At 36.7% G+C, this 67,235-nt stretch overlaps 2 protein-coding genes across 2 annotated transcripts; both read left to right on the top strand.

Moving 5' to 3' along the window:
- Positions 1-12,314: 12,314 nt before the first annotated feature.
- On the top strand, positions 12,315-20,291 carry LOC137202753 (early activation antigen CD69-like). The gene is made up of 5 exons (XM_067698621.1): positions 12,315-12,434; positions 16,173-16,295; positions 17,397-17,596; positions 17,947-18,050; positions 19,087-20,291. Exons 1-5 carry the CDS (start codon positions 12,371-12,373, stop codon positions 19,193-19,195), a joined length of 600 nt encoding a protein of 199 aa, XP_067554722.1. The 5' UTR covers positions 12,315-12,370; the 3' UTR covers positions 19,196-20,291.
- A 16,181-nt stretch (positions 20,292-36,472) lies between these two features.
- Positions 36,473-52,895, top strand: LOC137202752 (killer cell lectin-like receptor subfamily F member 1). The gene is made up of 6 exons (XM_067698619.1): positions 36,473-36,560; positions 39,287-39,373; positions 41,278-41,376; positions 45,554-45,723; positions 48,882-48,994; positions 49,580-52,895. The coding sequence occupies exons 1-6, from the start codon at positions 36,488-36,490 to the stop codon at positions 49,695-49,697; spliced, it is 660 nt and encodes a 219-aa protein (XP_067554720.1). The 5' UTR covers positions 36,473-36,487; the 3' UTR covers positions 49,698-52,895.
- The last annotated feature ends 14,340 nt before the right edge of the window (positions 52,896-67,235 follow it).

The following is a 67,235-nucleotide window of genomic DNA, read 5'->3' as shown; positions in this document are numbered from 1 at the left end:
TTATTTTTATTATCAAAATAATAAACATACTTCATCATAATTACACATAAAATTTTCTAGCCAAACATCAGCGGGAATGGAAATATGATCTACGAAAAGCTATCCCTTTATAAAGTCAATAAGAACATTGACAAAAAATGTCAAAATCAACTTTCTCAGAATGCTGGAAATTCACCAAAGACTTTCAAAAATATACTATAAGTTATTCAAGAAAACAGCTGCATCTCATCAAGAACAGTGACTGTTGTGGAGTTTTCACTTGCTCTGTTCCCATCCCCTTCTTCTCAGCTTCATAGTAGCCTTGAAAACCAACAGTCTTGCAACTACAGTAGCTGTGAAAACCAGCAGCAGAACAGGAACTGGAGGGGACAGAAAGAATTTGGAAGTCCTCAAAAAATGAATCTCAGAGTAGTCTTTATTTGAACTAGCTGGATTCCCTGGAAATTCCCATCTGTAGGGCATGATTTTTCTTGACCTGAGAGAGTCAAACATAACTTGCTCAGTGCAAACAGCCTTTTCCCCAGGGGCATCTGTCAAAAACGATCTGTACCAATTGCTGAACATTATAGCTTCCTGAGGTAGCAATAAGTGTTGGGGCAAAGAAAAGGCTGATTAAAAAAAAAACTTAAGAGAGAAACATGGGGATAAGATGCTCATAGAGGGCTTTGAAAAATTTAACATACTGCTAAAAATATGGAATGCTTCGTGCATGTGTATGGCTGTGAACATGCTCAAGGAAGACCTGAGAAGGCCCTAAATTCTCACTTCTGACTGACCTTAAGGCTCTGTGCAAGCAAAGGTTAAGACAGAGCTTTTCAATCAGCTATTTTAAATATGTTCAAAGGACTAAAGCAACCATGTTCTCAACCATGTATGAGAATAACGTCTCAGCAAGTAGAAAATCTCAATAAAGATATAGAAATCACAAAAAAGAAACAAATAGAATTTCTGGAGTTGAAAATTACAAGAAGTGAAATTAAAAATTGACTAGAAGGGCTCAACAGCAGTTTTGGCTAAAGAAAGAATCAGTGAACTTGAAGGTGAATTGACTGAGATTATCAAGTCTGGGGAACAGAAGAAAAAAAAAAGAATGAAGAAAAATGAACTGAGCCTCAGAGAGCTGTGGAACACTAACAAGCATATCAATCTAGGTATATAGGAGCCTCAGAGGAGAGGAGGGGTGGAAAGGAGTAGAAAATTTGTTTAATTATAAGTATATAAGTTTCAGGTGTACAGCATTATAATTCAATGCCTGTATACACTACAAAGTGATCACTAAATACCAACCATTATTTTACAGTTGAACTTCTTCAACCGTTTCACCCAGCCCACCAACCCCCTTCCCCTCTGGTAACCAATAATCTGACCTCTTTACCTGTGAGTTTGTTTTTGTTTATTATTTTTGTTCATTTTGTTTTGTTTTTTTGATTCCGCATATAAGTGAAATCATATGGTATTTGTCTTTCTTCCTCTGATTTATTTCCCTTAGCATAATACCTTCAAGTTGCATCCATATTGTTGCAAATGGCAGGATTTCATTATTTTTTATGGCTGAATAGTATTCCATTGTGTATCTATATCACAGCTTCCTTACCCTTTCATTCACTGATGCACACTGTGCCGTTTCCATATCTTTGTTATTGTAAATAATGATACAATGAACATGGGGATGCATATATCTCTTCAAATTAGTCTTCCAATAAATACCCAGAAGTGGAATAGCTGACTCATATGGTAGTTGTATTCATAATTTTTTGAGGACTCTCCATACTGTTTTCCATAGTAGCTGCCCCAATTTACAGTTCCACCAACAGTGTACAAAGGTTCCCTTTTCTCCACATCCTCTCTAACATTTGTTATTTTTTGCCTTTTTGATGATAGCCTATTCTAACGGGTGTGTGGTGATATCCCATGGTGCTTTTCATTTGATTTGCATCATGAATAATTAGTGATGCTGAACATCTTTTCATGTTCCTGTGGCCATCTATCTGTCTTCCTTGAAAAAATGTCTATTCAGGTCTTCTGCTCATTTTTAAGTTGGGTTGTTTGGGTGGTTTTTTTTTTTTTTTTTGAGGTGTATGAGTTGATAATATATTTTAGATATTAACCTCTTGTTGGATATGTGATTTGCAAATATCTTCTACTATTCAATACGTTACCTTTTTTGTTTTGACAGTGGTTTCCTTTGCTTTGCACAAGTTTTTAACTTAATATACTCCCATTTGTTTATTTTTGCTTTTGTTTCCCTTGCTTTTGGAGTCAGATCCACAAAAACACCATGAAGACTTATGTCAAGGGGTGTACTGCCTACACTGGGAATTTTGTGGCTTCATGTCTTACATTTAAGTCTTTAATCCACTTTGAGTTTTTTTGTGTGTATGATATAAGATAGTAGTCTAGTTTCATTCTTTTGCATATAGCTGTCCAGTTTTCACAGTATCATTTTACTAAAGAGTCTATCTTTTCTCAATTGTATGTTCTTGGTTCCTTTGTCATAAATCTATTGTCCATAATAATGCAGGTTTATTTCTGGGCTCTTAATTCTATTCCACTGACCTCTGTGTCTGTTTTTGTGTTAGTACCATAGTATATATGTTTGTTTCCTATAGCTTTGTAGTATGGTTCAACATCAGGGAGAGTAATACTTCCAGTGCTGCTTTTCTTTCTCAAGGTTGCTTTGTCTGTTTGTGGTCTCTTGTAGTTCCATACAAACTTTAGGATGATTTGTTCTAGTTTTGTGAAAAATGTCATGGGTATTTTGATAAGCATTGCATTGAATCTGTAGACTGTTTGTAGTACAGACATTTTAACAATATTAGTTCCCAATACATGAGCACAGGATATCTTTCCATTTATTTGTGTCTTCTTCAATTCCTTTCATCAGTATCTTATAGTTTTCAGAGTGCAGATCTTTTGCCTACTTTGTTAAATTTATTCCTAGGTATTTTATTCTTTCTGGGCCATTGAAAATGGGACTTATATTCTCTGATAGTTTGTTATTAGTGTGTAGAAATGCCACAGATTTCTGTATATTGATTTCGAATCCTATGACTTTGCCGAATTCATTTATTACTTCTAGCAAGTTTCTTGGGGTGGAGTTGTTAGGGTTTCTTGTTCCTGACCTTAGAGGAAAAGCTTTCAGCATTCACCACTGAGTACAATGTTAGCTGTGGGTTTGTCATATATGACCTTTATCGTGTTAAGGTACGTATTTCCATGCCCGCTTTGTTGAGAGTTTTTGTCATAAATGGATGTTGAACTCCATCAAATGCTTTCTCTGCATCTATTGAAATGATGTGATTTTTACCTTACAGTTTGTTAATGTTGGAGTACCAGTCCTTAAATAATTTGATTACATAATAAATTTCTAGTTGCCTAACTTGAGGGCAATAATCTTGCAGTATGGAAATGCAGCAACAATGACAGCCACACAGACAAAAGCAGTATGTGAAACAACAGTTGAAAACATGGGTTCAAAAGTCAGGTTGTTTAGTGAAATGTACTTCTTTTTTTTTGGCGGTACACGGGCCTCTCACTACTGTGGCCTCTCCCGTTGCAGAGCACAGCCTCCGGACGCGCAGGCTCAGCAGCCATGGCTCACGAGCCCAGCCGCTCTGGGGCATGTGGGATCTTCCTGGACCGGGGCACGAACCCGCTTCCCCTGCATCGACAGGCGGACTCTCAACCACTGCGCCACCAGGGAAGCCCAATAAAATGTACTTCTAATGAGCAAGTTATTTATTTATTTGAGGTAAAAAAAAAAACCTGTTGTGTTTGTTTCTGTGCAGTGTTTACAATATAAATAGAGCTGGCTGAATGAATTGTGAAATATTGAATTAAATGTGGTTATTTAAAAGTAGCTTGTGTTTTTTTAATATTTCTCATATTTTCCCTTTCACTGTTCTCTGTCCCCTTACAGTTACTTCTTTATTATAGAAACTATTCTTAGATATAGATTTATGTCATATAATTGAAATATTTCTCTAGCAATAGATACTGTAAGATGTTTAGAAGAAAAGATATTATGCAAAAGAATTAGGAAGATTAAACCATTCATAGGAGTGGGGAAGAAAACCATAGAAGATAGAAGAAGAAAATAAAATCAGCAGTTAAGCAGTAACGTCAGTAGACAAGAAATAAAATTTATGGGCTTGGCAATAAAGGATAATTAGCTCTGAGGTGGCTTTTAGAAAGCAGTCAAAAAAAGTTCAAACTGAATATAGGGAGAAACGCTATATCCATGAATTATGGTTGCCAGATATATTCACTTTCAGCATGATTTTATATGTGTGTCATTGTGTGTTTTGTATAGGAAAATATTGTAGGAGAAACGGGAGAGGTTGATTATTCTCACAGCAGGGACTTTTAGCTTATGCTTCTGTAAATATATCATATTGAACTATAACATCCTTCTTTTATCATAAACACAAAGTTAGGCTGGATAAATATCACAATAATACTAAATCCTTGTCAGTTTGCTTTTCATATTTAGGTCTACAATCCATGAGGAATCAATTTGTGTGTGTGTCATAGGGATCAAGTTAGTTTTTTCTCACATGGACATCCAATGTCCCAGCACATTTATTGGAAAGGGCATCACCTAGTCAATACCTTGCCATATCACTTGGATCATAAAATAGTCTTTGCGTACGAATGGGTATCTCTACTCTGCTCTGTATATCAACTTCTCTATCTGTACCATGACACACACTCTCTAAACTACTGTAGGTTTATAACTATTGATGACTGGTAAAGCAGGTCTTGCAATCTTGTTCTTTGTTAGGAGTGCTTGGACCACTTACAGACTTTTGAAAAGTTAACTAAACTTAGTACCAGTTTGTCAACTTTCAGTTTAAAACTTGTTAAGATTTTTGAGTGGGATTACAATGAATTTAAAAATCAATTTGAGAAGAACGGTCAAGCTTACAATATTAAGTTCTCTAATCCTTAAGCAGGATATGTTTATTATTTGTGTCAATATTTCATAGTTTTGTTAAATGTCTTTTGCTAGACTTATTCTTTTTTTTTTTTTTTTGCGGTACGCGGGCCTCTCACTGTTGCGGCCTCTCCCGTTGCGGAGCACAGGCTCCGGACGCGCAGGCTCAGCGGCCATGGCTCACGAGCGCAGCCGCTCCGCGGCATGTGGGATCTTGCCGGACCGGGGCACAAACCCATGTCCCCTGCATCGGCAGGCGGACTCTCAACCACTGCGCCACCAGGGAAGCCCCTAGACTTATTCTTTAATATTTGATTTTTTGATACAGTTGAGAATGTCTCTTTTAAAAAATTTATCTTATATTTCTTATTCATTTATATAAATTCAATTATATATACATTTATTCCTCTACTATCAAGAAAATTAGGTAAACTGTCTTAAATATTCTAATAGTTTACTTAACAGTTTATAGATTCATTGGGGTTTCTTATGTACTCAATAATGTCAACTGTGAAAACTAAAATTTATGAATCTACTTCTGAGAAGATATGAAGTATTTTCCCTATTCTCCCCACTAAGTACAACAAAATCCCTGGATATGACATATGAAATAACCATAAGAAGAGTGAAAGATGGTGAGGATAAGGCTGACGGGAGAATTCAGGACTAGAAAAGTGGTGCGGTGGTGAGTGCCATGGGTTTTCTTTTTGTCTCATTTATCCCCGACACGGAGCTGAAGAAGCCAGCAACCCAGAAATGCCAACCAGTGAAAACAGAAAACCATCCACAAAATCCTGCTCTCCACCAAAAATCCAGGAAAAGGGCAGCCTAGCAAAACAGAAAACTTGTAGCTAACAACTACTCTACTCCAGCCAAGCACCACAGAAAAAAAGCATGGTCCCACCGTCATGCACAGCAGCAAAGTCCAAGGTGCAAACCTGAATTGCCACACTTGCCTGTCTGTAACAAGACACTCCAACTGCCCCCACTCCTAACGGGATGGTGTTAGAGACAGCCACCTAAGGGCCCCAGACATTCATTCTCACTGGGCAGTAATGAATGCCCTCCCTCCCCAGGGAGTCACTGGCAACTCTGTGCAAAAGCTAGACTTCTCCTACCCAGCAGCTGGTGTCAGAGGAGGACTTTTACCAATGCCCAGTGGTGTTAGGTTGTACAAATATTTGCGAATGAAACAACACATTTCTAAATCATTCATGGATCAAATGGGAAATCTGAAGAAAAGTTAAAAGGACATTGAACTGAATGCAGTGTTTTTCTGACTTGATCTTTTTATATTCTCTAGAAGAATCTGAAATTTCTTATTTCTTCCTTAAATGTTTGGTAGGTGGGAACGTAAAACTATCCGGGCATGGAGTTTTTTACTTATGTTTTCATGTTTTATTTATTTCCCAAGGAGGATGTATTTAATTATGGGTTCAATTTATTTTAAAATTTATAAAACAATTAAGATTTTTAAAAATTCTTCTTGTTTCAGTTTTGTAAGAGGTGTTTATCTAGGATGTGTCCATTTTACTTAAATTGTCAAGTATGTTAGCTTAAAATTATACATGATACACTATTATGACTTTTCATGTCTGCCTCGACTTCTCCCACTTTCTGGCAAATTCCCTTCCATGGGTTTCATTTTCCCTTCCTAACATCTTGCCTCAGTAAAGGCTAATTCAATCCATCAAAAAATATTTTAATACATACATTCAAACTTTAAATTTATTGGGCAAAAGTGTGGTAATAATCCCTGAATGTCTTCTACCTGGAGATTTTTCTCTATGTAAGTAGGTACAAACGTATCCACAGGAGGTGGGAGAAGCAGCTCTGTTCAACTTCATTGTGTATCTATCAAGATTCAGATACAAATGGATATATATTTTTCATCACCTAGTGACACAGGCCCTTACCTGCCTAAAATTTCTACATGTTATATTTGCCATTTCAACACTATTGTCTTTGAGAATATTCCCCCAAAATATTTCCTACATATAAGAAGCCTGGAATTAAGTTACATAAAGGTATATCTCATCCTTGGTATAGTTCTTTTATGCCTTTTACTTTGAAAAATAGTCAGATTTTTCAGAGTCCAAGTTTATGTATTCATGAACATTGTATTTTACTATCACTATGTCAAGTTAGGAGGAAGGAACATACCAGCTCATACTTTCCAAACGAACTCATTTCTATGTTTTAGATGTTCTACCAAAGAGGAAAATTAGAAAGTTCAAAGGGTGAATTCAGAGAGGAGAGAAGGTTGGAAAGTGGTTAGAAGTGGAAATTCCCCACTTACTTACTCATGGTTCCCTCTTCTGACCCTTTACAATAACCAGTGGGAGAGCACACACACATCTGTGATTTAAAAATAAATTTTACCAATTTACATAATTTGTATAATTCAATAGGTAAGACATTAGAAATGGCAGCTTTGATTCCCAAGGAGATTAAAAGCCATTCAGAAACCCAATTCACCCACTGAAAGAAAAAAAGATGATTAAAAAAAAGATGAAGAGGTAGCCTCTGGAAATTCTATCAGGTCTGAAGTTTGCGGTCTCTGTGAACGTGGGCCACCAGAGCATCCTGCCGAGCTGCTGCCTGATAAGGACTGTATATCCTGTCTTCTTTGTATCACTTTGCATGCAGCTCACATTACTTCATTTCCTTTCTGGAACCTTTCCCCGGATTCTTCATATAAGGTCAAACGTGAAAGAGACATGCATTGAGTTCTGGTGTCCTGAGTGACTTCTTCCAAATTTGTCCAGGCACTAATTTCTCTCTAAAACTCGGCTTTCTCAACTGAACTATGAGATCTTAATGATCATCTTTGCCCTGTGGATATCCCTTAATGTTTTGATATATTCTTTATGAAATAAAACATAGAAAATATCTCTGAAAAATTTGAAAGTTATGTATTATGACCACGTGTGTTTTGTAAGGAGATTTTAAAGAGTTTATTTGCACAAGTTTTCTTTCTTTAGGTTTCTTGATGTGTTTCTTTGCTTTAGAGAATTGAAGCCATCAGGGCTGACCACACAGGAAGTTGGCTTTCACATTTAGATAAATAAGAAGGCAACCGAAAAACCTTCTGACCCCAAAATCTCTACCACACTGCATCCTGACCCTCTACACTTTGCTTTGTCCTAGTTAGTGTAATTTCACAGGTGAGATACCTTCCTTTGATTTAACAAATACTGATTAGTAATGTAAACTTGTAATTCATTATATATACATAGGAAGACACTCTTGCAAGTGAAATAACATGCTTTTAATAATCAGGACAACAGGTATCAAGCAGGACTGTGCTGGGCAACCCCTATTCACTGTTCATGCCTCTGCATGGATTTAAGTTGACTGCTTTCTCAGGCAGATTTCTTACACTTAAAAAATTGATTGTGAAAGGGGATGGAGGAGTAATAAGAAAATAATTAATTTTGCAATAAAGTTATTGTGGAGGGCTTGAATAGCATGAGGGCCAGTGGATACCTACAAAGCCCACTGATAGCATATGTTCTTGGTAATTTGGCCGGTTTTTATGTTTTCAATGTCTGCTTACTGCCACCTGTATGAGTGCTGATTTCAACAAAATACTTTGGCCGCTCTCCTAAAAACAAGTAGAGAAAAATGATTTCAGAACAAAAATAATAGATTTTGATCAATGTTATAATGTTTAAAAATATTTATTTTCATAAAGTAAGATCTCTAGACATCACTTTCCTGTGTCCAAGGAAAGATAAAACAAATATTACATATATTATACATATATATGTTATATATAACATCAATTACATGTATTACCCAATGGCATATATAACATATATTGCATATATTATACATTTATTATTACATATATTATACATTAATATATAAATGTATATGTGTGTGTTTGTATATATAGACATATGTAAATATATATATATATATATATATATATATATATATATATATAATATCCATTCACCTGAATATGGCTCTGGAAGCAAGAAAACTTGAACACATAAGAAAGTGTTTTAGTGTCACAAAAGCTGTTACAGTTGGTTGTAGGAGACTGCAGCTTCCTCTGTCTGTCTGTAACCTAGACAGACAAGCGTCACATTACATCATATCAGCAATTAGGCTGAGACTGCTCAGTTATTATCTGTTAACATCTTACATGAAATGAGGAACTTTTCTTTCTCATGACCTGAATCAAACTGTTAATCCTTTACTTATCGCTAAATACCTAATCTACACAAACACTGTGGTAGAAAGTTAATTTTCTCATTTATGATGTTTTCTTCCCAAAAACTTTGTAAGTTAGATGCTGATACCTTCATTGTACACATAACGAAGCCAAAATCCAGTGGAGTTGTATAACTTTCCCAAATCTGCATAGCTAACAAATGCTTGAGTTGATATTCACATACATTATTTCATGTATATATCCAACAAATAGTCGTTGAACTCCCTCTATGTTCTAAGCCTTATTATAGGTACAAGTTATTCATTGTTGTATAAGACAGCCATGTCCCTGCTCTTAAAGACCTTACTTTCCGGTAAGGGAAGTAAATATTAATAATTATTATCTTAAAAACTATATATATATATTTATATACAACTGAACTACAAAGTCTCAGATGATATTATGTTCTATAAAATAAAAGAGTGAGGTAATAAGTCATGACCAATGGGAGGTAATTTGTGCGGGTGGTCATGGAAGGTCTTATTGAGTAGGTAACATGTAAGGTAAATATAGATGAGAAGAAAGACTTAGCCATGAAAAATCTGAGATCAGAGGGAATAAGGGCAAGAGCACAGCCTATAAAATGAAAATAAGTTCAGCTTTTTCGAAGAACAGAGTGAAAGTCAACACAGCTGGGCTATAAGGAGTAAGAGGCAACATTGTGGGAGACAACTATCTGTAAACACTACTCTATTTTGCGTGCCTGTTAGCCTGCTAATTGTTCTGAAACATTCAAACTTCGCAGGTAGTCTGTGTCCAGCTAAGAAAATTAGAGTTTCACACTTACATGGGAATCATCAGAGGGGAAAACGTACACTGGAAAATGGTATAACTGGACCATGGCTTTTGTGTCAGTCCAATAAGCTGTTGAAACAACCTGCTTTGCACTGGAAGAGACACAGCAAAGGTTATCAGTGTGTGTAAGTATGTATTCTTTCCTTCTCTTTATATCCCATGGACTTGGAAGATTGCAGATAGATATATATATATATATTTTTTTTCTCATGCATTCTTCACAACGTGCTGTGTGTAATTAGTGTCAAAGTGCGGACATTAACCCAGATTCCCAACTCTAGGAGATGAAATAAACATTTAAAAGATCGAAGTTTCTTTAACCCAAAGAAATTAGTAAAAACATCAGCTATTCCCTTAAGTACCAAACTTCACTTCCCCTTTGTCATTCATCAGCAGTACTCAAGTATGCCCTTGCTACCCACTGGCAGTGTAAAGGCATTCATTTCTCAGCCCTACGATCCCACTAACCTCCCTGAGCAGCACTTTATATTTTGGAACTTTTATGTTTTTTATACATACTCTTTCATTAACTCATATTTATTAATTCACTCATTCAACAATATGTACTGAGTACATACTAGGTTCCTGTTACTATGTCACATGTTAGAGTCACAGAAGGGACAAGTCAGAAAAAGTCTTTACCCCCAAGCAGCTTACAGTCTGGTAAAGAAAGTAGGTGATAATAATGTAATGTCAGATCTTGACAAGTGACATAGAGAGAGATAAAGTCATGTGGAGTCATAGAGTAGGAGGTTCTATTTTACATAGAGAAGGCAAGTGAAGACCTCTCTGGGTAAATGATAGTTGAACAGTGAGTGAACTGAATTAAAGGGAGGGCAAAACATGCAACTAGATGGAGGAAGAACCTTTGAGAGAAAATGCATGACCCTGTAGTGGGAGGATGCTTGACATTTTTGTGGAACAGCAAAGCTGTGACTATTGGAGAGGGCAGTGGCTATGGTAGGAGAGGTAGCCAGGGGCCAGATCTTTGATAAGGCAAAGTCTTCTCAAATATACAAGAAGGTCTTTGCATTGTATGGTAATTTTGATACGAAGCCGAGTCTAGTGGGAGAAGTGAAGAAGTGAACTTCTCACTAAAATGATACTACTTAATTATAAAACAACCCGTCTAGCTGCTATGTGGAAAACATACTAGGAACTGAGTGAAAAATAAAGAAGAACAAAGAGAGTTTTAGGACCAACGTGTACCTCTTCATGTCTTAGGTAAACAAATAAATATGACGGTCTAACTAGCCTACAGTAGATGGTAATTTTCTACGCACTTAACCAAAACATTTTCACAAAGGCTTTACTCTGAAAACAGAATATCTGTACTCTAGTCATATTAATGATAAAATTTGAGGGCACTAAGATTATTAGCCAGAGTGATATTTTTATCCCCTCCTTAAATCACTAGACACAGATATCCTACATTCATTTTGTGTTGACCTTAATAACTTATCTGGATGATATTAATACTATGGCAGTATATTTTTATAATAATCATTCTCAGATGTCCAGAGTGTCAGAGATATAGGAAAATAATCATCTAAAAGATTGGAGAAAAATAGAATAAGATATTACTGAGGGGAAGTAGGGCAGTCTAAATGACAGTAAAATATGACATGAAAATTAACAGGAGATAAATGAAACAGATCATTTAAGATAAACAATTTTAGAGCATAGAAAGGAAGTACCAGCCACAAGGTCTATTTCCTCCATTAAACCAGCTACTGACTAAATGATACTTTGAAAAACTAGTCCCCAGGGAAGAATCGAATGACACATTTCTGGAAGCCAGTTTATAGCTTGCTAAGTTAAACCCTTCCAGACTGGAGAAAGATCCATGAGAATAGAGGTGGTAACTTTCTTATTCAACAATAAATCCTCTAACCCCAGACAGTGTCAAGTTCATAGTAGATGTTCAATAAAACAATAGTTGTTAAGTATATGATTATATGAATGAATGGGATTCCAGGGATATATTCCTCCCCACATTATTTCCATCTCAAAGATAGGAATCCCTAACTTTTAATTCTTTGCTTAGATATTCTGTTTCCTAAATTATTTGTTTTCTACAAATTTAAGAAAGGATATCTCGGATTCTGGGAAAACCGCGCTTTTCTCTTCACGCTGCACCTACAATTGTGAGAAAGCACGTTTCAGACAGCAGGGAAAACCCGTAGCTCACCACAACACCGCATTGTAAACTGTTTGGGCCACTAGAGCATGAATTAAAGAGGACAGGAGTAGCTGAAAGATCCGGAGGTGAGAGGAAGTGGGTGGAGACAATGTAACTGAATATAAATGCTAAGATATCTCAGAGACTCAGAGACTGAACAAGAGCTCCAGCAAAGACTCACTGCAGACTGGCTTGACCTGCGATTAACCAAGGGATCGTGACGAGGATAAAGATGAATTCTGAAGATTGTTCTGCAACAGAGACCAGCTCCTTGCATCTGAAAAGAGCACAACAAAGTAAGTCAGGTCTTACTCCTCATATACTGGTAGCATCTATCAATATATCTATATTTATATCTATCTACCTACCTATCTATCTATCTATGATATATAACGGTAGTTAGGGGGAAATGAAGCTTGTCTTTTGAAGAACTTGGTTACATTCTATTTCAGTTGGAATAAAGGAGAAAATGGGGAAGAAGTAAATATTTCTTTTTCTATGAGAAGACAAATAGAAACTTGAGAGGAAATCACAAGGGTGAATTTCAGAAGCTCTCTAAAGGTTTGTTTCTTTGTTTTAGTTTATATCATCTCAATTTTTCATATTTAATTAGAAACCTCACTGCCCTAGCCCAGTGAACTGGCCATCATTTTCCCATATCCATCCTATAGGAAGCACTGACTCTCTTTATGGAAAACTCTGTTTTCCACATAAACAATTACATTCTTGATTGCCTTTACCTTGTACCATTTTGTGCTTTCTGGGTGGGCCTTCTCTGGTGTTCTCAAGACAGCATCCTCCAGTTGCTGGGAACAAAGGTTTCTAATTTTTGAGAGAATATCCATATAAACATCTGAACATTTACAGTGCCCAATGGTAACTTATTAGGAGAAAGTCATGAAAGAATTCTTGAAAATGAAATCTTCTATATTCTTTATGGAACTCTTTTCCTCCATTTCGCTCTTCTATTTCACCCTTCTAATCGTGGGCTTCAAATTCTACATGAATCAGATGTTTTTCTTCCTTTCTGTTATTTTTCATCAAAACATGATCATCTTTGCTATATGCTTTTTCTTCTTTTCTATTTGTCTATTCTGTCCTCAGACCTTTCATTTTCGATTACCAGGATTGTCCCATTGTTTTACAATAATTTGTTTTGGTGAGGCTTTCTTGATTGGTTTCATTTCTCTCTCTCTTCCTCTCTAATTAATGAGGTGCCCCAAGCACCAGCATGTAGGAACTAGAGTTTACTTGTAAGCAAACCTAACCAGTAACAAAGAATGTGTTATGAACAGCAGAGCTAAAAAAATCTAGAGGAAGGGATTGTTTTCTGAGTATGGGTCTACTAGACTGGTTTGCTTTAGAAAAGCATTCATTACCTCTGATAAACCCATCTTTCACTTAAGAACACAAAATCAAGTGTGGATAACACGTACAAGCCACAAAAATTTTTTGGTAACCAGATAGCCATAACTTGATGGCTCAGCTGAGCTGCCCCAAAAGAAAAAATATATTTAAGAGTAAAACCACTCAATAAACAGCATAGTTGAAAGAAGAAGGAGCTATTGTAGTAATTCTTAACTTTTCCTGAGATCATTCCAATTTTCTGTTGAATATTTAATTTATGAATGTTTAGTCTACGCTGCTATTTGTACTTGCTTCATTAGTATAAACAATTATTGAGCACCACCCTTGGTGATTCAATATGTACTAGTGGATTTGTTTTCAATTTCTCCATTAATGGACAGGGCTTGTAATCCGAGCAGAAGTATGCTCTTAGGGGAGTGTTTTCTTACCTAGGTGATAAGTCAAACTGTGAGTAACAATAGCCCTCACTAATGGATATAAAGTACAGTCTGAGAATCATCTCCATAGCTTACCCACTGGATAAGCCAATAGAGTGAGTCCAGTGGATAAGCCAATGGGCTCTGGCGTCCATGAGTTACTTGGATGTGTTGGCACTTGCTGAAGAGCCAGAGCTGTTCCTGCATTGAGTTTGAACCCTATGATCGAGTCTCACGTGGTAAGAAGTGAAACTAGACAGAGAGCTCTGAACTTGCTACCCTAGCTACGAAAGGCTGCTTCCGGTGACAGTTGTATGCTGGTGAAAAAAGGAAGGTTTGCTTTAAGAAGCTGAGAGAAATAGAACCAGATGGGAGTGAAGTAAAGCCTTCTCTTGCAAAACCTGAATGCAGATCTATACTGGGAGAAACAATCCTCAGAAGAAGCAACAGTTGATGCTGACATCCATTACATAGCAAAATTACTGTGAAAGAAAGCAGCATCTCTTTGCCTAGTTTAACCTTAAAGAAAGGCTTTAAGGAAAAAAAATACACGAATTTCAAGTTGTGTCTGTATAGACATCCTTTTAATTATGAAAGCCACCCATACTGAAAAATAGGATATTTTTGCATATTGAGACTATCTTTCATGGTAAGTTTTAATATCATTCAAGTAGTTATTTTACATTTCAGTTTTTGAGAGCATAATAGGGATCTATATATTTCCTGTGAGGCCGAATTTTAAATATCCTGATAGCTCATCCTAGCAAAAATCAAATTCAAACTCTGAGTCACAAAATTCCCCTCTCTCCTTTCTCAATTATTTATTTCTAATCTAGAACAGATATCTTTCTAGCTTTGTTGTTGGTGGTGGTGGGTGTTTTTTGGTAACTAAGAATCATCATTCACATCATATTCATATTCTAAATCCTTCCACAAAAATATTTCTCATTGATGAAATAAAACTTTTACTTGGTTTTAGCATTATACAAAGGATAAATGAAAAAATCTATTTCTACCCAATATTTAGTCTATAGTACTGTTAAATTTCCTCTATTATTTTAACTTCTCTTGGAAAATTCAAACATCTTATTTTTCAGTCACCTGTTATTTTTAAATGAGGTAAAATTGACATACAGGGTATGCACAGATCATACATATACAGTTTAATGAGTTATAACTACAACTCCAACCAACATTTGGCATTTTCCATCACCCCAGAAAGTTTCCCTGTGTTCCTTTCCAGTCAAATTAATTTTCCAACACATAAAAGCAATCACTTTTCTCATTTCTATCATCAAGTTTAGTTCAGCTATTCCTGAATGTCACATAAATGAATATATACAGTATATAATTGTGGCTGGATTTTTTTTGCTCAACATTTTTTTTTTGCGATTCATCCATTTTGTTGCATGCATCAGTTGTTCCAATTTTTTAATTTCTGAGTAGAATTTCTTGTACGGGTATACCATAATTTGTTTATCCATTTTCCTGTTGATGGATACTTGGTTTATTTCTAGGATTTGGTTGTTAAGAATAAAGTTGCTCTGAACGTTCTTATATAAAACATTTTGAAGATGTATTTTCATTTCTCTTGAGAAAATAATAGGAGTAGAGTTTCTGGATCATAGGATAAGTGTATATTTAATTATGTAAGAAATAGTTTTCCAAAGTATTTTTTTCCATTCTACTCTCCCATTCAGTAAAATATGGAAATTTCAATGCTTCACATCTACCAAATTCACAAAAAATTACCATCCATCTTTTTTTTTTAATTTTTAGTCATTCCAGTTGTATATATTTTTATATCAATTCAACATTTTTTATTATATCACCCACATTTATACCCATTTATACCATCTCCCTTAAACAGTAACTACAAAGAATTTAAGGGATTGTACATAGGATGTTCTTTTTATATGTCTTCTAGGGTAATCAGATATTTACTAAATGTTCTTATTGTGATTAAAACAATACAATTATGATATATTTAGAATTTTCATAGCTACTGAGTACGTATTTGGGGGAGATATTTTATGATATCATTATTGTGACTGGATTGTTTTATTTCTAGCCAAAAATAAACTATCCAAATTCACTCAACACTTGAGGGAAATTAACTTATAAATTTCATATAAGAAGATAGGGAGACACATAGCTACTTTTTGATTTTAAATGCCTCAAGAGAAAATCAGATGTCTCTTTCTTACTTCTATAGCCTGCTTGAATTCATCATCTACTTTCTCTCTTCAGATAATGCCTCCAGGCTTCATTTTGCGGTATATCATGAAGGGTCCATTCAAGTTCCCATCCCATGTGCTGTAGTGAACGTGGTCTTCATCACCACTCTAATCATAGCTCTCATTGCTTTATCAGGTGGGTCTGCACTTCATGAATTCATCAAAAGTTCTGATTAATTTAGGACAATCTCATTTTTCATACATGATCAATTTCCTAGGAAATGCTAAATATGATTCCACATTCCTTGAATAATTGATGCAATACTTTTGTTTAGTTTTCTAATGCTTTAGAAATATTAAAAGTTCTTATGATTTATACAATACTGTGGGAGAAAATTACATGTGAGCAGATGTTTAAATCTGGAATAAAAGGGGCCGATTTAGAGTCTAAATATATAGACGTTTAACTGGAAAAATGTGGGCTGCACGTTCATTGTTGATGAAAAAAATAATACCTAAGCCATAGATTAATCAGGAATTGGTCAGTCTCTTATCTCAAAAGGAACAGAATATAGATATAGATATAGAATATATCTAGAAGCTCCCAGAGAGTCAGTTGTGTTATGGTATTCGAAACATACAGCTATACCAAGATACATTTGTGTCTTATACAAACATGAAATTTTACAGTTTTATGATACATCCCCAAACATAAATTTTTGTGTATTCTGAATTGCTCCTCTGCAAAGTATTCTCTCCTCTACCTTCCAGTATAGGTCTGTATATACTATGTCTTCAAATTCTTCCCCATCTGCATTCAGATACAAAACCTTACTTGGAAGTTTAATGTATTTTAGCCTTTCTAGTCCAAAGACTATTTTCAAGATTTTAAAATTTACCCTCCACTTTCTGACCAAAGTGACTCCCTCTTATTTCTTATACCTAGTACCATGATGATTAGGCACAATGAGAGATCAGATAAAGTGAGAAACTGCCTTCTTATTACTCTTTCCAAAATTCACCTTCCTTTTTTATAATTTTCAATGGAGCATACATAACGTATAAAAATTTTGAATCACCATGTTGTACACCCGAAACTAATATAACATCTCTCGTCAACTATACTTCAACAAAATTTTTTTTTAAAAAGAATTCATTAAAAAAAAAAAAAAGAATTCACCTTCTTTCCTCTCTTCGTTTATCACCCAGCACAGCACAGCATCCCCTGAACTAGTTTTGCACACTGTGGGTATTTGGTTTCTTGTGTTACTAAAACAAACACTTTTCTTGTTCACAGTGGGCCAGTACAACTGTCCAGGCCAATATATGTCCTCGGTGTCACCAAACACCCACGTTTCTTCTTGCTCAGATGATTGGATAGTATACCAGGGGAAATGCTATCTTATTTCCAAGAAAACAAGGAACTGGACTTTGGCCCAAAACTTTTGCTCCAAACATGGTGCCACTCTTGCTGTCATTGATTCTGAAGAGGACATGGTAAGATAGTATTCAAAAACAATTCCATAAGATATTGCTATTCTATTTTATATAGCTACTCTGTGGTTTCCTTCTAAGGGAAGACATTGTATCTGTCTCTCACCCAGGAAAATTTAGTCACAAAAAGCCACATGATCAGTCTGAGGTCAAAATGAGGGTTCAATTTAGTCTTTAAATGTGATTTGTTTAGCCTCAAAGGCCAAAAATCCACATGAGCTGAACCTACATAGAACTAGTAAATAATCAGCTTAGCTATCATGCCTACGAGTTGCAGATTTAAGAAACAAGATTTATTACATACTTATCAGGAGGGGTGGTTTAACATACAGTTCCTTTGTGCTTTCTTCAAGATCTTTTTAAAACAACATGTGGGTAGAACTGAACACTGGATTGGGCTGAAAAATGAAGCTGACCAGATGTGGAAATGGTCAAATGGCAAAAAATTTAATAACTGGTGAGTTTCAAGATATCTCTTTATCCTCCCCAGGATGGCAGCTCAAGGGAACCACTTTCCTTTTTTCCTTTAGAAGTACTATTCTACATGAAGATTGAGCTCTTTATAAGCAGAACTTTAACAATCTCTTTTGTATGTTATACTCTACGGACTTCTTTAAAGAAGGGCTTTAATATTATCATTTTTTTCTTTTTATCTGCTTGGAATTCATACGATAAATGCTTCTTAGTAACTCGATCTCAGCAAATTTGAGTGGAATAAAACTCAGAAATATTCCAGGTATAAATATGATGATGGGAAAAAAATCCAACATTTCCAATCTCATATTTATATTTTATTGACAAGCTAGTAATTCCCTTTTTGCTTTGCCAGTTCTCCTCTCCACAGAGACAAAGAACAGTATTTTCAATACCTAATTAGAAGCTTCTATGGATCTCAGAGAAAGCCTGCCCCAGAATTAAAGATGCTGACTTTATGGCCATTACCTGTACATTTTAAAGTTTGAAGGACATCGTATAAGTTTAGTGTTAATCTTTGTCATCTGAAAACCCAGACTTGAAACAATTTCTAGCTCCCTACATAGTTTTATGAAAATTAAAGATACAGAAAATTAGTTTAAATCTCTAGAAAAGGAATCCTTGGTATGTTTCACACCCACAAATGGGCACCAGGGACTGTTACCCTCTAAAACTCTATGCGCTAGTACACATGACTGTTGAATGTTTATACTTTCTGGGAATGGTGTGTGAACTCAAAAATGAACGAGTCACTCCTGTGGTGACACACCAAGCAAACAAATGGAGACGTCTACTCTTAATTTTGTATCTTCTCACCACATACTATTCTTTTGGGTCTTTGTCTACTGTCTCTGCAGATTACTCTGTGATCATTTGATTGGCACACTGGCCTCATGCATTCCTACTAAGAAAAAAAAAAAAAACAGAAACCACCACCTCCACCACCACAAAGCTGATTCTCATGTAACTGAACGGAAGTGATAAACTGACAATAATTCTGGTTTCTTTATTGTTGACAGGTTCAACCTTACAGGCTCTGAGAACTGTGCATTTCTGAACAGCACAGAGGTCAGCAGCACAGAATGTGAAAAGAATTTACACTGGATATGTAGCAAACCCTCCAACTAAAGAGGAATCATATTTGCTTATATACTATTCTATCATGGAACTCAAGGAAATGTGTGTTGACGAATGGCGCTCTATGGTCAGAAGTTTCCCAGAAAGACTTTGTGAAAAAAAACTTTTTACTATTTTGGAAATTTTCTTCCAAACAAGACTGTGGAAAAAAGGGAGAAAAATTCCAGGAATATCTGCACTGTTGAATACTTCTGCCACGAGCTGAAAATGTTACAGGTTGACTAATTTTGTCCAAGAATGAGAAAAATGACTGCAAAACTTTTGAATGCACTTTATATTTTTTTAATTCAGAAATAATAAGGTAACTAAGTTTAGAGTTATTATTTATTGTTGAATGACTGTGAACAACGTGTGCCCTTCATGCATTTGCACTGGATGAAGGAATTAAATAGTAGTATTAAAAGCTGAATGTAAACAGAGGAAATTTTAACTGGCAACAGAGGTATTTAGTCTAAATGCATTTTTCTTGAACTCAGAGGACATTTATCAATGGGCAAATGCTTATGAAATGAAGCTTTGTAATGTTTCTCTCTTTTTAAAGAAGTTTGTCAAGTTACTTTGTCATTTGCCCCCCAAAGAATGGGGTGATCATATATTTACGCCAGTCTTTTTTTTTCACTTCTTCAGCGTAGACTTGTCTTTTTCAATGGTACATAATTTATTGCCTTATACACAGTGTTTTACAGAGATAAGGACAAAAACAAAGAATATGAGGAATATTTGTAAAACAGATAAAAGTGTTGGAAAATGTGCAATATGTGATGTGGCAAATCTCTATCAGGAAAAAGTCTGTATTGTTCAAATCTGGAATAATACTAGTCCTATCTGTTTATAACCTTGTGCCTTTCCTGATCTATTCTCCTTTCCTGATCTATTCTATCATGTGCAATACTTCATGAGAAGTATTTTCTAAGTGCAATAACGTGTGTTTATTTGTTTGTCTTTTGTATCCAGTACAATCATAACCTGCTTTTATGTATGTTAAAATGAAAGTAGAATAAACAAAATGGTTTCTAAAAAGTGGTCACTCCTTCAAAATATATTAAAACATATCTCATGCTAGAAAGGAAGAAACAGAATACCGTAACTTTTTTTCAAAGACACTTCTATTGTAAAACCTTAGATTTATAATATGGTTTGTGCTTTGTAAGTTGTTGTCATGTGTGTTTTCAAAGGGCTGTATCTACTTTTCTGTAAACAGCAAAAGTTCAGTAAATATTCTAATTGACTTTAGAGGAATTTATGTCATTTAAGAATTTTTGACTCTACCATTTTCTCTCTTTCTTTTATTGTTTATCACCCTGAAGAGGCACAGAGAAATTTGGAGGCGGCTAAAGTCACTTTGCAAGGATTTATTTATAAGCTCGTCCTCTCTCCAAAAGAGAGCATAATTTGTCCTCATAACTGATGTTCTGAAAGCATCTTATTCATTTCTGAAATGCTATACTCATAGTAATTTACATAAAATAATTCATTCAATAGAAATAAGGCACTACATAATCTTCATGAGATTTTTCAATAAGGAAAAATAATACTATCTTCAAAATTGTTCTATGAATGTATTTCACAGTATTCTCCTTCTCTGAAAGTTGGAAATGTATGCTATATGTAGTATCTTTAAACTGTTGTCACTAGTATGGCATATTGAAAAGAAATCTGGATTCCAGACACTGCTTAGCGATAAATAATATAGAGTTTCTTAATCTCAGTGTCCTTCAGTTCCTACAGGCTCCAAACTCTGATATCCTATCATTAATATCAACAGTCTACTCCTGGGTCATGTTAGGAAGCAACGTCTTGGATCCACGCACTATGAAATGTGTAAGGGAAAGTGTAGATGTTGAGAGCTGGAGTGAAAGAGAAATACTGTCCAAGTTTCATTTCTGCCTCTCTCTAGTTGACCGGCTGTTTTAGTTAGAATTAGGTAGAAATTTTGTTAAAATTAGCTAGAAGTTAAGCTAGTTAATACATGAAAATGGACGTAGAAGAGCACCTGGCTCACAGTGAACCCCAAAGATGTATTAAACTTTAGTGGTGATCATTATAAATGGGAACACCATGCCCTCAAAGTAAGTTTAGCAAAAAGCAGCATTTCTACATGATGTGTCTATTTCTACATAGCATTTTTTGAGGGTTTTTTTTAAAAAAAAATTATTCAGTGAATGATTATTAAGCAACACTGTGGTGGACAGTAAAGTTAAAACACTAAGCAAATTTGGCATGAAAACTAGTCTTGGGGAATTTATGGTCTATTTGTAAAACAAACAGTAAGTAAAGTGTTATATTATGGTGGTGATGGAGTCTTATAGCAGGGAATATGTAGGATGCTGTGGAAATATATAACAGATATCCTACTTTATTTGGTCCTGTATTCAAACTTTTAACTATCACTTTTCTGTGTTTTATTTGGTTTTTCCAACATAATTTCAATTTCTTCCTCTGGAAAGGGGAGTAATAATTTACCTGCTTATCTCAGATGATTATAGGGATTCAATAAGTTTAAAAGTATTTTTTAAAGGTTAAAAGCTGGGTTTCCCTGGTGGCGCAGTGGTTGGGAGTCCGCCTACTGATGCAGGGGACACAGGTTCATGCCCCGGTCTGGGAAGATCCCACATGCCGCAGAGTGGCTGGGCTCTTGAGCCATGGCCGCTGAGCCTGCGCGTCTGGAGCCTGTGCTCCACAACAGGAGAGGCCACAACAGTGAGAGGCCCGCGTACCGCAAAAAAAAAAAAAAACAAAGTTGGCAAAAATTGACATCTTTATTAAGTCTTTTACTCCATGCCATGATTTAATTCTCCATTAAATTCTTTAATTTTAGTCTTCTTTAATTTCTATCTTTAATTTCTTTCTATACGTTATAGATTTTTGTATAGAACTCCTATATGTCTCTTTAAATTTATTCCTAGGTATATTACATGTGTATATATACATGTATATATTACGTGTGTATATTACCATTGCAAATGGTATCTGGTAGGTGAAGGGGGGCAGAATTTGTCACCTCAAAATATGTCTCTTTGGCTTAAGGATCATGTTACGCCGATTATTTTAAAAAAAATTAAAAAACAGCATTCACAGGTGAAGCTCTGAAAACTGAATAGAAGTTACCCTTTTGTAAGCGACATTTACATTTATAAGAGAAATCTCCATTTGTAAGGGTGTCTCCCTTTCTGTACAGGAAGAGAAGGGACTCTAGAAAATCTTAGTGGAGAAGGCAACAACTTAAATCTGTTTAACAACCTTACCCTTGTTTACTGTGCTTTTCCTGGTGGCCTCCATACCTGGCCGCCCTCTCCCTCCCCAACATCTTCTTTTGTCTTTACCTGGAAATATTATTTAAGGTTATGGTTTGGATCGTTTTCAGGAGTTACTTGGTTTTCCTGGTTCTCTCCCACATACGCAGGAGGTATGCATGTTATTAAACTTCTGCTTGCTTTTCTCCCATTAATCTGCCTTTTATTACAGGAGGTGTCTCAACCAAGAACCTAGAAGGGTAGAGGGAAAATTATTTTCCCTCCCCCACGTAGACAAGATAGTCGCCCCAAAAGATTCACGACTTGGAAAGTGTAAATATGTAGCATTACATGGAAAGAAATTCAGATGGAATTAATGTTGCCGACTTTCAGATAGATTCTCCTGAATTGGCCAGGTAGTCCCAAACTAATTACAAACATACCTCGGAGTTTTACTGTGCTTTGCTCTATGGCATTTTTCACAAATTGAGGGTTTGTGGCAACCCTGCATCAAACAAACCTATCGGTGCCATTTTTCCAACAGCATTTTCTTGCTTCACATCTTTGTTATCACCTTTTGGTAATTCTCGAAATATTTCGTTATATTATGGTGACCTGGGATCGGTGATCTCTGGTGTTACTACTGCAAAAAGATTATGACTCATTGATGGCTCAGATGGTTCCCGGTGGATTTAAGATTCTTGCCTTGTCGTGAAAGAATTCGGAGACAAAGCGGGGAGGTTAAGAAAGTAAAGTGATTATTTACTTATGCAAGAATACGTTCTCGGAGAGAGCAGACAGGTGAGGAACTGCTACCCGGGGTTTCTTTGGCAAGCCAGTTATGAGAGGCTTACACATGAAGGAGCGGAATATTCACTGGGGAGGGAGGAGTTTGGGGGTCGTATTCCCTGATTTTCATCCCAGCTCCTTCTTCCTAAGGGGAGGAGGGATTTTTGTCCTTATTTAGCTTAGACCAGAAGTGTCATGGCGTCAGTGCATGACGGATACTTCTTATCTGCAAGGCTAATTCTATTGCAATGAGAATAAAATGAGCAACACGTTACATTCGGATGCAGGAGATTCCCACTTTCCTCACCTTTCTTTGTCTGCTTCCAGGATACTTACCACCCAAAATGTCTGGCTTCCTTTCAGTCCGGAGGTCGTTGCTTTTCTTTGTCTACCCATGGACCCCCGCTGTTTACAAGACGCGTGATTTCCTGCCCCCTGCCCCCATTTCTCTGCTCACATCTAGCTATCTGCCTGCTGCAACAAGATGATGGCTAGCATTTTTTAGCAAGAAAGTATTTTTAAATTTAGGTATGTTTGTTGATTTCTTAGACATAATTGCTATTGCTCACGTAATAGACTACAGTATAGTCCAAACGTACCTTTTATATGCACTAGGAAACAAAAAAATCTGTGTGACTCACTTTATTGTGATATTCCCTTTATTGTGGTGGTCTGGAACCAAACTGAGGCAGGAGGTAGATGGACCCCAGGCTGAACAGCCGGAGTCCGTCCCCTGTCGACAGATAGATACTCCAAAATAGCAGGAGAGAGGAGAAGCTGAGTCCTCCCAGATGAGAGATAAAAGACCACATATTCCTCATTCTCGAAGTCAAGGAGACCTTCCTGACTACACATGCGCAGAAAGGCCCCTTGAAGATCAAAAAGTGAGGGGGCCCCACCTCCTAATAAGTGATGCTAGCTACCCATAGGCCTCTTCACTAGAATCCATCTTGGCTAAAAGATGTGTGCACACATATGGGAGGACCCTGAGATGAACCAAATACGGACCCAGAACCAGGTGAAGCAAGACGATCGGCCAAAGGAAACCCAGAAGAAATGCCCCATAAAAGTGATTCAAACCACCACGAGGGTGCGAATCTCTGAGGCCACCCATGCATCTATCCTCCTAATAAACACTTTACTTGTTTCACTACTTTGCATCTCTATGTGGAAATTCATTTCTACACAGCAGACAGTACAGGGCCTTGGCATTGGCCACTGGTCCCTGGTGGTCTTGTGGCTAGGGTTCAGCACTCTCACTGCCGAGGACTGACATCAATCTCTGGCTGGGAACAGAAACCCTGCTTCAAGCCGCTGCAGGCCGAGGCCACCGGGATAAGAACCTACAATATCTCTGAGGTTTGCCTATATATGAGCCTTTAAAAGCAGAGAGATTCTCTAGCTGGAGTTACCGAAAAAGAGGTCAAAGAAATTAGAAGCATTTTTGTTGACTTGAAGACGGAGCAGGCAGCAGGATAAAGAAGGTTGTTGGCCTTAAGAAGATGAGAGAGGCTGACAGTCAGCAAGTAAGTGAGGACTCAAACACTTCAGCCAAAGACAATGGCATTTCCAACGACCTGCACAAACTTAGAAGTGATTCTTTCCGAGGTCCTCCACAGGGAAAGGAGACCCTGCTGAAACCTTGATTTTGCCCTCATAGACCCTAAGCAAAGAACTAACCGAGTCACACTGAGCCTGAACTTCTGAGCTACAGAAACAGCCAGAAAAGAAATACGTGTTGTTTTAAGATGACGGATTTGTAGTAATTTGTTAAAGCACCAACAGAAAACTAATACAAAGTATTTTTAAATTTTCATTTTCAGCTAGTTTCTGCTGAAGAAAAGTACAATTGATTTTTTATATTGATTTTGCATCCAGGGATCTTCTCAACTCACTTATTAATTCTAATAATTTATCAGCAGATTCCCTTGGGTTTTCTATAAGCAGAATTGTGTCTATGGCTGATGTGTGCTATGATTTTTCCTTTCAAATCTTTATAACTTTGTATTTGCTAAGGCCACCAGTAATGATGTTAAATAGACGTGATGATCATGAACATTTTGTCTGGTTCTCGATCTCAGAGGGAAAGTTTTCAACATTTAAACGTTAACATAATGTTTACTATAGTTTTCTTTGCTTGTTTTGTTCTTTTTTCTTTTGGTGGTGGTGGGGATACATATTATCATGTTAAGAAAAATCTCTTCTATTTCTTCTGAGATCTTAATTTTAATTGTTATAGTCTTTAGTTCTAGAATTTCCACTTTCATCTTTTTTTAATAATTTCCAAGTTTCAGCCTAAATTCTAATATACGTATTTTGTTTCCTTGAGCTCCTTTTAAATAAGTTATTATTTCAAAATATTTATATTTACTTTTAAAATATGAAATATCTATATTTTAGAAATTATATATATGTAAATCTAATTTTCTTTAAATTATATTTGAACATTCTTATGTCAAAGTCTGTGTCTCACTTTGCAATTTCTGGAGCCCTTGAAGGTCTTTAACAGCTGTCTATTATGTCTATTATTTCTATTTGTTAGTTTTCATGTTGCCTTATTTACTCAAATACCCATTTTTTTGTCATTGTTGTTGAGGGCTAGATCTTGTCTGTGAAGCATGGTATTAACTGTCTGAGAACTGAAATAAGGTTATATTATTTGACCAAGTTGGACTGAATATTCCTCTCACTGTAACTAAATCTTAGGTTTCTTCCTGACTACAGGCTCCTGACCTCCCTTTTCTTAGAGCACTTACTTGAAAAAACTTGTAATTGAAAATTCTTTCCCTGTCCCTTTGAGATGTAAATCTTCTTCCAGCCTTTTGCCGGTTTGACAGCCCAGAAATGTTCTTCTGAAGGACCTGTGAGCCATCCCTTCGAAATGTGATCACCAAGGAGAGAGCACCCCTACCTCCCAGTCTCTGCAGGATGGTAGGGACCTAAACTAGGAGCAAAATACCAATGAACATATGAGCACCAATTAGTAAATACAAATGGCCTAAGCACATTGACCAGCTCCCCTAACATCCTCCAGCACCTTCTGACCCCAGCACTTGAAAATCTTCTTGCTGTTTGTTTCAGCAGAATTGACCTCGATTTCTTCACTTATTGCAATAGTCTTGAATAAAGTCTTCCTCTCCTGTTCAACTCAGTATAATTTTTCTTTGACATCTTGCGGAAGTTAAATTTGCTTCCAGCAAATCATCACAGTCACTAACAATCTGGGATCACTTCCTTTAACTCTTTAGAGACTGAAGGAATTTGAAGTTCAGCTCTTCCTCCTTCAAAGACCAGTCTACTCTCAAATCAACCTTACTCCTAGGGTGAAGTTTTTCAACCTGGGAGGATTTTGTCCCTCAAAGGATATTTAGCAACGTCTAGAGATATTTTTGGTTCTTCAACATGGTATGGAGTAAAGGTGGAGGGAAGTTGCTACTGGCATCTAGAAGGTAGAAGTAAGAGATGAAGGGATGCTTCTAAACATCATACAACACACAGGACACCCCCCAACAGGAAAGAATAATCTGACTCAAATTGTCAATAGTTCCAAGGTTGGAAAATCTTGTCCTTGGGTATAGATTTTGGTGAACCAACTCGGTGAGATATACTGATTTTTCAGTCCCTTACCCCTGCTTGAAGACCAGAGTTACCCTCGCTTCTAAGACACCAAAGCCCTGTTCGGGAACTCAGCTTCCTTTTCTGTCTTTGAAAATCTTCTATAGGAAAAGCAGCTCTTCTTTTCAGGTTTCAACTTTCTCTTGGACTTGCATTATGTTATTCTTCACTACTTTCTATCTCACTGATGCCTTTAATATGGTTTAAAATATTTTACCTACTTTACAGGTTGCTCTCAGTGGGGACAGGGTTGGTATCACCTAGTGAATGATTATCCATGCTTTTTAGGAATAGTCAAATAAGACTACTTGAAGTCTCCTGCTGCCTTTAAGAAGTCTCTTCTGAATAATTCCCAAAGTTCTTGGGGAGTGCTTAAAATCTTGTTTGTTGCTTAATATCTCTCACCCTTAACTGTTGTTCCAGGCTTTCCATTAGTTACATTTTGCTGAATTATACCTGATTCCATGTGGTGCAGTCTTCAACTCACGCTACTTTGATAAGTTTGAGGACATTTGCTCCCTGTGTTATCCAAAGCACCAAAAATATAAAAGTAACAAAAGTTTGCATTGAATGATGATATTGTTCCAATAAACATAATAAAAATATAGCTATGGGGCTTCCCTGGTGGCGCAGTGGTTGGGAGTCCGCCTGCCGATGCAGGGGACGCGGGTTTGTGCCCCGGTCCGGGAGGATCCCACGTGCCGCGGAGCGGCTGGGCCCGTGAGCCATGGCCGCTGAGCCTGCGCGTCTGGAGCCTGTGCTCTGTAACGGGAGAGGCCACGGCAGTGAGAGGCCTGCGTACCGAAAAATATATATATATATATATATATATATATATATATATATATATATATATATATATATATATATATATATATATATATAGCTATGGTTCTAAGCAACATTATTTGGTGCTTCTATATGTCAGGGACTACTTTGCATATGATCCATTTACTTAATCCTGACAACAACCCTAGAATTTAGGTGTTAATTGAGATCTCATTTTATATGCAAGGAAACCAAGTCATAAGGAAACTAAGTATTTTGCCCAAAGCCTTTACATTTCAGATCTAGGACTCATACCCAGACAATTTGACACTGAGAAAATATGACTTATATAGGCACATAAAAATATAGGATATTTAAAACCGAATATATCAGATTTCATTGCCGCTACTGTTTATGCCAACCACAATCACACAGCGCCCCCTACCGACATGACATGTTTTTCCTTCAGCTTCCACCCTGTTGCTAAAGCTTGCCTGTTCATCTTCAGATGAGATGCTTTTAAAACCAACTACTCTTTCCCTAATTCCTATAAGTGTTTGTCAAAAACATCAGTGACTATTGCTTCACTTTCTAAAGCAGCAATAGTAACAGTGGAGACAAAAACCTGACCAAAATTTAAAAGGAAAAACTTTCCTCATCAGTAGATTTTTGATACTTATTTGTGTTGTTGCATGTGGATTTTGAAAAGCGGGCTTTGAACCTATTCCTGGGAATCTGGAATGTCATACACATGTAACGTGTGCGTGTCCAGGAATGATTTGAAAAGGTCCAAAGGTCTCACCTCCGACTGACCTTGAGACTGTAGCAATAGGAAGTGAAGGCTAAGGAAAAGTTTTAACTGTGTGCCTGAGTGCTGAAGCTGCGTTTCAATAGCCACCCAGATTCCCTTAGCAAAGACTGTGAGATATAGACCTTAAAAAACTGAGAAATCAATAAGAAAAAGACAGACAACACAAAATTTTAAAGGGGCAATAAACTTGAAAGGGAATTGCATAAAAAAGGACATCAGAATGGGACATCAGCTTTTCAAAACCCTCAAATCTGTCATCAGAGGAATGGAAATCAAAGCTAAAAGGAGTGACTGCACACCTACTGCAACATCAAATTTTTTTTAATAAAAAGAAATGAACAAAAACTGAGAATACTAAATGCCGGTGAGAATTTACATCAGTTGGAAAAAAAACTTCTGGAAGGAGTGTAAATTGGTGACTACTTCCTTGGTTTGGTAGTCTCTACTAAAATTGAACATACAGATGCCTCATCCAGAAATTCCACTTCTTTGCTAACAAAAATAAATGTGATACGCGTCCAAAGAAAGGTGCAAAAAATTCACAGCAGTTTTATTCATCACAGCCCCGAACTGGAAACAACGCAGATGTCCATCCACTGTAAAACAGATAAATCGTGGTGCAACGGCATTATGAAGCTCTGAACTCATCACAGGGCTGTGACAGCACAAATAAGTATCGAAAATCTGATGAGGGGAGAAGCTAGACATAAAAGACTACAAACTGTACGATTCTATTTTTTTGAAACTTTTTGAAAGCTTGGAATGACAAGGGAAACCAGCCTAACACAAATTGTTGCATATCCTGAAAGCACTTCTTTATTGCACATTTCCATGTGGTTTGTCCACTTATTCATCAGGTTTATTTCTTAATAAAACTAAGTGCTCTTTTTTCTTCAATGTTTACATCTCATTTCAAGTTTCACTTTCTCTCTGACTCACTTCCAGGCTGCAATAGAACCTTGTGCATGCTCTGTTGGATAATTTTTTGTTTCATATATTAAATGTTAGTAAATGGTGTGTCTAATTCACTAAAAACTCAGCTCCCTGGGGCGAGGACACTGTTTTGAATCTCAGCTTCCAGTTCTAGGAGAAGCCCATGAGTTTAGTCATTGAGTTTACATGCACTGGTGTCAAATAATGTTTCAAATTTCTGCTCAGCTCCTATCCTTCTGTGTGACGTTAGGTAAGTTACTTTGCTTTCTCGGCAATAAATAGGGATAATAAAATCACCTAGCTTTTATATTTGTTGTAATGCTATGAGGTTTAAATGAGCTAATGTCTGAAACACAAACTGATCTTAATAAATGTTAGCTTTTAGCTAATACAATTACCAGAATATATTTACAGATTTAATGTAAATGGAGGCTACTTTATTTATGTAAATATCTTGACAATAAATTTGTTAAAATTTTAAAAACTTTACATAACATTTCATGAAAATTAATCTACTAATGGAAATACACCCAATGTTTCCCTGAGCAGAAACTATTTGGAGATATCTATCTATCTATCTGCAAATAGATATGTACCTTACAACATACATATAAATCCAGGAATAGGATCAGAAATTGGAAAGATATTGTACTTTTTAATAACAATACGTCATCTGATAGAAAGTACCACTAAAATTCAGAGGAAATGTGATACCAATCTAATTATATTCAGTCAAACTATATTTCAAGTTCATATGTGTAAAAACACATTCAGACAAATTACTGAGAACTGTAATTTCTCTCTCTCTGATTCATATGTTTTCTTTGTTGACAAAAATCTTTTGACCTTGTTTTGATCGATTTTCTGCGCTGATAACTAAATAAATGTCTCAGGTATTTTTTTACGCGGGCCTCTCACTGTTGTGGCCTCTCCCATTGCGGAGCACAGGCTCCGGACGCGCAGGCTCAGCGGCCGTGGCTCAGGGGCCTAGCCGCTCCGCAGCATGTGGGATCTTCCCAGACTGGGGCACGAACCCGTGTCCCCTGCATCGGTAGGCGGACTCTCAACCACTGCGCCACCAGGGAAGCCCAGTCTCAGGTATTTTTGACATTAGTTACTAGTTGAGACTATTGGTTGTCCCTCCACTTCTGCTTAAAACTCAGTCTCTCTGTGTGTACTTCAAATTGATGATTTAATGGTTTCTTTTAAGGTAAAATTTTGCTCTTTATTTTAGAAAATATTTCTTCTTTTTGTGACGGTCTGACATTCCTGATTTGCACAACTTCCTTTTCTTAGGTACTCCCCGAAATGTGGTTAATTACTTAACACATTATATTATCTGTTCTGTGTCTTTGACATTTACCATTATTGACATTCATCTTTACTGTGCTGTTGTATCCTATTTTTCTTCATTGTACTTTAATAACTGGTAGAAAAAGGGACTTTTCCAAATTCTTAAAAATGCATACAAGTTATTATTAAATAACCATTCTTCCTTAAGCATTATTATTTTTAGTCTCTTTTTCTAAACACAAAAATGCCTATTTTAGAACACGAGATTAATGGAAGGGGAGAAGTAAAATAAAGCACTATAAAAGGGTAAGGAAGAAGTTAGAGAAATAGTAAGGTAAATGTCAAAGGAAGCCAGTGGTGTATAGGAAAAAAATAGCAATATTTATATAGTTTATTACATGTTATAATGTTCTATATCATACAATAGTACTTTCATATTATTATATCTGTTGTAGATTAGAACTTTGGCATTAAAGAGATAAATTTGTCCAAAGTTGTTTAGCTACTACATTTTGAAGTCAAGACTCAGGCCCAGGCTTTTAAAATTCCTAATCCAGCATGCTTGCAATGGACTGTGATGGAAACTTGTAACCAAATAATATAGAAAAATTGAAACCAAAACAATTTAGCCATATAATATACACTTTTAAAAAACACTTGTTTAGGGGGGGCTTCCCTGGTGGCGCAGTGGTTGAAAGTCCGCCTGCCGATGCAGGGGACGCGGGTTCGTGCCCCGGTCCGGGAAGATCCCACATGCCGCAGAGCGGCTGGGCCCGTGAGCCATGGCCGCTGAGTCTGCGCGTCCGGAGCCTGTGCTCTGCAACGGGAGAGGCCACAACAGTGAGAGGCCCGCGTACCGCAAAACAAAACAAAAAAAAGTGGACAAAAATTTGAAAAGACATTTCTCTCAAGAAGATATATATACAAAGGGCCAATAAGTACCTGAAAAGATGCTCCAAAGGATCAGGGGAATGTAAATCAAAACCACTTCACACCCAGTAGGACAGCTATAATTGAAAAGGTGAAAAAATAACAAGTGTTGATGAGGACGTGAAGGAAATGAAATACTCATACATTGATGATGACAATGTATAATGGTGCAGCCTCAGGAGAAAACTATTTGGCAATTTTTCAAAAGTTTAAACATAGAGTTAACAAATGACCCAACAATTCCACTTCTATGTATATATCTAAAAGAATTGAAGACATGTTCACACAAAAACGCATAGCAGCATTATTAATGAAGGCCAAAAGTGGAAATAAATCAAATGTCTATCAACTGATGAATGTGTAAACAAAATGTGGTATACCCATACAATGGAATAGTATTCTGCTATAAAAAAGAATGAAGTACTGATACATATTACAATCTGGATGAACCTTGAAAACATTAAATGAAACAGCCAGACACAAAAGGCTACATATTATATGATTCCATTTATATGAATTGTCCAGAATACACACACCATGAGAATTATATCAGTATGAAAATGTTACTTAAATATAATGCAACTGGCTGTACTATTATTTTTCCTCTCAGAAGAACTCCTTTGTTCACTGCTCTAAATCACCATTGGTAAGTATTTCCTGTCTGGGGTTAGTAGCCACATCTCTTAGGTGGCTTCTGTACCTTCTTTTCTTTCAAGGATGCTAACTTAGATTTCAGCACCTCCATTATTTTAGGGATAGAGTGAACTCCTCCAGAAGTAAGCAACACACTAAAACATCTTGATCTTTTCTTTAAAAGTCCCTAAGTAAACGTTAAGTAAACAGATCCTTAAGGCCCATCTAAGTTAACATATAGTCAGTTACTTCCAAAAATATTGCTGTGCCACAGCAGAGTGCAAATTGGTGGTTGAAATAAGAAAATACTGACTATCCTGTACTCCTACTAAATTTAGGATCTGCAGATTTAGGACCTGTAACATGCAACATCATACTTCTCAAATTAATTAATGTGCTGTAATAACCAATGAAAATTCTCAAACATCTATCTACTTTTCCTCCAGTATAAGGTGAGTGTTATTGCTATACACACTGCCTCTGTTGTTTTATTTCTGTAGATTGAATTTCCAAGACACAGTCTCTAGGTCATGGAGACACCTGGGCACCCATGGACCAAAACCAATCCGTGGATGCATTTCCTTTAGTTCACATTGAGTTGTGGATCCTGTTTTGAAAAAGAAATCAAGGCCAACTTTTGAGTCAGGTTTTTCCCTCAGATCTGGTCTCTACTACTAAGGAGTTCCCCTGGTGTGGGAAAAATGATGGACCTTGTCATTGTTGTTGGTTTGGCATATAGGAAACGTGGTCTCTTATTCATCAGTGCTGCTGCTATTTCTGCTCCTGTTACAGCTGCCTGAGTTTTTCTTCTCCTCATTGCTGAACCTGTACATCACTCTAAACTCATGTGTGGTAGCTCGACAGTGTTCAACTCTGGCTATATAGAGAATCACATATAGGAGAGATTTTTAAAATTCTGATGCAGACAAATGAAAAAAGTTTTTAAAGTCTCATGTGAAGTCCAGATATCTGTATTTAAAAAAACAAACAAAAAAAACTGTCCAGGAAATTTCAATGTGCAGTCAAGGTTGAGAACCACTAGCCTAGAATATTTGACAGTGTTGTAGATTACTGAAAAAGGCAAAAGGTATGTCATTTCTATATAAAATTAAATCGTTTCATGCATGCATACAAGCATATGCTTTTTAAAAAATATATATCATATTGTTGACCTTAAAAATGTATACACATACATACACACGAATACAAATATAGCATAGGACACATAATTCTTTTCCTGTCTTCGTATTCCAAAGTAGATATTTATCTGAAAAATAAAATTTTCTCTCCCCTCAGAAGTATTCAGAGAAAACACTTTCTGCCTTCCTCTCTTGCCAGCAAGCACAGGAGGAATTACTTTTCTGATTGGTAAACTTTCAATCATTCACTAAGTTCTTCCTGATTCCAGATGGCAGTATCTTCTCTGAGCATGTTCTTTGTCACAAGTTCATCTAAGTTGAAAAAGACTCCTTCATCTCAAATGAATGACTTATTACATGCCACCCTACCTCACTCACCCACACATAACTTCAAAAAGTGAGAGAAGCGGGAATCAAAGGAAAGATATTAAGCCCGAGTTTCTCCAAAGGAAGGGAGCCAACAAAAGAAAGAGGTGACACAGTGGAAAGAGCAGTAAAGTCTGGGTTACTTTTGATTGTTTCGAGTTTGACATACCGAAAAGCAGTTGGAAATGAGGACTTGTACTCCAGGAAATAGGCTGGGATTGAGAATTCGATTTGGAATCCATGCACAGAAAAGTGATTGACAAAATTATTATTAATGTTAGGGCAGTGATAAAGATTATTTCAAGTACATATTACTCCATTATTTAGAAGTAGTATCTATCAATAATGATAACACCACACTAATGCTTAAACTTGACATTGAAAAAAGTTATACCCATGAAAGTTGTGTCACCAAATTTGAGAATATCACTATGGACACATAATACCTAAAATACAGCAGCTTAACTAAATATCTGTTACCCTTTCACATCTTTGCTGATGAGCATTTGATGAGTTTAGACTATTTAACTAAACAGATTTATTTTGTTTCCAGATGTGTTTTATTTGGATTACTTAATAACATGCTTTCCAAGGCACTGCTACTTTTAACATTCCGTTATGTAATTCATCCACAAGTTGACTTTATATAAACGGTCTTTCTGGCTAAGCGAACCCTACCTATAGGGATTATGACACTCAATTAAAAGCCATATCTCATCGAATTTATAGATTACTACAGAATGCATACCCTTTGTTACTTGGGAGCAGAGAGAGGAGACAGGGATCATTAATATTAAATTTGTATATTCCAAGGATTTATTATATAACTTATAATAGGTCCTCCACATACTAGTATTTGTTTTAGTTGTACATGGCTAGATCATCAATATTACTTTTCATAGGATTAGAAGTCTACTTTTTAGTGAAAGGTAATTGCTCTCATTATGGAATGTTATAGTCCAGTAATAACTGATTTGATAATCCAACACATAATTACTAAGTGTCTATTATGTTTCAGGCATAGATTGAATGATGGAAATAGCAAGAATAATAAAACATGATTCTTACCCTCAAAATCTAGAAAGCATTATTGTATTATGGCCTAGGCTTTGGATTCAGTTTGTGATGAGTTCAAATCCTCACTCTGAAAATGGTTATGCAAACCATCTGCATGTAACTTCTCAAAGTCAGTTTTTCATATATAAAATGCAGAACAGGGCTTCCCTGGTGGCGCAGTGGTTGAGAGTCCGCCTGCCGATGCAGGGGACACGGGTTCGTGCCCCGGTCCGGGAGGATCCCACATGCCGTGGAGTGGCTGGGCCCATGAGCCATGGCCGCTGAGCCTGCGTGTCCGGAGCCTGTGCTCCACAACGGGAGAGGCCACAACGGGAGAAGCCACAATGGTGAGAGGCCCGCGCACCACAAAAAAAAAAAAAAAAAAAATGCAGAACAACATATAAAGTGTTATAACAGCCCAGAAAAGAGGGAGTGTCAAAGTGGTGTTAGGAGACAGAGGTTGGTGTTCAAGGCTGACCTTCAAGGTCAGAAGTCTTGTGGGGTTAGTCTTTATACTGAGAGACCCCTACATGTCAAGAAGCCAAGATATGTTCTCTAGCTATTTGACGAATGTAGGTTAAATTACTTGGACTGGGGTCTGGGAGAGATGACTACAGTTTAAATAATTGTATGCAGTGCATTTGGGTGGATCTTGAGGCAATCAACCCTATCAGCTAAGGTCTCCTGTCATTTTTCATACCTGCCATTTCTGAGCTCTGAGTGTTATGAGGGTTTCATGGGTAGCTGGGCTATCTCCTCAGTTATTTACCTTTAAATATTCTAGGCTTCACTTTCTTTTGCTTTGTTCCATCAAATATCACATCTCCATCTACTCTCCATTTTCCAGGAATTCACTGAATTTTTTCATCTGTTAGAACCCATTCACTTTTTAAATTGTTTTGAACTTATACATTTTTATTCCTTTAATATAAATTTAGTGGAGTTTTAGAAGAAATGGGAGATTAAAATCTATGCTTAATACATTGCATTCAGTGCTAAATTTCTGTGAACCTCATTTAAAAATGAGATTCATTTTCTTTTATGACAGAACCTTGAATTATTTTGACATAGGGTTATTTCTGTCTCATATAGATTATTTTGCAGTTTGGAAATCCACTGCATAATCTATGCCTCAACTTACTTTGATGTTAATATTATAAAGCATAGATGAGAAGAAATAGCTTTAAGGGTATTTTTTAAGTATTACCTAATTAATTACAGTGCATTTCAAGATGAGGAGTCTATCAGTTCTTTCTATTACATTCATATTAAAAACCCTCTTTTTTCTTGTCCTCCCTTCTACATTGCTATTCCACTTTGGAGAAAATGCTGGAGGTCAAAGAGCTTCTGCCAGAGAATATTTCTCAGCTAAAAGAGCAAGTGGTTTCTAGAGGAAAGTGAGGCAATATCTTCTGTAGTATTACTAAAAGTTAAAATTATTCCAAATGTAGGCAGAAAACTAACTGAAGAGCAAGAAAATACTGCATGGATAGTAGTTTTCTTCCATATCATGCACGTGTTCAAAAATCTATTGCCTTGATTCATAAGGCTGAACACATTGCTCTTATCTTTTATTCACTGGGGAAACCCACCAAACGCTGGAGAGGGGAAGGAAATCATCCATCTCAATTTATCTCACTTACAGGAAGTTTGCAAAAATACGGAACTCCTTCAGCAGACTACTACTTGTGACTTTTCTCTCTTTTTAATATATGCAATGGCTGGAGATATAATCTATGCTGATATCAAACATTCATCTTCAGAACATTCATCTTCACGTCAGAGATCTGGTAAGTTGGATTTAGACCTCTTATTAAAATTAAAGTTTTGTTTTTACTCTCCCTTATTTCTGTCCTGTGTCTGTATTTGTCTTAACCGGAATTAGGAGACTGGATTCAAAGCAAAAGTTACTGAATGCAAGAATAAGAGTGAATGTTTTTAATGACACCAAGTGTTATAAAGTTAATTGTAACTTTAGTCTTAATATGTAGAACTTTGCTTTTGGTTTTCATAGAAGTTTAGAATTAACGACTATCTGAGTAATAGAATATGTTTGGAACATGAATAGATAGGCACACAGCTAAAGATAAGATTGTAACCTTAAACACAAACCACCTCAGAAATAATAGATTTTCAAATCCAGTGTATTTATACATGAAGCCTTAGGGAAATGTCCATGTTGCATTTATATTCTCTTCTCTAGGGTAAGAATTTTTATATTGTAAAGTTTATAAAAATGTTTGAATAACTTAAAGTCTCCTCATGGTGCTTTGTCCTTGTGGAGTGGACCTGATGTTTTGCTTTTCTATTATTTCCCAAGAATGTATTTTTTCTTCTATATTTATGCGTTTGCAGTTTTCAGGTGGATCTGGTGAGTTGCTTTCTCCAGTTGCAAGAGTCTGTTATTTTCTGTGTTTAAATATTATCTCTCTTAACTTGCGGAATAGAGGCTTTTCTGCTTTATTTTCTCAATAGACTGGGAGCTTTCATTTTATACGAGTTAACAGAACTTCGTTTGAAAAATAACATAGACTAGAACCTTACTCTTATTCCCCCCATTCCCCCCAAATCTCATATAATTGGTCCATTTTTCTAGAGGTTATTGTAACTCAGTTCAAGCAACAAAACCAGTATTTTTGATTCTACATGCCAGGATTTAATTTCTTCTGTTTGGAAAGAACATTACTCTTTTCCTGGTTTAAAGATTTTGGGACAACATCTTTAATGCTGTCCAGTCCAATATTCTAATCTTAAAAATGAAGAAATATGAATATATAAAAATTAAATTATCTACCTGCAGTCATGCTTATGACCAGAAGTCAAATATCATATTACTCTTTCACTGCATGTCTCTGTTGTGGATAAACGCAACTTCTGTTCTCATGTGTCGTATCATTGAAGAGGGAAAGAACTATTTGATACATTGGATTGTAATGTCCTACAGAGTCCTACACAATTATCCCTGGTCTTTCTCTTCTAACTCGGTAAATTTCACTTATTTTGCTCTGGTTGTTGGCTTTCTCTTGCTCTTTAAAATTACCATATTCTTTTCCATTTCAGAGCCTCATATGTGTTGAAACCCTCTCCCTAATCTCTTAATCTTTGTATACCCAGCACCTCACACAGTACTAAGTACATAGCAGGCAATCGATAGATGCTGGGTAGGCGGATGAATAAATGGATGACTAAATAAATGGATTTCATTTATACTAAACACTTTAAATATTGTAGGTTCATCAGTTCTCCAAGATATAAAGCAAAGAGGGCTATCACCATGACACTGAGTGAAATCTCAGTAACAAAGTATGATTCCACTGAGAATATCCCAGGCTAAGATGCAGAAATTCATGCCTTTATAACCTTTACTTCAGGGGCCTAAAAGAATGACCTAGTACCCCTTATATTAGTCCTTTCATGAACTCTGATGCTTTATTCTCCAGCTTTTTAAGTCTGTAACCCCAGTTCTTCACACTAGAAATGTGTGTTGGGATATTATCACATTCTTCTGGTGATGGCCTTGACTGGTATACTTTGCATTGTTTTGCCTAATAAAAGAAAATACATGGATTTCTTTTAGTGCTTTGAGAATTAATAAATTCTCACTAAAGATGTTTTACTTAATAACAATAATAATGTGGACAAAACACTCTATAATAGGATTCCACTAAATAAACACTCAGGTTAATGTCTCGACACTTGGTTTTGTAATTGGTTATACTTCAACATCAGTTATAGTAGTGCACTCTCAGTATATTGTATGTGTGTGTGTATATATCACATATCTAGTGGAATTGATATACTGTAACTATTTGGGATAAGAGCCTATTGGTTTTAACTATCAACCCAAAGCTAAAAATGCCAGTTTCTTTTTATGATTTATTTATCTTTCAAGTACAAGAGATAGAGTAGATAGTGAACCCCGTACTAATTTTGGTAGTCAAGACACCCAAGGTACAGTCTCACTTCTGCTATCAAGTAACTGTGTGACTGTGGACTTGAAATCCCCATTTTTAACATGCGAATGTTGGACAAGATTATCCCTAAAATTACTTTTATTTTAAAATGTATGATTTTATGCAATTACAATTACATGTCACAGGAAATAGGTGTATTGTATAAAGGAGGAGGCATGAAAGAACGGATCAATCCAAATAAGTGAGTGTTGTCAGTAAGCTTATTAGAGACTGGAGAATTTCACAGTCTTATATAAAAACTTAGGGATACAGAGAGTAAATTATAGTTAAGATTAATACTGAGGAATATGTATGGTAAATCAACAAGGAAAAATTTACATCTATTCACAGTTTTCTAGGTCCCCCTTTTCACAAACCAGGGGACCAAATATGCTGTGTGTGTGTGTGTGTGTGTGTGTGTGTAAAAGGAAGCTGGATCTACATATTTCAAAGGAAAGTAACTCAAGAGCATAACTGACAAAGTTTATTCAGCCCTTCCCTACCTCTTACTACCTAAGGAATTATTTACTGGGCTTATTAGTGAAATCTATCCAATTTTATAGATTCTCACCACCATGGAATTTTCCTGAAAGTTGAATGTGCAATGATTATCATCCTTCTTGTAATAGTAATTGTGCTGAGCATTTTTGGTAAGTAATTATCAATACCATTTATTTATCCCAAAGTATTTTAGCACCACCTATGGTAATTGTGTTTGCTGTTCAAGTGGTTCCTATACATTATAACGTCACAAAAAGCATGAAATTTGATACACAATTAAAATTAGAGATTTTCCATAGAACTTCAGATTGTGATATAATACATATTATGGATTCATTTCATTGATAAAGAGATTAGATTTATATTTTATGACCAAAATCATAAAGTGCATTTTATGCACAATGTATTTCCCAATGCAGTTGATTGTGAGTTATACACCATCTTCTTTGAAGCTGCGGTCAGTGAAAGCAAATTAAATAATGAAGCATATTTCTGTTTAAGCTTACCCATATTAGTTACTCCTGGACATCATCATCAATCTTGTATTCATGGATGGGAAATTTGTCTAAAATCAATCAATTCAATCAAGTATTTTAAAATTATACTCATATACTGTGGATATAGCTAAACATAGTCCAATTTCATGTGACAATTATTTAAATATTTTATTGAATAAATGCTTGGAGAAAAACTCCCAGATGATATATATATTCTAAGGAATTCAGATTTCCAGATTAAACCAAACTCTAGAACAGACAAATGCCGTGTCTGCCTATGTTGCCCTTGTGAATGATATTAGTAATTATGAATGTCACTAGTAATTCGAGGTCAGTAGGCAGAGTCATAGAATTCAGAACTGAATGGGGCTCTAGAAATCAGCAAGGTCAAACCTCCAGTTGAGGTGAACAGTCCAAAACCCAGAGTGATAAGTGGTTTGACTAGTTTAATGTAACTAGTCAATGGCTGAATTGGGGCTTTAACATTGAGGGGAGGAAGCAAAAATACTTAGCATTAAACATCTCTGTTAGGACTTCCCTGGTGGTCCAGTGGTTAAGACTCCACGCTTCCACTGCAGAGGGCATGGGTTCAATCCCTGGTCAGGGAACTAAGATCCCACCATGTCAGGCAGCAGGACCAAAACAAAAAACAAGAAACCATCTCTGCTATGTTTCCTTTTGTTATAAGATAATAGATTTGTTATCAAAACAGTTTTTTGTTAGTAAAACAGATTTGTTTGTTACTACAATAGATTTTAAAGATTTAATTGCCTAATACACACTATTGTGACATTATAAATTACCAAAACTAATTTCAGTTAAGTGGCCATCAGAAAGACAGCTGTCTTCTTCATGGTCGAAAAATACTCTGGGCTCACCCTACCCTTCTATGTGTACAATTTACATGCACAATCTCAAAAGGAACAGAATCATGAACTGAAGTCAAAACACATAAAACCCTTTCCATGAATCAAGTGATACCTGATACAGTGAATAAGAACTCCCAAAATACAAGCTATCCAAATGAGGCTTATATCCAGAGCTGGTTATTTTGTGTTTATTAAAATAAATATGAAAAGTCCGAAAAATAAAAGTGAGTATCCTTCTGGTCCCAGGTCATATTTTTCCAATTCCCCTAAAGTTAGCATTAATAAGGTTAACAAGAATGCTTGCAAAGGAACGTCCAAATCTTGGAAAAAGTAATGTTTTTCCCTCTAAATTTTTTTTTTTTTTTTTTTTGTGGTATGCAGGCCTCTCACTGTTGTGGCCTCTCCCATTGCGGAGCACAGGCTCCGGACTCGCAGGCTCAGCAGCCATGGCTCACAGGCCCAGCCGCTCTGCAGCATGTGGGATCTTCCCGGACCGGGGCAGGAACCCGTGTCCCCTGCATCGGCAGGCGGACTCTCAACCACTGCGCCACCAGGGAAGCCCCCCTCTAAATTTTTAATCATTTAAATTACTGTGGAGTTTCCACATTAATGAACTTCAGAGTCTCTAGAACCCAATGAATTTCTGCTTTGTATTTAATACAGAAAATATGTTTCTTCTTTTATTAGTTATCCGGTTCAAATCTGCAAGACATACTAAAGTAAATAATGAATCAAAAGAGAAATACTGTACTGGGCAAAATAAATCTGAAACAAGCACCTCAATAGGTAATGTTATTTTATATTGCCTAATTCCTGAGTAAACAAGTATGGACAGTAGTGTGGATTTTACTTGGGTATATCTGAATAAAGAGGAGATTCCTCTACCCCTACAGAGGGATGGTTTAGATCACTGTTTTTCAGGGACCTATTACAGTCCTTGACAAAAATAGTTAAAGATCCAAGACAAATGAGAAAAATAAGCTTATATAATGAGCTGTAAATGAATTTAGAGGTATTATATTGGAATAATTGCGTTTTCTTCTTTTGGGACATGTGCAGGCACAGAATGTAATCAAAATATTTTCATTCTTAAAATTCATGATCATATCAGGTAGCTTTTTGTCCATTTTTAATGTCATTACATGTAAAAAACTGTAAATGGTAACCTTTATCTTGCTTTCTCATCTGAATGTATTTACCTACTTTTTAAAGTCGAGAAGACACTCAGTCATTTGTCCTTTCTGTTTTCTTTTTCTTTCCAGCTGTTTTCTTTATTATTTTTAATCCGTTAATTTAATTCTATATTGAAAAACGATATACCTTTCTTTTTTTGAACATGCATATATAATTCTATTAGAAAGACTCACCAGTCCATGTTATAGGATACATTCAAATTCTAGGAATTCATTAAAACTTTAAAATAGATTTTGATGTTCCCAAGCCCCCTTGACCACATTCTAAAAACTTTAATTTTTTTTAACTAGTGAGACTATGAGGACAAATTCTGTGGGACATTATCCCCAGAACAAAAGCGTATTACTGTACTCCTATACCCTTGATACAGGTGGTAACAGTGGTATTTAATAAAGCCTCTAGCTATAAATTCTGTCTAACTTGTTTTCTAATCCTTCTATTGTTACAGATAATCCTATCTATAACAGGCCCTAGAATCCTAGTTTCAATCCAGCAGGAAAGGATACCAACTCTAAATTTGTTTCATCTTAATAAAATAATATTTTGTTGATTTGAGTCCTCTCCCTCTTTTTCTTGATGAGTCTGGCTAATGGTTTATCAATTTTGTTTATCTTCTCAAAGAACCAGCTTTTAGTTTTACTGATCTTCACTATTGTTTTCTTTGTTTCTATTTCATTTATTTCTGCTCTGATCTTTATGATTTCTTTCATTCTACTAACTTTGGTTTTGTTTGTTCTTCTTTCTCTAGTTCCTTTAGGTGTAAGTTTAGATTGTTTATTTGAGATTTTTCTTCTTTCTTGAGGTAGGCTTGTATTGACCTATGGTCAACTAATCTATGACAAAGGAGGCAAGGATATACAATGGAGAAAAGACAGTCTCTTCAATAAGTGGTGCTGGGAAAACTGGACAGCTACAGGTAAAAGAATGAAATTAGAACACTCCCTAACCCCATACACAAAAATAAACTCAAAATGGATTAAAGACCTAAATGTAAGACCGGACACTATAAAACTCTTAGAGGAAAACATATGAAGAACACTCTTTGATATAAATCACAGCAAGATCTTTTTTGTTCCACCTCCTAGAGTAATGGAAATAAAAACAAAAATAAACAAATGGGATCTAATGAAACTTCAAAGCTTTTGCAAAGCAAACTACAAACAAGATAAAAAGACAACCCTCAGACTGGGAGAAAATATTTGCAAATGAATCAAAGGACAAAGGATCAATCTCCAAAATATATAAACAGCTCATGCTGCTCAATATTAAAAAACAAACAACCCAATCAAAAAATGGGCAGAAGACCTAAATAGACGTTTCTCCAAAGAAGACATACAGATGGCCAAGAGGCACATGAAAAGCTGCTCAACATCACTAATTATTAGAGAAATGCAAATCAAAACTACAATGAGATATCATCTCACACCAATTAGAATGGGCATCATCAGAAAATCTACAAACAACAAATGCTGGAGAGGGTGTTGAGAAAAGGGAACCCTCCTGCACTGTTGGTGGCAATGTAAATTGTTACAGCCACTATGAAGAACAGTATGGAGGTTCCTTAAAAAACAAAAAATAGAATTACCATATGACCCAGTAATCCTACTATTGGGCATATACCCAGAGAAAACCATAATTCAAAAAAACACATGCAGCCCAATGTTCATTGCAGCACTATTTACAATAGCCAGGTCATGGAAGCAACCTAAATGCCCATCAACAGAGGAATGGATAAAGAAGACATGGTACATATATATAATGGAATAGCACTCAGCCATAAAAAGGAACAAAATTGGGTCATTTGTAGAGACTTGGATGGATCTAGAGACTGTCATACAGAGTGAAGTAAGTCAGAAAGAGAAAAACAAATATCTTATATCAATGCACATATGTGGAACCTAGAAAAATGGTACAGATGAACCAGTTTGCAGGGCAGAAACAGACACAGAGATGTAGAGAACAAACGTATGGACATCAAGGGGGGAAAGTGGCCAGGGGGGTGGTGGTGGGATAAATTGGGAGATTGGGATTGACATATATACACTAATATGTATAAAATGCTTAACTAATAAGAACCTGCTATATAAAAAAATAAATAAAATAAAATTCAAAAAATAAAAAATAAATAAAATAATAGAATAAACTTAAAATATGTGAAGTATAACTTAATAGAACTAGTCAGCCATCATTCCTAATTCTTTGTCTACCTTCTCTGTATTTTATTTCTAGGACTTAAATTAGATGTTCGATAGGCCTTTGCTTTCTATCTTCCATTTCACTTAACCTCTCATTTTTGTCCTCATGATTGTCAATTTGTGCTGAATTCTTGGCAATGTTTTCAGATATCCTTGTGGTTCACAAATTCTCTCTGTTCCTGTTTCTAAGCTGTAGGCTCATTCACTGAGTCTAATTTGAATGATTATAGTTTTCAAACCTAAGGACTTAGTTTCAAACCCTCCAGTTAGCTTGTGATAGTCTCCTGTTATCTGATCATTTTGTAATTTATTCTTTTATTTCTTAAAATAATGTAAACATTATTATTTATGATACATATAATTATTTAAATATCTAAAGTCCTCAGTGACCAAATCTCTTGTTTGTATTTCCTGCTAAAAAATGTTGGCTTGTTTTTTAAAGTATTTGATTTTTTAAAATTTGACTGATCCTGATACATTTCTCCAAAAAGTGTTGATTTTTCTTGGTATGGTTTGATTCATTTAAATTTCTATTTTGGGGGCAGCAGTTTAAATCTCAAGTCAGTTTTTTTTTTCTTTTTTTTTTTTTAATTTTTATCTGTAATCTAGCTTCCACATTCATCAGCCAGGGACTTAGAAAATTTTTATACACAGCAGTTGATGCACACCTTTTGTTTATTTCTTTTATGGAATTTACTCTTTATTTTCAACATCTGTAGTTGCCCCCAATTCTGTTCTTTGGTTATTCAGACTAGAGAGACTTCAAATTGTCTACCAAAATTTTACTCATTCTACATGGCACCAACATTGGTCTGTCTTAGGCTAAAAGTTGTAAAAACAGGAAATTTCTAAATTGTCATACCTTATTTCAAGTGTCAGCTACTCTCCAAAATCTGCCTGCTTTTTTTACTCTTCAATGGCTTCAAGTCATTGTGTGTATGTATATGTGTGTTTTTAAAGAATATTTATTTCAGGGGACAATAAATTATTGGTATGTGTAGGATACCTATGTGTCATCATCTAAATCTACTGACAAATATTATAAATTAGATCTATTTGTTACCAGCACATTTTTGGATGCCAAGATCCACTTGTACATGGGTAGATCATGAGTTTGTGGGGACATCTATTACACAATTTTTTCCCAAGAAAAATTCTTCCAGTGTGATATATAATTCTCAAAAGGTCTGGTTCATTGGCAGACCACTAATTAAATTCTCTAATTTCTACTTTTCCTCCAAATTTTTATCTCCCTGAGGCTTGGATGTCCATTGCTTTATCCTAGTGTCTGTGCATTGCCTAGCTGATAGAAAGCGTAATATATTTTTAAGAGAATTAAACTAAATGGAGAAAGAAAAAAGAAACAAGAAAGAGAGAAAGAAACAATATACACATATTGCAATTCTGTTAATCTTTATTTTTTTTCAAAATCCACCTGGAGGAAAGCACTTACTTTTGTCAAAGAAAGCTTAGGCCATAATTTAACACATTTTGAGAATCTTTAATTAGTATACACACAGTATTAGGGATACAGTCGCAAGTTCCTTTTAATTACTTATCCTTTTTCCTTCCAGGTTATTTCAACTCTTCTACTGCTAGTAAATCATGCCCCTCTGAAGACTGGAAGCTACATGGGGGGAAATGTTACTGGGTTGCTAAAAGTGAGAAATCTTGGAATGAAAGTAAAAATGACTGTGTCATGAAAAATTCACATCTCATGGTGATCCAAGACTTCATTGATATGGTGAGATATAAAATTTGGAGATTATAGCATCCTTCACAACTGCAATATCTTTGTGTTACAAATTTGAAAATTTCTGTGAAATAAATTTTTTAAACCTCATCGCTATTAACTACACAATTATTGGTTGAATGAATCATTGAACTATATTATTATCTCAGGCTTTTTTTTGGCTAGGTATAAGAGGAATTCATTTGGTATTATATACCTAAGTTCTTCTCTACAAGGGACTCCACTGCTTACCAGATTTCATTTTAAATGTATGACATAAAATATCTATCTCATCTCCCAAGTTTAACCCATTGCTCACAAAGGTTGTAATCAGATTGCATGGCAGCTGAAATTAAAGATGATGTTGAGGGAAAGGAAATACAGCATAATCCTTCTCATTAGGTTTTGCTCTTTGTTGAAGAAAACAAGTATTTTTCTAGCTCTGGCTTAATTTAGATTGAAATTTTGCTACAAGAAGGTTGGACACTAAACCTTCTAAATAAGGCCAGTATTGATTTTATTTTTATAAATTTATTTTTTATTTTCTGGCTGCGTCGGGTCTTCGTTGTTGAGCGCGGGCTTTCTCTAGTTGCGGCGAGCAGGGGCTGCTCTTCCTTGCGACGCACGGGCCTCTCATTGCGGTGGCTTCTCTTGCTGCGGAGCATGGGCTCTAGCCCTTAAAGCCCATTATGGTGATCAATTATACACGTGAATGCAACAAGGCAAACACTGATAGAACTGAAAGGGGAAATGGATAAATCCCCAATTATAGTTGGCGATGTCAACACTCTTCTCTGAGTAACTGACAAAACAAGTAGATAATAAATAAATAAATAAATGAATCTGAACAACACTATCAACCAATTACACCTAACGGATTTTACAGAATACTATCCAACAACAGCAGAATACACATTTTTTTCCAAGGAACTTTCATGAAGACAGATCATATTTTGGGACCTAAAAATTTACAAATACAGATATCACACAGGGTATGTCTCAGACCATAACAAAATTAAAGTGCAAATTAGAAACAGAAAGATGTTTGGAAATATCCCACACGTTTGAAAGTTAAACCTCCCACTTCTAGATAATGTATGGGTCAAAGAGGAAGCATCAGGGCAAATTTTTTTAAAGCATATTTTGAGTTGGATGAAAATAACACTATAATGTCAAAATTCATGGGTTTCAATTTAAGCAGTTTAGAGGGAAATTTATAGCATCAAATGCTTATATTTGAAAAGAAGATAATGTAGAATCATTACTCTAAGCTTCTACTTTAAAAAAAAACCTATGAAAAGAGCAAACTAACCCAAAGAAAGCAAGCGAATGGAAGACTTACACTACTCAATTTCAAGTCTTACTATAAACCTAAATTAATAAATATGGTATAGTATTGGCAAAGAAGAGAGTTATAGATCAACAAAACTGAATAGAGAGGCCAGAAATAGACTCACACAAATATAGTCAACTGATTTCTTTTGACCGTAGTGCAAAGATAATTCAGTGGAGAAACACCATTCTCTCTTTTATATGCCTAATGACTATTTTCCAACAAGCAGCTTTGTCATTTAGCATAGGAGTTAAGCTGCATGTGACAGAGTTCCAGAATTGCTGTAGCTGAAACAAATGGATGTTTGCTTTCTTCATTGAATCTAAGACACTTTCAATGATAAGATGTATCATTAGTACCCTTAAAAGAAATAGTGCAATTAAAAAGCAAAAACGAAGCTGCCAATGAAACTACCATAAGCCATTAGATTGTTCAATGTTTCCAAAGTCAAAGTGTTAAAATAGGGGAAAGATCTATCTTCGAATATATGTAATAAGTTATGTCACTCACACTGTAGTCTAAACTGCTATGAGATTTCTGCTCCCATCAGTAGGGTGCTGTGTCTACTTGTTTCTGATTGGTTCACCACTAGAACCAATCACAGTTCACAGTCTAGCCATCAGGGGAGAAGAAAATGATGAATAGAAGGATATGAACTTACTCTTTAAATGCTGAATTAGAATTTCAGTATTTTTTGATTCTATCCCATTAGTCAGAAATTAGGTCAGTCACATTGTCACACTTTGCCAAAAGGGAGGCTGGGAAATGTCACCTTTATTATGGCTGGCCATATACTTTGGCTCAGGGGTTATGTCACAGTACAAAAAGAGATATTAAAAACCTATGGGGCTTCCCTGGTGGCACAGTGGTTGAGAGTCCGCCTGCCGATGCAGGGGACACAGGTTCGTGCCCCGGTCCGGGAAGATCCCACATGCTGCGGAGTGGCTGGGCCCGTGAGCCATGGCCGCTGAGCCTGCGCGTCCGGAGCCTGTGCTCCGCAACGGGAGAGGCCACAACCGTGAGAGGCCCGTGTACCGCAAAAAACAAAAAACAAAAAAAAACCTATGAACAGGGCCTTCCCTGGCAGTCCAGTGGTTAAGACTTTGCCTTCCAGTGCAGGGGGTGTGGGTTCGATCCCTGGTCGGGAGCTAAGATCCTACATGCCTCCTGGCCAAAAAACCAAAGCACGAAACAGAAGCAATATTGTAACAAATTCAATAAAGACTTTAAAATGGTCCACACCAAAAAAATCTTTAAAAAAACCAAAAACAAACAAAAAAACCTATGAACAGTATGTGTCCCATCAGCTCAGAGATTGCTTTCTTTCTGTAACTTTCTCTGTGTATTCTCTTGCTTCTAGATATTATTTCATACTTGTATTTAGTAGTAATCATTAACATTTATGCAAGGAGCATTTATTATGTGCCAGGAAGTGTTTAATAATATTATTATTTATTAACAAATCAATAATAGCTCTTTGAGATAGTACTATTATAATCTGAATTTTAGTGATTGGAAAAATACAGAAGTAAAAAGATTGAATAACTGTGCAAAGATGTGTAGTAGTAAATAGTAGTGCTAGGACTCAAATCAGGGAGCTGGACTCCACAGCTTTGATATCTACTAACATTGTACGTAATTGTTGTTTAGCAGTCATCCCATTGAGTTGCAGTAAAATTTCCCTCCACTGTGATCTATTTGAAAGCATGGAGCATGTCTAACCTGTTCATTCCCAGCTTCTAGTGCAGTGCCAAGCACATAGAAGGTGCACTTGTGCTATTTTTCTTGCATCTGTCAGAATCACTTTGTTTCATGTACCATTTCCTATTCTCTTTAGAGTTTCCTATGGCGGAACCTACAGGCTTCAGCCTCTTATTGGGTTGGTTTGAGGATCCCTCCTGGAGAGGAATTATGGACCTGGGTGGACAATAGCACTTTTGACCCCCAGCTGTAAGTTTTGTTGCATTTTTTGTGGTTTTAATCCCATATTGTATGTGACAAGATAGAGACGTTTGACATTGTTGGCCCTGAACTGATAGAACGGGTATAAATTTCCTACACTCTGATAAATATTTCTATAAAATGGTTCACACAGAAAGTTGAGAAAGAAAAGAAATCTCCCTCCAGCCACTCAGAAGATTTATGTGAGAAACAGGATTTGCCCCACTGCCTGATTTTGTCTTTTTATCTAAAAGGTAAATTAGCAAGTATAAACTCTCTTATGAGTGCACAGGTTTAGTTTACGAAACATAACTTCCTGCTTATTTCTTACAGTGATCAATTTTCAAATGATAAAAAAGTCAGAGGTAATATTTTAGCTATCTCTAATGAACTATGAACTTCTCTGGAGAGAGGTTTTGAGAAATAAAGCTAAAAGTGGGAAGAATTGCTCTACCCATCATACTGTTGTGTATTTAAATTGTTTGAATGATTATGTTTTCACCAAAAAATTAAAAAATATTTCCTTTTAAGTCTCTTGACATATGCATATATTCATGGCTGACGTAAAGGTAACCATTTGCTTTCTTTCTATAGGTTTTCAAAGAAAAAAAAAAAGCCACGGACCAGGAGTATGAAATGTGTCCTGATGTCTTATACCGAGATAACTGAAGAAAGTTGTGAGAAACATCATCAGTGGATTTGTCAACTGTAATCCACTCGGCAGAAAATTGGTCTCCATTTGTCTGACCGAGAGACACCACATGAAGCTTGAGCTCAGATCATAAGAAAGTTCAGAGGGTTGCATGTGTCCTAGAGGGCTGTGTGTGTGTGTGTGTGTGTGTGTGTGTCCATTTATGATTCATGTGGGTATAGTAATATTTCTCAGAAGTGTGGAAAGGGTAATAGAGAAAATGTTTTAGAAAATGAGTAGTTATGATGAATAGATTTTTACATGTGAATGATCAATGTAGTTATTCAATAATCCGTCTTGTTTTGCCAGTATTTTGGGAACTTCAGTCTTTATCTTTTCTGCATCTTCCCTCTATGATATCCTTAGCTAATCACCTACATTCTCATGATTTCAACTACCACATACAATGCAATGCCTATCAATGTTATATCTCTAGTCCAGATCATTCCCTGATCACTAGACCTGTATACCGTCCTGCCTGTTTAACGTAGCAAATCTACAATCTCAAAGGTACTCCGAACTCAACATATAAAAATAATTCATTAAATTTCATCATAAAAGGAACCATCTTCCAGCACTCCATATCTCAATAAAGGACATGCCATACAAGACAATTATGCCATCTATAAACCAGCTGTGGTCTTGTTATAACCCTCTCTTTCACACACAGCTCTAGGCTGCTATCCCCTTTCCATCTCATATCACCAAGTTTTACTTATTTTTTTTATTAAATCTCTCTCAAACTTGTCCTCCTCTCTCCATCACCCCTTTCACGATCTTAATACAAAGGTACTAAAATATTAAATAACTGCAATAACAACATCTTCCTGTTTTACTTTTCTTCCATTTCAATCATTCCCTGCCTTGAATTCTGTGATGTTTTTAAAAATATATACTGACAATGCAATCTTCCCTTTAAAAAATACCTCAATATCTTCCTTATAATAATACCAAATTCCATAACATAGCCTAGAAATCCCTATCAGGTTTAACCTTTCCTTACTTATTCTGTCTCTTCCTACACCAAACACCCAAACTCTCAGGACCACAACTCCATTAAACTAATTTCTGGAACTCATGCTGTATTTCACCACATTGCCTTCACAGAAGTTGTTCTCTAGACCTGAAATTCTCCTTCTTCTCTTCTCCATCAGGTTACCTCCCAAATATTCTCTATATCTCTGCTCAGTTTTTAAGAGCTTTTCCTTGAGCTCCATGACAAGGTCAAATATTCTGACATTATATTCCCCTCCCCAGTACTTACCACATTTTAGGTCTTACCTATACAAGTCTTTTGAGTGAATATTTGATTAATGTCCTCTGCCCTCACTTGACTGTAAATCACATAAAGACCCAATATCTGTTTTTATATTTTTAGTGCCTTTTAAATTACCTACTACATAATAACTACTCAAAAAATATTTATTATATTAAGTTTTCTCTAAGAGATCACAGAAGTAAAATGCTGATACGTGGCTAGGGAGATGGGGTGCAAAAGAAGAAGACTCAGCTGATGGAGGTCTAATTGTTAGGTCATTAAAAGTCAACTGAAGGGGGCTTCCCTGGTGCCACAGTGGTTGAGAGTCCGCCTGCCGATGCAGGGGACACGGGTTCGTGCCCAGGTCCGGGAAGATCCCACATGCCGCGGAGCAGCTGGGCCCGTGAGCCATGGCCGCTGAGCCTGCGTGTCCGGAGCCTGTGCTCCGCGGTGGGAGAGGCCACGGCAGTGAGAGGCCCGCGTACCGCAAAAAAAAAAAAGTCAACTGAAAACCCAAGTATTTGTCTGCTCTGTGACTGATATAGAAAGAGAATCCTATAAATACCGAAGAAGTTTATAAGAAGGGTTAAGTGCTTCAGAGACAAACATTTTTGTGATGTTTATGCTCACCTCTTTACCTTGATTATATCCTTACAAGTTTTCTTTGTATTATCTCATAACACAAACCACCTTATATATGCTGAGTTGGACATTGTGTATAAACTGGTAAGCAAAGCATTTACATTGTGGCATGTTGGTACTACATCCCAACAACAAAAAAACATGTTTTATTTTATGGACACAGTAGTGTTCATAAAACAATTATGAAGGTCAACAAAGAACACATGAAAGATTAACAGAACCCAGTGGCCAAGAAGACTCAAGGCAGAGGTTATAAGACCATTGGTGCAGCACAAGGAAATTGATTTGTCCGTATGTGCTGACCAATGTCAGAGTGGTATCTGGTGGCAGGGAAGCCCAATGATTGAGTAAAAGGAGCTCTTTGGGAGCAAGACCCAGAGTGAAGTTATGACAAAATGAGAAGAAGGGAGATAGTGAGGGAGAATAGATCACAGCTGAGATAGGAACCAATAAGGACAGAAGGGCCCTATAGAGCACTCAGGAAAAGAGGGGACAGAAAGACCAGAACTAGAGAGTGCTCAGCAGGGGTGGTTAGTGACTTCGAAGTGTTTGCTGAGAGGGTGGACACCAGAGATAGAGAAGGCTAAAGACAGAGTTGTGGAGGCCAAAGAAGTTCCCCGCACAGGTTCCTTACACAACAGCCCAGCTTCCACCATTGCTACAGGAGAGATCTTGCTGCAAGAGCTGCCAGCAGCCACCCTTAAGGTAGAGCTTGTTCCGGTGGCTGCAAGAGACAGAAGATACAAGCTCCAGCCAGAAGCAGAACAGGAACTGGAGGACCCGGCCATCCTAGCAGGATTCATATTTCCCAATATCCCTGACTTCACCACATCCTTTCACTCTCGCCCTAGGGCTTTCTTCATGTTGCCTTTCCTGTGGTTTCTCCTACTCAATGTCAACCCAAGCTGTGCTGGGGCCCTGGAACTCCACATATCATGTGAGGAAAAAGGGTACAGGAAAGAATGAAAGTAAATTCATCATTTTTTTAGAAAAGAAAGCCAGTCTTGGGTCAAGCTCTCCAAGCTTGGAAACCAAGAGAATCTATCACAAGTGTTCAAGATCACTTATGTTATCATCTTACATGAGGCTGAGTAGAACTAGTCCTTGGGGAAAACCCTTAAGAGATTAGACTTTGGTATCTCCAACCTTTAGCATACAAGGTCAAATGGTCAATGCCGAAAGGGTGAGATGTGTGTGTGTGTGTATGTGTTGTATTATCATACACAAAGTGATTTTATATACATTATCCTATGAGAAACTCACAATAATTCTGTGTGGTATGGAGTCTAGTTTTTATTTTTGTTTTTCTCAATTAGGAATCAAAGACATAAGAAAATGAAACCACTTGTCCAAAATCCAAGTCAACTTCTCCCTCTGATTACACCCGATATGGGAGGGTGACTGATTAATATTGGTAAAATACTCTCTTTCTGCAAGTATCCTGAACTCTTGTAATAAATCATGGCCATTGAATCTTCTGTGTTTAGATTTCATTCTGGAGCCCTAAACCATACTTACATGGTCTGAAAGCTCCTATCCATACTACCCCTGCCTTGTGCAATCTACCTCCTGAGAAGAATGATATCCTATTATTTTTCTAAGAGTTTCTGTCTTGGTTGTCTCTCTGAGTTTACATAATCGATGTAGAAAAGTGGGAAGACAGCAGGACCAATATAGAATCCATATCTGCTGGGGGCTGAGCCTAGACTTCCCTTACCTAATTGATGTCTTTCACAAATATTAGCAAAAACTGATACAGTAAGGGTAAAGGTGACATGTAGAGAAAGAAATGCACATCATACTCCAAGTGTGATTTTTTCCCCCAAGACTCTTTTGTACTCTGCCCTTGATGGTCTCAACTCCCCCCCCATCTCCAACCATTCAGGTCCTCACTTTTCTGGTCCCGCTCTCTCAGGTATTCACCCTTCTCCTAACACTTTATTCTTCTCATTCATTTTAAGGAGAAATCCACCTCTGTCAAGTCCCTATATTAGTCTGACCCCACAAATCCACCATGTTTTGGAGAGCATCTGGGAACCCGCACTAACATAACCCAATTTCTTACAAGAGCAGTCAATGTTATATATAGCAATGCATTTTGGTTAATTCCATTAAGAAGAGTTCTTTGATTGTTCTCATATACTTTCTATTTTTTTTGACAAAAACTCCCTTTGATGTCTCATTACTCATTTTTAAGAAAGCAACAGCTGGGACTTCCCTGGTGGCGCAGTGGTTAAGAATCCGCCTGCCAATGCAGGGCACACGGGTTTGAGCCCTGGTCCAGGAAGATCCCACATGCCGCGGAGCAACTAAGCCCGTGTGCCACAACTACTGAGACTGCGTGCCACAACTACTGAAGCCCGTGCGCCTAGAGCCCAAGTTCCACAACAAGAGAAGCCACCGCAATGAAAAGCCCACGCACCACAACCAAGAGTAGACCCTGCTTGATGCAACTGGAGAAAGCCCGCGTGCAGCAAAGAAGACCCAACGCAGACAAAAAAAAAAAAAAAGAAAAAAAGCAACTGCTAAGAGATTTACACCCAAATATAAAAGTAATTATGTTGAATGTAAGTCAACAAATACTACAAGTAAAAAAGATTGTCAGGGTATATTTAAAAACAAGGAAAACAAAAGCTAGTCTCTCAAAAAATGGCTAAGACAAACAAAAAATTCAAAAGTATGTGAAAGATTTGAAAAAAAATTAACAAATCTAACAGAAATGACCTATCAAGAGCAGTACATGAAACAACTGCAGTTTTCTTTTCAATTATACAAAGGACATTTATAAAATGGACTTTCAGCTGGACTATTAAAGAAAAGAAAAGAGCTCTACAAATTACAAAGGATTGAAATCATAAAATATATATCTTATCAATATCACTAAACAATATTAAGAAAGGAAAAAATAGGGCTTCCCTGGTGGCACAGTGGTTGAGAGTCCGCCTGAACATGCCCGATGCAGGGGACACGGGTTCGTGCCCCGGTCCGGGAAGATCCCACATGCCACGGAGCAGCTGGGCCCGTGAGCCATGGCCACTGAGCCTGCGCGTCCAGAGCCTGTGCTCCGCAACGGGAGAGGCCACAATAGTGAGAGGCCCTCATACCACAAAAAAAAAAGGAAAAAATAACAAAAATATAATATGAAAAAATTTACTTGCTTGAAAATAGTCTGGATCATATTAAAAGATCACAATAATAATTACAAAATAATTTTAACTGAGTGATAATGTATATCAAAACTTGGAGGTCAAATCTAAAGTTGTGCTTATAGGAAAATATATATCATATATATATGCATATATATATATAAAAATATATATGCTTATAGGAAATGCATATGATCCAGCAATCCCACTACTGGGCATATACCCAGAGAAAACCATAATTCAAAAAAATACATGCACCCAAATGTTCATTGCAGCACTATTTACAATAGCCAGGTCATGGAAGCAACCTAAATGTCCATCAACAGACGAATGGATAAAGAAGATGTGGTACATATATACAATGGAATATTAGCCATAAGAAGGAACGAAATTGGGTCAGTTGTAGAGACGTGGATGGATCTAGAGACTGTCATATAGAGTGAAGTAAGTCAGAAAGAGAAAAACAAATATCGTATATTAACGCATATATGTGGAACCTAGAAAAATGGTACAGATGAACCAGTATGCAGGACAGAAAATGAGACACAGAAGTAGAGAACAAATGTATGGACACTAAGGGGGGAAAGCGGCGGGGATTGGGGGTGTGGGTGTGATGAATTGGGCAATTGGGATTGACATGTATACACTGATGTATAAAATGGATAACTAATAAGAAACTGCTGTATAAAAAATAAATTAAATTAAATTTTAACATTAAAAAAATAAGAAATGCATATTCTGAAAATACTGAATATCAATGATCTGAACATTTGTACAAAAATATAAAAAGCAGCAAATTATATCCAAGATAAAGGAGAAAGAAATTACCAAATTAAGAGCAAAAATAATAAATTGAACATGAAATAGAGATATGAAATACAGTTGCATTTTTTAAAGCCAATTAAATTGTTAAAGCTACTTTTAGATTGATAAAAAGATGGAAACACATATAAGCAATCTCAAAAATAAAAAGGCTACATTTCAGCAGATTTCGTCCATGTTAAAAAGATAAAAGGATAATATAAACAATGTTATGACAATAAACTTGAAAATTTAGTTAGAACATTTTCTAGAAAAATAAACACAACTTACAAAACTTCATACAAGAAGAAACTTAAATTTTGTTTTCTTAACTATAATAAAATTGGATCTATAAATTATAACTTTCTACAAAATTCCAGGCCCTGGAAAACAAATAAAAGTAAAGCAAATCTTCCACAATCTCTTTCAGAGATTATTTGAGAAGCAAAATATCCCAAATTGTTTTATACATCAAAAAAATTGTGACACTCAACCCAAAAGGATATAAATAAAGAAAAGAAATAAAGGTCAACCTCAGTCATAGATAAAAAAATCCCAACTAATTTATTAATATATAAAAAGATTACTATAAACAATCAAATTTGATTTATTCAAAGACCCTATGTCACCCTCTAGTGGCAGCCTGAAAGGATACATGGGGCCCCATGGCCAGGACCTCATGATTCATGGGGACTGATTGCTATGAGGTATGGGTTTTACTTGTTCCCAATTGGTGGCCCTGTGTAAGCAGCAGAAGGGATCCGTGAGCCACTCATTAGACAGGAGACATTCCCTTGTGGTGAAGAAGGGTCACCAGAATTCTCAATGAAAAGACTTGAATTAGCCAGGGTACCACCAGAGGAACAAAACTAGTAGGATAGATATAGATGATAGATAGATAGCTATACAGAAACAGAGAAATTTATTGCAAGAAATTTGCTTATGCACTGTGGGAGCTAAAAATAGACAGATGATAGATGATAGATAATTTAAGATATAGATAGATGATAGATAGATAGATAGATAGATAGATAGATAGATAGATAGATAGATTGCAAAGAATTAGGTTACACAGTTATGGCGGCCGGCTAGGCAAATCTAAAATTTATAACCAGACAATTGGAAGGACAGGCTGAAAACTCTCCAGCAGGAGTTGATGCTTCAGTCCACGGAAGGAATTTCTTCTTCCTCAGGAAACTTCAGTTCTGTTTTTAAGGCCTTTCAGCTGATTGGATCAGGCTCACCCAGGTTACCTCTGGATAATATTCTTAGCTTAAAGCCTGTTTATTATAGATGATAATGAGATATACAAAATACCTTCACAGCAGCACCAGGATTAATGTTTGTTGAATGATGGAGTGCTATACCTTAGCCATGGCCAAGCTGACACACAAAACTTACCATCACATCCCATGCTTTGTCAATTTGGCACCTATATTTAATCTTCTTAAACCATACTTAATCTCCAAATAAAGACAATAACAAAGTTATGCTTCTGCCTAATATGATACAACTATCTTACCTACAACTAAAAACATGTTAAGCTTTCCACAGAAGAGGATGCAAAGTCCTTGGGCAATGTTCAGTCTTCTCCTTGACAATCATGGAATTTAAATACTGAGATTAAAGTTAACTACTATAAATACATCTTATTTAACATATGATATGAAGATAAGGGAGGAAAACAACAAATATTATGTGTAAATATACATATACATACATTCACATATTCATAGCAAAATAATGCAGAAATACTTATAACAATTACAGTCTTCATTCTGCAACCGGTCACATGATCATAGTTGGTATTTACAACTACCTTCTTCCACTATGCATTCCATATTCCCTTGGCCCTCAGCAAGCACCCCAGCTGGTTGTAATTCTTCACCTGGTAGAGTGATTGAAACATTCATTCCACAAATTCTGCTTGAATTGAGCTGTTGTAATTTTCCTTGAGTTTAATCACAGGATATGGTAGTACTAAAAGATGTCCTAAGGAATTTCCTGTATCCCAGACATACTTTTCCTTTCCTCTAATGTGTTGTAGCAGTCCAATTTTTCCTTAGAATCTGAATCAATTAACCCAGTCAGGATGGTAACTCCCTTTTTCACCCATTGATTCAGAGGCATGAGAAACCCAAACTGCTTGGGTGGCAGTATTCACTTCCAGTTTAATGGAATCACTGCTGTGGTCCTGATGGAAACATTCCTCCTTTTGGAACTAAGACCTATAGACAAGTAAAGCATACTAAGGTCACAGGGATAGGAAGCAAAAGTTTTCCAGTGAATCGATAGAGGTAATAGCACGGTGCCACTCTCATTTCCACTCCTTGATTCCTGGGTTCTTGAATCCTGGCTATGGGAAAAACAGAATGATATCTTGTATTCTGATTTAAAACATATACTGCCTCCAAAACTGGTTGTAGGAGGGTCAAGATGCATCAACTTCTTCACCTTAGATGGGTTAACCTGACATGCCCTTCACTACTAGACTCCTAGAAATTTCACTAAGGTCAAAGAACCCTGAATTTTTGTTGGATTTATTTCCCACCCTCTGACATGCAAATTACCAATATGTCTAGATTAGCTGAGACTTCTTGGTCCAATCAGCAAAACATCATCATTAAAATGGACTGGTGTGATATCTTGTAGAACAGAAAGGTGATCAAGATTTCTGCAGACTAAATTATAAGTCTGGAGAGGCGATATATCCCTGAGGTAGGACAGTGAAGATGTATTGCTGGCCTTGCCAGCTGAAAGCAAACTTTTGTGTTTATTGTTTTTATTGGAACCCATCTGAACATCAGGTATACCTGGTGTTGGTTAGCAAAAACCATTTGTACAATTGATATTGATGGTGCCAAAACCAAAACAGTGACTGGACGTGATGGGGAAAGACGTTGGGAACAAAAACCTGATTTTGGAGAGGAAAATGAAAGCCAGTCAGATTCAGTGAGGATGCAAAACCTGATACAACAAAATCCTTGTACAAAATATAAGTTTATTATGAATACCTGGAAGGATAATCTGAGAAAGGAAAAGATAAAAGGAGGCCAACACGGGGCTTCCCTGGTGGCGCAGTGGTTGAGAGTCCGCCTGCCGATGAAGGGGGCACGGGTTCGTGCCCCGGTCCGGGAAGATCCCACATGCCGCGGAGTGGCTGGGCCCGTGAGCCATGGCCGCTGAGCCTGCGCGTCCAGAGCCTGTGCTCTGCAACAGGAAAGGCCACAACAGTGAGAGGCCCACGTACTGCAAAAAACAAAACAAAACAAAACAAAGCCTGATACAACAAAATCCTTGTACAAAATATAAATTTATTGTGAATACCTGGAAGGATAATCTGACAAAGGAAAAGATAAAAGGAGGCCAACACAAAGGAGGCAGGAGGAGGGGGAGAGGAAAAGAGAGAAGACAAAGGTGAAATGAGAGGAAGAAGAAAATACAGCTGAGCACAGCAGAGGTGCAAAGCTTACCTGCCCAAATGGCATTAAAGTCTTGCTATGTAATCTCAACTTCTGGTAGTCTTTACTAACAAACAGGTATCGAGAAAAAAGCATTTACCAGGTCAGTAGGTGCATATCAGGTACCAGGGGATGTGTTAATTTCCTCAAGCAATGAAATCACATCTGGAATAGCAGCTGCAATAAGAGTCACCACCTGGTTAAGTTTACAATAATTGACTGCCATTCTTCAAGATTCATTTTTTCTGCACAGGACAAATAGGTGCGTTGAATGAGGGTTTGTTGGAAATCACCACCCCTGTTTCTTTCAGTCCTTTATGGTGGCAGTAGTCTCTGTGTTCCCTCCAGTAATGTGGTTGACTATTTTCCTTGAAAGAGGCAGTTCTAAGTGGCTTCCACTTGGTTTTTCCTACCATAACAACTCTTACCCCACAGGTCATTGAATCAATGTGGGGATTCTTCCAGTTGTCCAGTAGGTCTATTCCAATTTTACATTCCAGATTCTGGAGAAAAACCACATGATGGGTTCTGGGACCCACTGGACTCACTGTGAGGTGGATCTAAGCCTCAACTTCATTGATCATCTGATCTCCTTATATTGACCTACTCTGATTAGTGTAATACAGTGATGTCTTTGGTCTCCTGAAATTAATGTCAGGTCAGAGTCAGTGCCCATAACTCCCCCAAAGTCTGATTCTTTTCGCAATGCACAGTCACCCAGGTAAATTGTCATAGATCTCTTTGGGGAAACGTGGGGAAAAGATTAACTATAAAAAGTTCGTCAGTTTAGCAGGGCCCTTCCTCAAGGGACTTGCCCCCCAACCCTTAATTAAGGAGGTTCTGGCTCTGTAAACTGACTCATGTCTAGGAATTGATTGAGGGGACAGTGGTCTGTTGATTCAAGTTAGCCCCCTGTTCACTCACCTCAGGACTCTTCTGCTTAAGGGAGGCCATTACAGTTTCTTCAGGCAAAACAAAGTTAACCTCCTCACACAGGGGTCACGGGGATACTTCTAATGGCAAAAAGGACTCGATAGAATTTAGTTTCATATCCCTAGTTTGATTGGAATCTTCCCCTATGTCCCCATTCTAGTTTTCAAGATCTCGTTCTTTCCTAATCAGTGCCCTCATTTTAACAGAAGATGTCTGCAATGTTGAAAGCGCAGAACAACCCTATCTCCAGCCCCCTCACAATGCAGCTAGCAGTGGTTTCAGGAAATTTCATTTCCTGGAAAATTCCAGATATTTCTAGGAACTTGGCTAGCTTGTCCCTGCACAAGTTGTAGCTGATAACAACAAGCAGTGCAGACTCTCTCCAGCAGAGGGAGCCATTATACAAGGCCATTCTTTAAAAACATCATTAGGGGCTTCCCTGGTGGTGCAGTGGTTGAGAGTCTGCCTGCCGATGCTAAGGGACACGGGTTCGTGCCCCGGTCTGGGAAGATACCACATGCCGCGGAGCGGCTAGGCCCGTGAGCCATGGCCGCTGAGCCTGCACGTCTGGAGCCTGTGCTCCACAACGGGAGAGGCCACAGCAGTGAGAGGCCCGCGTACCGCAAAAAAAAAAAAAAAAAAAGCATCAGTAGAAAAATTTTCTGTTTCTCTCAAGACATTGAGAGCAACTCAACATAAGTAACTGATAAGTTAGACAAGAAAGAAAAGACATCCAAACTGGAAAGGAAGAAGTAAAACTGACACTATTGCAGATGACATGATATTGTACACAGAAAACCTTAAAGATTCTACCAACTGTTAGGACTAATAAATGAATTCAGTAAAGTTGCAGGACACAAAATCAATATACAGAAATCTGTTGCATTTCTATACACTATTAACAAACTATCAGAAAGAGAAAGTAAGAAAACAATTGCATTTACAATTGTATCATAAAGAATAAAATACCTAGGAATAAATTTAACCAAGGAGCTGAAAGACCTATACACTGAAAATTATAAGACATTGATGAAAGAAATTAAAGAACACAAATAAATGGAAAGATAATCCATGCTTATGGATTGGAAGAATAAATACTGTTAAAATGTCCCTACTACTAAAGCAATGTGCAGATTCAATGCAATCTCTGTCAAAGTTACAAAGTCATTTTTCAGAAATAGAACAAACAATCCTAAAATTTGTATGGAACCACAAAAGACCTTGAGTAGCCAAAGCAATCTTGATAAAGAAGAGCAGAGCTGGAAACATCATACTCTCTGATTTCAAATTTTATTACAAAGCTATAGTAATCAAAACAGTATGACATTGGCATAAAAATGGACACACAGATCAATGGAACATAATAGAGATCCCAGAAATAAAGCCACACATGTATGGTCAATTAATTCATGACAAAGGAGCCAGGAATATACAATGAGGAAAGGACAATCTCTTCAGTGAATGGTGTTGGGAAAACTGGACAGCCACATAAAAACTAATGAAACCGAACCACTATATTACCTCATACACAAAGTTAACTCAAAGTGAATTAAAGACTTGAATGTAAGACCTGAAACCAAAAATCTCTTAGAGTTAAAAATAGGCAATAAGCTCCTTAATATTAGTCTTGGTGATGATATTTTGGATTTGACACCAAAAGCAAAGGAAATAAAAAAAACAAGTGGGACTACATCAAACTAAAAAGCCTCTGAACAGCAAAGGAAACCATCAGCAAAATAAAAAGGTGATCTACTGAATGGGAGAAAACATTTTCAAATTATATACCTGATATGAGATTAACATGCAAAATATATAAAGAACTCATACAGCTCAACAGCAAAAAAAAAAAAAAAAAAAAAAAAAAAAATCCAATCTGATTTATAAGTGGGCAGAGAATCTAAGTAGACATTTTCCAAAGAAGATATACAGATGGCCAATGGATACAAAAAAAGATGTTTAACATCACTAATCATCAGGGAAAAAGAAAGTCAAAATCACAAGAATTATCACCTCACACCTGTTAGAATGGCTACTATCAAAAAGTCAAGAAATAACAAGTGCAGGAAAGGATGTAGAGGAAATAGAATCCTTGTGCACTGTTGATGGGAATGTAAATCAGTGCAGTCACTATGGAAAACAATATGGAAGTTCCTCAAAAAATTAGAAATACAACTACTATACAATCTGGCAATCCCACTTCTAGATGTTTATCCAAAGAAAATGAAAACACTAACTTGAGGGACTTCCCTGGTGGTCCAGTAGTTAGGACTCTGCACTTTCACTGCCGAGGGCCCGGGTTCGATTCCTGGTTGGGGAATTAAGATCCCACAAGCCATGCAGCACAGCCAAAAGAAGAAAGAAAAAAATCACTAACTTGAATATGCACCCCCATATTCACTGCAGCATTATTTACAATAGCCAAGATATGGAAACAACCTAAGTGTCCACTGATGGCTGAATAGATAAGAAAATGTGGTATATACACAATAGAATATAATTCAGCCATAAAAAAGAATGAAACTTTGCCATCTGTGACAACACAGATGGACCTTATGCTAAGTGAAATAAATCAGACAGAGCAGACGGAGAGAGACAAATACATCATTTCTTGAAAATAAATTTTCCCAAAGATACTTATTCTATACCACCTAAGTGTCTTTACTTAATTTTCCTTTATCCTGTGAGAAACTTTACCATGAATATTAATGTGTGAATAATCATCCTTTTTAATCACCTACTGTGAATTTGGTTCAACCAAGAATAATATTCTCCTAATTACTTGTTACTGAGGAAGCAACATTTTGATAGGTAAAACAATCAAAAGAAGCATTAGGAAATTTAGGGTCTCCAAGACCAAGAGAGTAGAGCAAAGTGGTCTTTGTACAGTCATAGAACAATTTAGTCATCTAGAGACTGGACCAAAACATTCAAAAAGAGAAATAAATTATATAGAGAATAATATTCTATAACTGTCAAAAAAAGACAGGAACAATAAAGAAAGAAATGGATGGATTTATTGACAATCATATGTAAAATACGTTTACACCATAACAAAAATTTAAAGACAAATAACATGGAAAACATTTGCAATGTATATGTAAAACAAGGAGTTATAGCCTTGATATATAATGGGCTCTTTCTTTTCAGCTTAAAAAAAAACAGCAGTAGAAACGTGGAAGAAAACATGAAGTAAAATATGTGAAAAAAGAAAATAGGCTGTCAATAACATTTGAAAAAATTCTTATTTGTATAAATAAATAGCCCAGCTGAGAGCATTGACTGTCTCTCCATTTGTTTATGAGAAGAGGCAGAGTTGATACAAAGGCACAAAATAAAACATAAAAACATAAACAAAAACCCACCAAAGTGTGTATCTAACCACATCAAATTATTTCAGCAATTTCCAAATCTTATTTTATTTTTTCCTAAATAAGTCACCTTAATATGTACTAGAAGTCCTCATTGTATAACTGATATTAGATAAAGTCCAGTTGTATGAACTAATGTAAAAGAAAGACCAATATTTCATAATAAATGGTGAGGCAGGGGAGTCAGTAAGCTTTATCTTGAAAAAAAAATCGTTTTGAAAATAAGTTTATCTTACACTTCCAAGATTTAAGGGGCTTCCCTGGTGGCGCAGTGGTTAAGAATCCCCCTGCCAGTGCAGGGGACATGGGTTTGAGCCCTGGTCCAGGAAGATCCCACATGCCACGGAGCAACTAAGCCCGTGCACCACAACTACTGAGCCTGCGCTCTAGAGCCCGCGAGCCACTACTACTGAGCCCGCGTGCCTAGAGCCCGTGCTCCGCAACAAGAAAAACCACGGCAATGAGAAGCCGGCGCACCACAACAAAGTAGCCCCCGCTAGCCCCGCAAGCAGCAATGAAGACCCAACGCAGCGATAAATCAGATTTAAGCTACAATTGTGTATATGCAGTAATTATTAGACTGAGAAAGAATCAAGGGTTGAGAGGGCCATTATTTCTCAACCTAATTTTATAATAGCGGAGTAGCACGACTCTAACTCTTGTTTGACTTCTGTAACATGTATAATGTGTCATTTTTGCAAAAAAAAATAGAATACTTTTGGATTTTATTTTTACCAAGAGCATCTCTTACTACTTCGTGCTTCAATTCATTCTCCTTTGAAGCACCTGCCAATCTTCTTAGTGTCCCTGTTGATTTTCTATATTTAAATCATTAACGTGTTTAATTCTGATGTTCTCCCATTTGTCAATAACTTTGCCTTTGATTTAGACAAATCTCTACTACTACTTTCATGGCTTTCGTAAAATCTGAATTACTTTGAAAGTAAATGTAATTGTCATAGTACACACTGTGTTCAGTATTACCAAGTGTTAGCGTCTGACAGCTGGTGAAAGGCAGTCCACAATGTCCTTGGTGTCATGACACAGATGAAGGAAGGCTAATGCCAGGTAGGAAGGGTGAGTGAGTGGCAGGCAATTTGCAAGTGTCAGCTCATCAGTAAATAATTTGGCTTCTATTGCTTTTAACATTTATTGCTTCCTTATACAACCTCATAACTACAATGATTCTGTGAATGAAAGTTTGGAGAATGGGGACTTCCTGTATAATATGGTAAAATTGAAGATGTTTTAACACATTCTTAAGTGATTCTCTTAGCTCTAAAGTGATGTAGTCAAGACAGACATCATTACTTCCACTTTATACTTGACTTAGAGAGCTTACACAATTTGCTTGAGTTCACGGAATCATTGAATAATGTAGCTGAGATTTGAACCCAAATCTGTTTCTGTACTAAAATCCTGTTTAATCTAATGTATTATACTGCCTCCCAGTGGTATGAACTTATATTCACAGACATCTGTAATAAATAGTTACGTTATTTCCATTCTTCTGGATTTGGGAAGGTTGAAGATTTGTCTATTAGCAAAGTAATTTTTCCCTGCATACCAAGGATGCTCTTTTTAAATATTCACATCTTTCTGAATTTGTACAATTTTATGCTTTAGACATGCAAGGAGAAGTTAATTATACGAAAAGTTGACATGTATAGTGTTTATTTTATCCAAGACATTGTATCCTAAAAGGTATGAAACTATGAATATTTTTCCTACTTTAAGAGTAAAATGAATGAATCTTGTAGTCTATGAAACTTGCCTATATTACACAGCTAACAGTGGCCAAGCTAAGGCTCACACTCTCCTGTTCATCTCTAAATCCAAACCATACCTTTAGAGCTGCTTTCCAATATAGTAGCCATTAATCACATTTGAGTATTTAAATTTAAATCAATTATAATTAAATAAAATTTTTAAAATCTAGCCACATTTCAAGCGCTCATGAGCCCCACTGTGGCTCGTGGCTACAGTTTCGGTTGCACTGATGTGGAATATTTCCACCATTGCAGAAAGCTGATTCAACAGTGTTAGTCTAGAATAAAGATAATAGTTTTCTTCCAGATGTTGAACAAAAGGAACTCCAGCTAATTTGTTTTTAAACCATGAATTATATATAGCTCAATACATTTTACAGCAATTAGAAACAATAGCCTTCTTCAGTATGTGTGCTTGTAAGAGGTGTAGACGATAAGAACCAAGTGAAGGAGGACTGAATACAATGATGGTATTTAAAGAGAACCTGAATATAGGATAGCAATGTCATACATGTGCTCATTTTTTAATCCTTTACTGAGATCAAGTAGATACCTTTAAAGTAAATAACAGCACATGTCTAAAATGACAGAGTCTTCTGGTGAAGAATGACTTGTCTACTCTTCCAATTTCTCATTGAAATACCCAGCAATACATATGACTTGGGGAAAGTCCAGAATGGTACCATAAATTAAATTTTAAACTGAATATGTGTCACAATACGGAAGAAATTTCTAGAGCTATAGCAGTTGATGGGATAGAATTAGTCAAGTTCCTTAATGGCCAGCAGAAATTTTCCCACCTGAACCACGACACATAGAGATCTGGGGAGTGACCTAAAAGTAGCTTTTGAGCACTGCTAATGACAGTCTTTAAAACAGGCATGGATAATTGAAGGAGAAACTGCCCAGATGAGAAACGCTTCACTAACTTAGGAAATGAGATCGGGACAGTGCAGGAGGCCAGTGAAGAGCCCCTACTTCACATGAGGACCCCTTTGACTTTTGCACACTAGCTGCACCACAACTCTGTAGACGGAATAAATAAGTCATAGAATTCCCACAACTGAGGGTAGAAGATAGCCCATATCTCCACCTAGAGAGCTGGAATACAGATTTCAGCAAAAAGCCCCTTTGCATCACGTTTGGTTCTGCCAACAGTGGTGACACAAGGCTTGGGCTTGTCTGTCCTGCCCGCCTCCTTCTCTGAACCAAAAGCACAATTTATGGTTTTCTACCAGCCTCAAGAGGCCACTTAGGTTTACCCATGGAAAAAAGTAGCAACGGGGCTTCCCTGGTGGCGCAGTGGTTGAGAGTCCGCCTGCCGATGAAGGGGGCACGGGTTTGTGCCCCGGTCCGGGAAGATCCCACATGCCGCGGAGCGGCTGGGCCTGTGAGCCATGGCCGCTGAGCCTGCGCGTCCGGAGCCTGTGCTCTGCAACGGGAGAGGCCACAGCAGTGAGAGGCCCACGTACCGCAAAAAAAAAAAAAAAGAAAAAAAAGAAAAAGAGTAACAACGTTTGGTAGTACAGTAATTCCCCTACATACAAATGAATTCTGTTTCAAGAGCACATTTGCAAGTCCAATTTATTCATTTTAAGTCCAACAAAGTTAGCCTTGGTACCCAACTAACACAATTGGCTATATAGCACTGTACTGTAATGGGTTTATAATACTTTTCACACAAATACTACATAAAAAACAAACAAACACAAAAAATAGTGAAAACATTTTTAACTTACAGTACAGTACCTTGAAAAGTACAGTAGTGCAGCACAACAGCTGGCATACAAGGGCTGGCATCGATTGAACAGGCAAGAAGAGTTACCGACTGGAGGAGGGAGAGGAGGTGGGAGATGGTAGAGCTGAAGGATCGCCAGCAACAGGAGATGGAGAACAAGCTGCAATTTCACTCACGCCTGACGTTGATGGCGCAGGTTCTGGTTCCTTGCTGGGTTCAATTTTATCTACCCTCTTGAAAAAACGATCCAGTGATGTCTGGGTAGTACTGTACCAGCTACATCACCACCACTTTTATGCTTCCTTCTGGACATCCTGGGCTTGAAATAAAGGTACTGTACTACTGTACTCTATACAGTAAAATACACAGAAGCACAACCATTTGTAGAGGATGCACACACGTAACAACATATACCAGACACGTGAGCTAACTTATGTGATTGG

The sequence above is a fragment of the Pseudorca crassidens genome, chromosome 11 (genome assembly GCF_039906515.1).
Source record: "Pseudorca crassidens isolate mPseCra1 chromosome 11, mPseCra1.hap1, whole genome shotgun sequence".
Taxonomy (NCBI): Eukaryota; Metazoa; Chordata; class Mammalia; order Artiodactyla; family Delphinidae; genus Pseudorca; species Pseudorca crassidens.
Note: the sequence above shows the minus strand (reverse complement) of the source record. Positions and strands in the feature narration are given on the sequence as shown.

Excerpts from the sequence above, each read along its gene's own strand:
- LOC137202753 (XM_067698621.1), top strand. The coding sequence starts at position 12,371 with ATGAATTCTGAAGATTGTTCTGCAACAGAGACCAGCTCCTTGCATCTG. Across the intron at positions 16,296-17,396 it reads AGCTCTCATTGCTTTATCAG|TGGGCCAGTACAACTGTCCA; the intron begins GTGGGTCTGCAC and ends TCTTGTTCACAG. Across the intron at positions 17,597-17,946 it reads TTGATTCTGAAGAGGACATG|ATCTTTTTAAAACAACATGT; the intron begins GTAAGATAGTAT and ends GCTTTCTTCAAG.
- LOC137202752 (XM_067698619.1), top strand. The coding sequence starts at position 36,488 with ATGGCTGGAGATATAATCTATGCTGATATCAAACATTCATCTTCAGAA. Across the intron at positions 45,724-48,881 it reads TCCAAGACTTCATTGATATG|AGTTTCCTATGGCGGAACCT; the intron begins GTGAGATATAAA and ends TATTCTCTTTAG. Across the intron at positions 48,995-49,579 it reads AGCACTTTTGACCCCCAGCT|GTTTTCAAAGAAAAAAAAAA; the intron begins GTAAGTTTTGTT and ends TTCTTTCTATAG.